A 66,848-nucleotide genomic window follows, 5' to 3' on the forward strand; every position below is an offset into this window, starting at 1 on the left:
AAATAAGACATTTCAAATTATAACAGCATCACAATCATAAACATACCTACTATGTTTTCTGGGAGGCACAGGGGCCTCACTTTCCAGAAAAGCACATTCAAGCTCAGAGGAGACAGAAAGTATTGAAACCAAGTCTAGAACCCAAAACTGGGGTTCCTTCTGCTAAAGCATTCATTATTCGGACTCTGCCTACACAGAGATGATACACAGGAAATGGTGAATTTGGTCAAAGCAACCCAGTCTTTAAAAAAATACTCTAAATAAGGCTCTTTAAGGCTTTTGGCAGGGACATTTTATTTTTTGGTTAAAGCCACAACTCATAGAAATACCATAAAAACAATCATGTAAACAAGGTATCAGAACTTTGGTTCACTGAGACATCCCACACTTAAAACATCTGAGGTACCAGGCAACTTGCTAGGCGCTGGACAGGCTGCCTATGCTGCAGCCACTCCAACTCTGGCCTTGAGGGCCAGAGATGGCACAGGCTGACCAGAGAGGCTGGCCTAGTCAGCAAGGAAGAGGACCCCCCAGGACCTTCCCCAGTCTGCTCTTCCTCTGCTCCAAACACTCTTCCAAAGACCTGCCTGATTGCGGCAGAAAACACAAAGGTGTCTGTCACGCTGAATTTGAAGACAGCACGAGCTGTGGGGCCAAGGGGGAGGGCAGCAGAGGATGTCAGTCAACTTCTGTGGATCCACAAGGCCGCAAGAATTCCTGTCCTCGTTCATGGAACCATTTATTGGAGACTGTGAACAGAATGAAAGCATGTTACAATTCTACTAGATCCCTTAAAAAACAAAACTGATGACCCCTTCATGATAACCCCTGTATTAGGGCCTGGGAATCAGACATGAGTAAGACATGGTCTCAGACAGCAAGTTGATCATGAGCTGGTGAGGAAGATAGTCAGGTAAACAGATACTTGAAAATAATTCTGCCAGGCACACGAGGTCCAGGTAAGCAGATGCCGTGGTAACAGAGGTAAGGGGCTTCCAGCCAGGTGGGAGAAAAGGAGACTCCAGTGCTCGGACATGACGCTGCACAGGCGCTGCTACCCTGGGAAGAAGATGGCCATGCCAAGGTGGTTCCCACACCAAAGAAGCCCAGGAAGTGGTACAGGATGAGAAATACCTGAAGGAGCGACCCCAGTACATGCCAAAGACCCCAAGAAGCTTGATATTGCTAAATGTGGCAGATGGGAACTGAGAGGCAGGAGAGGATGAGGAAGACTGTCAGGGCTGTGGAGGGCTTGGGCCATCTACCTCAGGGGCGTGCACCAGCACATCCAGTCTGCATGCTGCGGGTACCAGAGCAGCAGAGCCGGTGCTAGCACTGTCTGTCTCCTCAACTTCCCTGTCTCCAGTACACAAGTACCATGATTTTCTTCCTCACACACACACTTTCATGATGAATAAAAATAAATACATTTTAATGCATTTCTGAAGTCATAGAGCTTTAAAAAAATTTTTTTTTGATTCTTTATTGGAAATACATTTATTTTAGGTCTTTTAAAAAACTTTTAAACTGTCATTTTATACAGCAAATTTTGAATCATAAAGAAGCACATTTGAATCAAGTGAATATAAGCTTGTTCCTTGCAAGTATTTAAGTCAAAAGTACAATAGTTAAATATATTATTTTAATATTATATTGGGGAAAATGCATGTAAGATGTTTACTGATCTTATCTAGAGCTTAATGAAATTTTAAAAATTTTATCATTCTTAAAGTCTATTACCAACTAACGTTGGTGTTATAAAAAATTATTCTTCAAAAACTCTACTTTTTACATTTACCAGTGCCTGAAAAATGAAAAATACTAGCTATGAATATATAACATCTATCTAAAGGATGGTCACATTTCTAACCTCTCACCTGTAGAGCCTAATTTAACTTAGCAAGGCCTCAAGGCCTGTGTGAATTTAAATTGCATATTAATGACTACAGCAAACCAATCTAGAATCCTATTTAGAATTGATCAAGGTATTCTTAGGAATATTACAGGCTCAGGTAGAGCCTTTTAGAAGTAAATCTCCAAACTCAACCTTCAAATTTACCTCATGAGCTCTTAAAGTCTACATTACTGTGGCTTACAATTATACAACCATTTTTAGGATTTTAATTGTTTGATACCTGGAAGATAAAGGTAGCCACATTATTCAAGTTTTAGAAGTTAGTATAGGGGAAGCAGATATGGCTCAAGTGATGGGGCCTCTGCTTACCACATGGGAGGACCTAGGTTTGATCCCTGGGGCCTCATGGTGTAAAAGAAGAGAAAGCGTGCTTGCATGGCAAGCCGAGTGCCCATGTGGGTGCCCACGCAGTGAACTGAGAGCCCATGTGGTAAGCCGAGTGCCCACTCAAGTGCCAGTGTGGTGAGCCACGTGCCCACACAGCGAACCAAGTGCCCTCATGGCGAGCTGAGTGCCCACGTGAGTGCCCACGCATGGTGAGCAGAGTGCCCACATGAGTGCCTGCATGGTGAGCCAGTGCCGTGCAAGTGAGTCATGCAGCAAGATCATGATTCAACAAAAGAGATGAAGGGGAGAGTCAAGGTAAAGCACAGCAGAAACCAGGACCTAAGGTGGCACAATTGACAGGGAACCTCTCTGCACATTAGAGGTCCCCAGGATCCAATCCTTGTGAATCCTTAGAGGAGAAAGATGAAAAGACAAAAAGAGAAACAGATACAGAAGATCACACAGCAAACAGACATAGCAAAAACAGCAGGGAGGGGAAAATTAGTACAGGGGAGCCGATGCAGATCAAGTGGTTGAGTGCCTGCTTCCCATGTATGAGGTCCCTGTATTCATTCCCTGGTACCTCCTAGAAACAAAAATACCAACTCTCATTAGGGAGCAGATGTAGCTCAGTGATTCAGTGCCTGCTTCCCATGTACGAGGTCCTGGGTTCAACCCCCAGTATCTCCTAAAAAAAAAAATTAGTATAACTAAAAATACAGAAATAGGTGAGGGTTTCTTAAAAATCAAATTTGTTCAAGAAACAATTTGTCATTGGTAGGATTGGCAAGATAGCTTTAAACATATGACACATAAAATTGGTAAAATAATTATGTTAGATAACAAAAGTCCAGTATTAGCACCTTATACAAGATGAGAATGTATCAAGTGCAGTTTTTTAATAAAGGTGTAATGATCTGTATACAGAAAGTTGTACTTCTTGTGCCTGAGAACATTACACATAAAACTGATAGCAATGAATACTGAACAGTAATTTAATTTGCAATTTTAAACACATGGGTAAACAAGCCATAAAATGTGGTTCAAAGGTTTTGTGTTCAGTACAACCCAAAATTTAAAAATGAACAATATAGGTTTCATTAATCTTGGATATTTTTGTATTGTTTATATGCATACTATGGGTTTCATTAACAAATACTACTTTCAGCATACAGATGCAGATTATTTTCTAGTTATTACTAAATAGATGGGATGTTCATGGACAGGCTAAATCATTAATTTGGTTATTTGCTGCTGCTGTTCCTTCTCTACCATTTCTTGTTGGTGAACTGTATCCTGTGCCGCTTTCTGCATTTTCTCCAGTTTTTCCAGAGTCAGAGATTTTAAAGGTAAAAGTTTGGGTTTACAAAGTACCATCATGGTTACATCTTCCACAGACAACTGCCCTTGTTTTGGAAGGACTTCCTGGAACATTGACTTTACTTCTGCCATATCTGAATTGTTGGATACAGTAAATTTGGATTGTTGGATACAGTTCCTTACTTCGTAACGCAGGTCGAAAATGGGCGCCCTCTGGGCAGGATGGGGGCACAGGCTATTCTCACCCTTCCGTCATGACCCCATGACATGCCATATGACACTTCCGGGTAGGACAGGGATTTTCGGAGCCCTAAACTGTCCACAGATGCTTCTCTTCCCAGACCAGTCAGCTGTTGCCCCGGGCAACAGTGAGACTTGGGAGAAGGGAAAACCTACGTCACGGTGTGTATTGGAAGCTATGAAACACCACTTGCCATTATTAGCTATAGCTTTTAAAATGCAATTCGACTTTTACTTTTTTTAAAGTACATGTACTTAGTTGAAAAATCAAATTGATCTACAAGTTTATAGTGAAAAACAGCAATCTCCTTCCTTATCCCCATCCACATTCCCAGGGGATTTTCAACTCTTTTAGTTGTTTCTTTTGATATTTACCTTATTTTTCTAAGTGATATGTTTGTAGTGCTATTTCTTGACTTTCAATTTTGGAATTCTTTTATAAACCACTCCTAATACACACATACTTATCACAAAATTTGGGTATATTAATATTCAGTGTTTACATTATTATGATCACACAACTGTTGCTCATACTTGAGCCATCAAGCAAATTCTTTTCCTGTACAAACTTTTCCCTGATGTCAGAAATTGCCTTATTCTTTTTCATTTTGTTTAATTTTCTGTGTACCTATCACTAGTCATCCCCTAAATTTTTCAAGAGGGTTATACAACTCATTTCTTTACACATCACTTCCTGTCACATCCTGGTTGAAGCCTCTCCATGGCTCACCACAGACGCTTCGAGGATAAGGCTCAAGCTGCTCAGCCTTTGCAGTGTAGACTCAGCCTCAAGCCTAATCTCTTGACCTCTGTGCCATAGGGCTCCCCTTATTCAAGTGACAAAGGCAGCCAGCTCCCCATCCCCACCTGTGATGCTGGTTTCAATCTGTGCCTTGTTCCATGGGGTTCTGCTTGCCTGGCATAACCCGTTCCCTTTTCTTCTGTCCCCCACTGCTCCCTGGGAATCCCTGCCAGAGTTCCCTCCTCTGGAAAGTCATCCTGCACTCATGGTGCTTATGCAGCTGTTTCTCCTCAGGCTCCCTCGGCTCCTTGGGCATCTCTAAGGGTGTTCCCAACCACCTATCTTGGCACATAACCAGCTGACTGGACAGCTACATGGCAGGGTGGCAGAAAAAGCATCATAAAGGGAGACAGTCTTGGCCCGTACAAATTTGCAGCTGTCTCCCAGCTCAGGGTGCAAGGCCGATCACCAAAGCCCAGGCTGAGGCCACCAAGGCCAGGACCACCCCTCAGGCACTCACCCCACTTGCAGCCCACAAGCACGGGGCAGGCAGCATGTCTTGTCCGGTAGTCGCCTTCCCCACTCCGCAGGAGGTTGTACCAGAACACGGCTGTGCCCTGGAAAGAGACAGCCTGTCTGAACACAACCTCAGAGACTGGGCTTGAGGGGAAAAGATGGGAGGGAGTCCCTGGAAGGTACCACTGACAGACAGAAGGAATTTATTCCCTTAGGACACATTTTCTGAGCTCTAACAAAGATGCCTTGTGTAGGAGTCTGGGATTTGTTTTTGCTCAGGCAGAATCTTTCTCTCAACACACAACACACTCACCACCCCAGCTCCACATGGGCTCTAGGACCTGACCCCAGAGTCCCAGTGCCCCATCCCTGATTGGAAGCACCCTCACTTCCCTACGGACAGGGGGACAGGACTCTGGGACCCCAGTGACAGAGGAGTTCCCTGAGACAGCACCCACCCTTCATGGTGGGGTGGACATTTGGAAACCCACCTGCTCCCAAAGAAACTTCCCACCCTTCTCCCCAGATGGAAGCTGGGACTACATGGTCAGAGGCCAGGCAGGATTGGCTGAGGCCCATTACAATGACAGTCAAGCAGGCGAGGAAATGGGAATGGGGCATGGACAAGGTCTGAGCCCTGCTTTAATCTCTGACCCACAAGGACCAGAACTTACCTTCTTAGGCCAAATTGCAGCCCCCAGATCAGGGAAGACAGTGGCACCACCAGCTTCTACATCACTCATCTGGGAATATAAGGCATAGAGTTTGGCCCTTCAGCCCCAAGGTTCTCGGGGTAATTCAACCAAAAAGAACATGACAAGGTATACAGATCACCCTCCTCTGTGTCAAAGAGAGCATGAGTGGTACTTCTCAGAGGCTTGGCCAACCCGTCAGCCAAGAAAGGCTCTTCCCAGGCCCTACCCTCCCCAAAACCTGCTTACTCCATGTGGTTCACGAGGACAGGTTCCATGCCAAGAGCTGTAGGCCTTCAGGAGACCCCACATCCTGCTGTCCTCAGAAGGGAACAATCTGAATCTATACTCAGAAATGCCTGTCCCAACCCCTACTTCTTGAATCCCCATCTACCCTGGGCCTTGCCCAGTGAATTGCCCTGACCAGGGGCTGTCTGCTATCTACACCATCTGTGGCCTGCACAGATGTTTCCCTGCCTCTAAGAACTGGCTACTCTGTAATCAGAGTTCACCTTCTCAGAACAGCAACTTCCCTAGGGCCATATGGGTGGGCAAGTAGGGCTTTGTGTCCTGCTTTCTCCCACAGTGAGGCCTAAACTAAATGCAACACAAGTTCCACAGGAATGAGGTTTCACTTGGATCCACAGAGCATATTCCAACTCATGCCCAAAGTACCACTTTTCTCATCTGGCCCTCTTCAATTTTTACCTATAATGTAATAAAATTTGGAGCTAAAACATATTTCCATAGGACACAAACCAGACAGAGGGAAGGGTACTTAACATACCCTTCAATGAATAAGATGAAAACTCTCTATTGCTTCCCATGACCCAGAGGATCAAATCCAGACTTTTCGGGAACCCCAAGGCCCTGTCAGTTCCACCAGCCTCTCCTTCCAGACATCTAGGAGGGCATGCCCCTGGGCCACACTAGCCTTTTCTAAATTTTTCCGACATCCCAAGCTCCTTCCCTCATCCAGGCCTCCATACACTTTCTCCTCTGCCAGAAACGATATTCCACCAGCTAATTTCCACTTAAACTTCAGGAGCGAACTAACATTTCACTTCCCAAGGAAGGTCTTCTCTGAACTCCAATCCTGGTCTCCAAAAGCTCCCTGCACTACTTCTTCATGGAAACATGTCACCATAGCAACTAAATGTTTAAAGTAAGTCTTCCAGATTAGACATTAAGCTCTGCAAGAGATACCACAAATGTCCCGCTTACCAGCATGTTCACAGCACAGAACCCAGTAAATAACCACACAATAAAAACCTAAAAGACTGAAGGGAAAAATTACACATGGACGCCTTTCTAATTAGACATTAGACAGGCTCTGTGCTTGTTTAGAGAGGGAACTGTTCCTCATGTGAAGTAAACTCAAAGTCCTATGGAAGAAACAAAAACAGCAGGTGGAGGTATACCACAGAATCTGGGGGAAACAAAGGCTTTCCTATAAGAGCACCTCACAACTGTCTCCTCACTCTGCTGCCAGGAAGGAACACGCCAAGGCACCCATCCTGAAATCCAGACTAGTACTGGGCCTATGAGAAAGGAGCCAGGGATGTGAAAGCTCTGGGCAAGGAGGGGATGCATGGGTGGGAACAGAGGCCAGCTCTCTCTATTCTAGCCAACAAGGGTGCTGAGGGCCAGAACGGTCTAGCCATTAGCCAAGGCTGGTGGTATCAGCCCAGGCAGGGTGGGATATAAGAGAGCACTCTGAACCCAGAGTCCCTGTAGGGCCCACACTCTGCACACGTCATACTCACGTAGTTTAAGAACGTGGCCACACGATTCCCCGTCCCTAAATGCTTGAAAACATCTTGCTCATGGTTCTATAAAATTAAGTGAGAGTGAACAGGTGGGTCTGGACCCAATACTTACATAGTTAAGAAACGTCGCTAACCTATTTCCCTCCGTTTTGAGGCCGCTGTCAAAAGGTCGCTGCAACAGACAACAACTTTCACCCAAGTTTGCAACTGCTTTCACCCACCACCCACAGGACAGGGCCAAAGGGTCAGAGGAAGGTAATCAGTGTGTTTCACAAATCAGCCTGGAACACAGGCCAAGGCTGCAAAGGAAACCCTTGCAAGGGTAGGGGGAAGGAAGCAGGAACAGTCTTCACAAAGATCTAGCAAGGTCCTTTGCTTCAGAGTCAGAGCAAAGAGTGATATGGCACTGGACCAGGAGAATCAGCCAAACTTGCTGGACTCCTCAGGCCCTAAGGTTCCAGATCTGAACTTTACCAGTAATAAGGGGTTTATCCTAGAGAGGCAGTGGGGCCTGATCTGGAGGCTGAAGTGCTTCTAGAAGCTCCAGCCTTCTCAAACCAGTTGGAGTAGGGTTCTTTGGAAGCATCTGTGATTTGGGCCTTACCCTAGAGAAGTCAAAGTGTGGCTCATACTGTCCTCCCATTCCATAATTAGCAACCTGGCAAGAAACAGCACATTTGACTTTGTCAGCAGCATGAACAGCCCTTAAAAAGCCCACCTCTTAGGGATACCATCTCCCCAGGCCTACAGAAACTAGAACCCCCAAGGGTATCCCCTCCAAGGTGGAGAAGAGCCATGTCTTGTCAGCACAGGCAGAATAAACATTGTAAACATGTCTGCAGTTGTGTCCAAGAGTAAAGTTGCAGCACAAATGTGGTTTCCCTAACAGGACGAGACAGACAACCTGCAGACGGCCACTGTGGAGAAGCTCCCAGCCCTTCAGATGGCAGCAGAGGGAACCCTTCTTGAGGCAGGCCCTGACTGGGCCCTGTTTCTTTGGGAAACAATAAAACATGATCGAGAAGAAAGTCAACAACAAACTCAATATTGGCATATTTTTCACACTAGTGTGCGAGCTGCTCGGTGCCTGGTACTGCTCCTGCCACTGTGCCCAAGGAACTGTTCCTTGCCAGACCTGGAGTAAGACCTGGGCCACCTCAGCTCCAGCAACTACCAGGTCTCATTAATTCGAGTGGAAATTTTAAACGCCTTTGTGAATAATTTTAACACCAAATGTAAATCCTCATTCAAAATGGCTATTTTTACTTCAGTGGATAGAATGAATGACAATGTTCAAGATGAAGTGCAGAATCTGATGGAAGCTGGTGGATCAAGGGGCACCAACAATATCAATGTCCATCTGGAAACAGTTGATTACTATATCTTACTGAAACCCTAAAAACCTTTGGGGCTCAGGCCCTTCCTCAGAAAAGTTGGTATTTTTGTATATTCTTCTTGGAGATTCCAGCAGTCAAGTGAGAGATGCTGTGATGTTGGCATTAATGGAGATCTACAGACATGTGGGAGAGAAAGGGAGGGTGGACTTTACAAAAGAGGAAATCCTCTGGGTAGACCACAAACAATACTTGCCAAATGCAATAAAGTGCAAAATTTGGGCAGTATGATTTTAGTCTACAAAAACAAAAATTTTGGTATGCGCTCATCTGCTGCTTTAGCCTTTAAGATTCCTGCAACTAAAATATGAAAATCTTGTCACACACCAGCACAAGGATGCCTGGTTTGGCCAGTGGCCCTAAGATTGGAGGCTCATCTAAGGAATGAAGTGCTGAAGCAGTTGATGACGTGTTTGTGTAAAAGCTATACAAATGGACCTTTTCTTTGGATCCATTCTAGTTGAGAACATGAAGAAAATTTTAAACATGACTGTGACTAATGTGCCAATATACTCAGGAAAATTCAATCACTGCTTGTTGCTGGAGTTGCAGAGGATGACTGCTTTTTCTAACACGTACACCTATGGATAGAGTGCTTAAACTTTCAGGTTCCAGGTAAAAGTCTGCTTTGCTATAGCTGGCTCATCTTTCAACAGTTTGGGAAACACATTTGATCATGGTGCTGGCGCAGTGTACCTACACTATTTAATCCTGTCTCCAATAATGCAAAGGTGCTGGGAACTTCTAATTTTGTAGCTATCAGATTCATCACCTGGGCATACTCAAGTTCGCAGATACACAGATACACACCTCTTATAACAGGCAACTGAACATCAGAACCGGTCCCTATGCGGCATTCATTTCAATCTTTAGATGTGTTACAAGAGTAGAGAGTCGTCATTTAAAAGATATCGGTATTTATGATGCTGATGCAGGGGCCAGAGTGAAGGCAGAAAAAATGCTTAGAAATCTCTTCCTTGAGGCTGAGCCAGAAGTCTTCAACCTTAGAGAATTCCAGCAGCATAGCTTCTCTTCCTCTACCAGACAGGTACTTATCCAATCCACAAGAAAGTCTCAATTGCCCTTTTCTTCCAAATGGCCTATAGCAAACACATTGGCTAGCTGTTAGAGTGCAGAAAAACCAGTTCTTTCCCAGAAGCTCCAAAGGGAGCCTAATGAGAAGGCTGTTTCTGGTGGTTAGGCATTTCTCACACTACCAGCAGTCCATGCGGAGCAAACACTTAGAGACAGGTGCTGAAATCTAGGTTCCTGTTCCCCAGACCATAAAAGATCAAAGCTTTCAGCACTGCTGGTGTGAGAAATGTCAAGACAGATCCCAGAGGAAGAACACAAACAAAAATAGTGTCTCGGCCACCTGCCAGCTGAGGTCTGGGTCTCCCAGGAAAGCTCTGGCTGTAACAGCCCCTCCACTAAGTGTGCTGGCATTCAGATCCCAGGCGATTCAGCTACAACATGACAAGAGACCAGCAGGATGAAGCCAGGGTTGAGCAGAGGAGCTAGTCCATGGCGTGACGCCGCTGTCTTCCATGGGTGAGTGTGAGGCAAGAGTGCAGCTGGGAAGCAAGCCAGGGAGGAAATGAGGCACAAGTCTTGTCCCCTCTTTTCAGCCCCTTAATTCAAGGAATGGGATCAGTCAATCCAAGAAGACTGTTGCCGTCTGTCATGTCCACTAGAGTCCTAATGCCAGCTCTGGTGAGGAAGCAGTGGCAAATGTCTTTAAAAAACAAAACCAAAATAATCTGCTCCAAAAAGACATGAATCATGATAATGCCAACAGAGATGTACCTAGTGTTTGGAGAGCTCTATCCCTCTTGAATTTTGTTGTATTCTCACACATATGAGACAAATGGCAACCCAATTTGCTTGTTTGCAGAATTTATTTAAAAATTAGAGACTGCTAAGTTGAGTTGAACTGCAAAGACTGCAAAATTTTCACAAGACTGCAGGGTAATCAGTGTGCTTTTGAAAACTTTGATGGACCTCATACAAATCCATAAGATGACCTTCAAAATCGGTTTTCTGATTGCTGACGCAGCTACTGGAAAACATAAATGTGCAGATATGCTTGGGTGTGTCCAGGCAAAAGTTCAGAGAATCTTTCCCAATGATCTTCCATTCAAAGTTCTAATGAGATTTATGGCTGATGAGATCCAAATGTGAAGCCTAAAGATGAAGTCTGCTGGCCTTAAATACTCTGGCTACACAGATGGATCCAGGGGACTCTGGATGGACACCAATGAGCCTAGCCTGGCAGCATCTCAGGTCATTTTTACAAGAGAACTCAGAAGTTCCAATGTTCAGAAGAAAGCAGAGCCAGTGCTGATTTGAACTCAATATCCAGAATATACATTAGGAGTTTGACTCAGAACTTCCTGACCATTGAAATAAAGACAGGGTTCCACAGGAAGAATTTTGACAAGGACACTCCACCTTCACCAGCCAACTGGTCCAGGCCCCTTACTTCTCCTACCAATGTGTTCCAGAACACTTTATCTCCAAGTGCATTTAACTGTGATTCAGACCACAACCTTTGAAGGTATTTATAGCTCTCTTAGAGGTATCCCTGGAACAACTCAGGAGTTCAGCTTCTGTAGTCAAGAAGACATGAATAAGCTTGTCATGCCCATCACTGATCCCTAGCTCCTACCTAGCAGGATACTAAGGCACATAGTAGATGCTCAATCAACATTTCTTAAATGCTAATGGCTGAATACTGGAAAGCGTGCTTAATTCTGGCTTCCCAATGTGAGGTCACTCTACATTCATAGGACTGTGCAGTTTGTCAGGCAAGCTTCCTAAGGCCTGGTCTGGGGCATCCCCACAAATGACTTAGCTTGATACCCCCTTCCCAAAACCCCAGGGAAACCAGGGACCAGACGTACCTGCAACAGTTCTGCAGTCTTTACTGTCAGCCCTGTGATATGCTCCATCCGACGATTCACTTGAGCCACAACAGGGTCATCGTTCTCCTCTAGCCAGGAGCTGGGCCACAAGAAGGCAGAGAAAAGGAAGGTGGGGCAGGCGTGGATGAGGTCCTGAGTTCTCTCCCCAGGCAGCACAGGGTGAGTACAGCAAGAGGATGAGGAGGTACCAGCAATCAGGCCAGGCCAGGCCATCCTCCCTCGGGGCTGGGGCTTAAGCCAGCGACCAACTACCACCACCACTACCATCTTTGCTTACCTTTTAGAAACCCGGTAGCTGGCAACAGTGAGGACACCTGTCTTGGGATCACGCACAGTGGCTCGTGCAAGCTGGGAGGAAGGAAAAGGCAGATTTACCCTTCTTCACTTTGAACATTTTCCTAGAGAACACTGGGACCAGATATGCCAGCCAGCCCAGTGAGAAGCAGCTTTGCAGGCAGTGGTCTTAGCCAAGGCCCCGTGTCCTGCAAGCCAGGCCAGTGCAGGTGTCTCAAGTCCCAATTCCTGCTCTGCTGCCAAACCCTGCCACTACCCTGCTCAGTGACTGCCCAGCCCTACTCCTACAGGTCCATGCCACCTGCAAAATTATGCCTACGGAGTCTGCTTTGACCATTCACCAACCTGCCTAGAGGGCCCCCTTTTCAGTGGGTCCATATCCCACCCTGCCTAGCATGGCCTGGGCTTGGCTGTTCCCAAAACATCCAGTCTGTCCCACCATCCTGACTCTCACCCTGCACACTCCTCTCAATTTGGTCAACTCACACCAACCATCCCTCTGGACCTCAGCAGTACCCTGTGCCAAGAAACCTACCCAAACCCTCCTAAATCCTTTCCTGCTGCACCACGTAAAACTGGGTTCCCAACAACCCTTCACCCACCCCCTCTTGGAGGCACCCTGCTGTATGTTAGGCTACATACTATTCCCCCCTCTAAAGAGAAATGGGTCCCAAGGTATCTATAAGAGCCACAAAGGAAGGAAGACCCACATCCCCAGCTAAGCAGAAAGAGAAGGCAGGTTAACTAAGGAGGTAAGTGCAGTTAAGTTAAAATGAGAATGAAGATCTGTACCTAATTACCTGATTCATCGGCCAACCCCAAGTTCCCTGTTACTTCCACTGTGCAAGAAGTAAAGAAAAAGGCACTATTTTTACTCCCTTGAGAGCCTCATAGAGAAGGCTTCACACAGGGGAGGGACACTCACAGTCTGAATGTTGGAAAGATTACTACATGCACCTCATGGAGCGTGGACTAGGGACAAGACAGAGTAGGAACAAGGAGACCAAGGCAGAGGTCAAAGCAGATGTGACCTGGGCCAGGAGGTGGAAGATGGTATACAGAGGACTGGATGTATCTGAAAGCTGACCAGGAGGTCAGGTCAACCAACAGACAATGTGTTGCTACCACACACTCTGCAGAGATGGCCAGCACACCCAGGACAGAGAGCTTCCCTGAGCTCCTACCCAAGGACCCTTCCTGAGCTCCAGCTCATGCCAGTCCTCCCTGATGACAGCTGCAGCCACAGCTAGGCCCCATCCAAGCATCTGAGCCTCAGTGCTGGCCTGACGCCCACCAACAGGCCTTGGACAGCTGTGCTCTGCCCCTGGGGACCAATGGGGCTATTTTGAAAGCAGGCTGGAGACCCAGAGGCAGCTGCCAGGCATTTCCCACAGGCCAAGTAAAGCTCATGGGCACTACTTCAAAGCCAGAATAGCATCTGTTCCTCACAGGCTCCGGAAGGGACAGCTTGTGACGGCCAATACGTCTGGTTCTGCACACGGCTTCTGTTCAAGGTCAAGTTTTCCTAACAGTCCCCGCCACTACCATACACATAGACACACACACATACATGCACATATTTGTTCTCACTACTGGGCCTGGGAGACAGGATAGGAAATCTCAAGAGATTCTGGTATGACAGTGCCTTCTCACTGGCAGCCAGAGAAGTCGTTTTCCTCCCTGGAGGGCTTTGGAGGACATGAAGCTGTCTGGGGGTGGGGATCTCCTGGTCCCCACTCTCCACATACCCTGGGCAGACCTTCCCTCAGCCACACCCACAGTGCCAACAGCTGGCTCTGGGCCCTAGCTCTCCTAGCACCTCAAGCCAAGATTGTTCCAAGAAAACAACCAGGGTCCAGCCACATAACCACCTAACCATGGGATAGAAACCTAGTTCAGGGGTCTCCAGGGGCCTCCTAGCCACACTGGCCACTATAATTTTATTAGAGACAGAGCAATAAAGAATCCCAGCTAATTCCTCCCTTCTAATCATCAGTGTTGGGGGAACAGTGGGGATACAGCAGTAAATAGTTCTCTTGGGAAGATGTCAAACAAAAGAAATTGCTTTATGAACTAGAAATAGGGGAATAATTTTATAACATGATAGCATATATATAAAACAAACAATCAACCTCACACTTAACTGGGAAATGCCAGAGAATGTCTAGGAAATTCAGGAATAAGACAAGGATACCTGTTTTAATACTGGTCTAGAAGTTCTGGACAGTCCAATAAGAACATAAATTTTAACTATTAGGAAGGAAAAAACAAATCTTTCCTTTTTTGCAGATGATACTACTATCTGTACAACCCAAGAGAATCAGCTAAAAAAACAAAAAGGAATAAGGAGTTCAACAAGTAGCTGTGACCTGCCCAAGTCTTAGTTTCCTCATGTGTAAAGTAAAGATGATGACAGACTTTATTGACAGATTTGTTAATGTAAGCATTTAAAACAGGGTCTTCACACTGCAAGCACTCTGTAAACGTTCACTATTATTATGAAATAAAATTTTTAAATCAACAGTTATAGCATGTAATAGTAAACTAATATAATAGTATAACCAGTAAATATAATGATGAAGAAACAAAGTACAGTTACAATAGCAAACAAAGAAACTATCTAGGAATAAACTTAACAAGCAATGTACAAGAGCTTATATGAAAAAATTTTAAGAGCTATGAATGAATTGAAAGATACAGTGTGTTTCTGGATGAGAAGAGTCAATATTGTAAAGATGTACATTCTCCTCCAAAGTAATCACCTCATTTGCAATCTCAATTAGGAGCTCCATAGGACCCAGCTTGGCAGTTCAAGGGTCAGAACCCCATGGCATATATCCTAAAAACTTGCCCACATACCAGTTCCCCCAGTGACTGAGGGCCTTCTTGTTTGCAGAGTGCCTCCTATCTCAGCTCCATTTACTCCTGGTGTCCACATCACTCCCCTCATGTTCTTCCCCCTGGACCGTGGACCATGATCCCACAAGGGCAGACTGAGTCGGCAGCAGCTCAGTGCCCCCATGGCAGACTCAAGCTAGACATCGGCGAAGGCTGGCTGGGGAAGCAAACGGACTGCCCAGGGCACCAGGGGTCAGAGAGGGCCTGCCCTCCAGTGACTCAGGAAGGACTCACAGAAATACCTACTTTGGGTTTCGCAATCTCCTTGATCCTCTCGATTTCCTCGTCAGACATGATGTCATAGTACCGCACGATGTGTGGGCTATCCCACTCATCTTCCTCTTTAAAGGGGGCGATGAGCAGCTGGGGAGTCCTGTTGCCATGGTGATATCTACAGAAAAGCCTCTTCTGCCTCCGGGGTGTCTGGGAAGCAGAGAGCAACAGACTAAGGGCTGAGTGAGTCCTAACCCCCAGTCCCAGCCTCCTCTGGCTGCAGACACTGGTCTCCCACCTCAGGTCTCCCCCTTGCTCAGCCACAGAACCAAACAAAAGCCCTTCTGCTTGACCAGCATGAAGTGACAAATCATACAATTCTTCTTCTCTCCCAAGAGTACCTCATGTCCACAAGCCCTGTGGCAGAAGGTAATTCCTGACCCCCCATTTACAGTAGGTTTAAAGAGTTGGGGACAGAGGAGAAACCTTTCTGAGTAGAAGCCAAGCAGACATGGGCATAGAAAAGACCAAGAGCCTGCCCCATGCCTCAGCCTCCCAAAGGAAGCACTGGATCCCAGGGCTCTCAAAGGTCAGTGACACCTGATACCAAGCTCTAGCGTGTGCTTTGTCTTTACCACAGAGACTTATCTCCGTGACTGCCTTTGGGACCTGAGACATATCCACCCCCAGGGCTTTCTCCCCAACAGTGAGTCAAGCAAAAGCTGGGCACACTGGGGTGAGGAGGGGAACACAGCAAGGACTGAAACCCTACTGGGGCATCAGGGGAGATACCTGCTGCCCTACACCTCAGAGAACATCCACACTTCAGCCTCAGCAGGTGCTACAAAGAATGGGGGAAGATGCTGAGAAAAGCACCTACAAGGAGAGAAACATCCTTCCCAATCTGCCTGCCCATCCAGGTCCACAGTCTGGGTCCCCTGACCTCCCTCACACATCTCACCAGTTTGACACCCTCCCCACGACAGAGGCTCTCATAGACATCCCTCTCGGGCAGGTAGTCCGCAGGCCTCTCATAGATGCCTTCCTGGGTGGTTGGCTCAGCTTCTGTCGTCTGATTGGATAACAGTTTTTCTCTTTCTTCCTCTAACAACCGTTCAAAGTACCGCAGATTCCCTCCAGCCCGTTCATGGCTTGGGTCTACAAAAAGCAAAGAACAAGAAGGAAAAGGAAACCACAAACATCTGTTAGGTCATTTAGAGAAATTGTTCTCTAAGTGGTTTTCTCCCAGCAGCTCATGCACACACAGCATCCTGCCTTCCGTAGCTTTCTAGCCAGGGTTCACTAGTGAAAGCCTAAATGCCAATAGAGAGTCTCCCCACCCTGGGCAGAGATTGGAAAGGAGCAAGAAGGGGGACACTCGGCCAGCCACTGAGCACACAGGGGGGCTCCATGTCAGACCTCCCTGGAGATTTCAGGGACCCAGGTCCAGAGCAGCCTAAAGACCTGTCTCCCACTCATGGCTTACATCCATTCCCTAGAGTGTGTCCATTTCCGGTGATTACACCATGTGCTGGTCACAGCCAGAAGGAAATGCCAGCAAAAGGAAGAGCCACATGACACTGCTACAGCTTTGTCCTGTGGACATTGCGGATATCCAAAGAAGCAGGCTGGGCAGGATTATTGTCCCATTCCTCAATAAGGAAATGATGCCCAAAGATGTTAAAAGATTTAGGTTAAGGTTATATAAAACAAGAATCCAGGCATCCTAATCCCCTGCCCAAGGTCCTTACTAACTCACTGGACAGACTATACCAAATTCCCTTCCCATATCTTGCAGGATGCTCCTTTGCTAACTGACATCAGATTCAGGCAGCATAAAGAAACCTTTGCTGATCTGTGAAATTCCAGATTATGATGTTCCCATTACTAGTACATGGGTTTTAAAGACATAGTACTTTTGGTCTCCCTCAGGGCAACATCTCAAAAAGCACCCATGTCATGGCAGGTTCCACCAAAAGACCTCAGGACTCTAAATAATGGCTCTGGTCACTGTTGTCACGGCAGCAATGTGGAAGTCCAGCTCACCTCTTGGGCTGCTCCTGACACAATGAAGACCCTACCCTGGATAGCGGCAGATGCATCTAATGGGTCCCCAATTTTTTAAAAAAAGGATGCCCAGAGGCCTAAGTGTAGCCATCAGCAACTGGGTAGGGTTAACACCAGGACTTGGGTAAGTAAAAAGCTAGTTGGCAGCTGGCTGGACCTAGAACCAGTAACGCATTAGAAGCTGGCCAGGTGACAGGTTAGACTAACTCAGTCCCAGAAAAGGTATCAGGCAACAACTGAGAGAATCCAGTTCTCTACAGCTTCCCATTCCCAGCTTACCCTCCCCTGAGAATCTCCTTACCAAGGGAGAGCAGGCGGCGGGTGAGCTCCAGGGCCCGGTGCATGTCTCCCAGCTGGAAGACAGCATAGCTGAGGTAGTCAAGCACCTGGGCCTTGGTTGTGCTGGCCTCCTCCCCTGCATCAAGCTGCTTCAGCACTTGCTCCATCCACAAGACTGTATGATAATAGTCTCCTTCATTGTAGGCCAAGCGGCCCATCCCAAAGCAGTCGTCCACACTCAGTGTTGCCTGGTATTTGGTTCCTACAGAAGGAAAGGCAAATAGTCAAGCTACAAAAAGCCTCTAGGGTATGGAGGAGGTGTCCTGTATTAAAAAAAAAAAAAATGGCCTGAGCCACTTGAAGGCGGCTTCATTCAAGTAGAGCCACAGCAGAGCTTCAGCCCACACACTCCAAAGGGCCACTGATATACAGTAAACACAGCACAACCAGACTTGCCCCACCCCTGGCTGGGTTCATATTCAGTCTCCTAACCTTAACCCCCCCTTTGCCCAAGTGGAAAAGGACTTTTGTTATGATGGAGTCCAGGGAGCCTACAAGAAGTGTGTTCCAGAGAATAAGGTCCTGTGTGCCAGGTGGGAGAAGATGTCTGATGAACAGCTGGCTATATAAGCCTAGAAGGGAGAAAACTGGTCTTAATTGAATATGAAAAACAACTTAGATGGTAGCTAAAACCAAGGATGAGGACAATCACTTTGAGGAAGAGTATGGGGAAGGAGTGGGGAAAGTGGTTGAAGCTAGAGCTCCAGGAAGCACCTAAACATTAAAAACAGAATGAATGATGCTGAGAAGAAACTAAGAGGTAAAAGAAATAGAGTGGGAACAGGGCAACAGAAGCCAAGAGAGGCTAAGAATGCAGTGTCAGTTGTGGCCATTAGATGGCAGAGACCTTGGTGAGTATCGATTCAGCAGGGCCTGTGGCCATGAGTCAGCTGCAGTGGGCTCAGCACTGGAAAGTGACAGTTAAGAGAGTTTCAAGCCAAACAGATGATGATGATTTGTAGTCTTAGCCTTTGGGAGATGCAGGCTTGGGGTGGGGGAAAGAAGGGATAACGATCAATGAGAAAGCAGATCCCATGGAAAGTAAGAAGGAGCTGTAACCCTCCCTGGAAATCAAAGGAATCCCCCCACAATGCCATTAAAAGCAAACTGGGCATGGCTGGCATGAAAGACTTCCCGCAGAGTGGATTCTTTTTGATTGCTGCCCAAGAAGGGCCTCTGTCCAGAATGAAAACCCTGCTGCAAGGGGCTGACACTTCAGAGACCAGGATCTATTTGCCCTGTTGGGTCAGAAACAAACAATGTGGGAGAGAAAGTTGGGAAGAGTAAACACAAGATGGAGTTAGTGGACAAGCCATGGCTTAGGGAGTTCCTTAGGCTGTCTCCACTCTCCTCGGGTATCCACAGATCTCCTCTGACTCTGTAGGCCCGAAAACCTACACTGAGGGAGGCAGTGTGACACAGTTGAGTAAGCCAGGGCTCTGAAACTGGACAAAGCTCGGTCTGTATGTACCTCACTATGGCACTCTCCCCTATGTAACCATGGAAAAGTTGCCTAGCCTCTCTGATTCTTAGTTCCCCTATCTCTAAATTGAGATACCATCAATTTTAGAGGGTTTGTGCCAAGGCATCAGTAAGGTGGCACATGGAGATGTCTCCGTGACCCACAGGATGCTAATGACCAGTTGCTATTATTATTATTAATATCCCCTCAGATGCAAGAATATCAAGACTGGTTCCCACAGCCTCACAATCGTCCCCAGAATCTTAAATGAATATTTATTCCCTGAAGTGCGCTCTGGAAAGTGACAGCTGAACTGAGTACTAAAGGGCAATAAGACACGAAGTAGTCCAGCTGATTTGGGTTAAGGCAGAGAGAGTGGGATGAACAAAGGCACCAAGTGATGGGAAGCTTGGTGCAATGGAGCGCAGTCGTGCAGGACCTCAGAGACCATACCTAAGAGTGTGGGTTTAGTCCTAAGATTTAAGCACTGTGATTGGGAAATTGCATGAACAGATGTTCACTTAAAGCCGTGCTGTCTGTGGTCTAGAAACCACATGGAGGATGGTTTTACAGAGTGAGTTGGATGTATGAGACAAGAAAATGATAATTCAATAATCCAGTTGAGAGAGAAGCAGCCATGTGGTTAAAAAGTTCAAGGGACAAGTAAAGAAGATATTAAGGAGGGAGAATCCATAGGCCTTGAGATTCTGGCTTGGGCAGCCAGATGCTTTCAACTGAGCTAAGGGTGAGGGAGGAGGAAAGACAGTTCAAAGGGGAATGAAGAATTCATTTCAGGCATGTGAAGTTTGAACATCCAAGTAAAGAGAGATTTGCCTACGCATATGGGAAGCTCAGGAGATAAGCCTTGGCAGGAAACACAAACAGTGTCATCCATTTTTAGGCAATACCTCAAAGATGGGAATGGCAGGGCTCCTCCGCGGAAGGCGGTTAGGGAGAGCACAGGGAAGGGCAGAGTCCTGGGGAGTAATTCCCTCCCACCTCTCTCCCTGCTCCAGGGCGCTCATGGGCTGTTCACTGAAAGCAAAAAGGTCAGTGCCTGGGTATGGCCCCCTCTTCCCATCAATCCTTCTCACAGGTGCAGGGTGAACAGATCTTGCCGGTGCCCTGAGCTGCCTTCTCTCTCTGGCCTCTGTTGGGGTCTGAGACTTGGGCCACATGGCCTGGCTTGGTCTAAGATCTGACCAAGGAAGGAATAGGGAGAGGTCAGCATCCCTTATGGTATGTTCACCAGACCCCACAGTACCGGGGCTCCAATCTGTGACCATCAATCCCAGAACGCCCTTTCCCACGCACCATGATTCCGTCTGCTTGGGCCTTCTCCAAGGTCCCCAGGAGTGAGATGGCATTTAAGGTCTAGTGGGTTCTACCTGAATCCCTGAACTTATTGGCCTCATGTAGCCCCTAAACCCCATATATCTTCTTATAAGTACTAATACTGGAGCAATCAGTGGAAGGAGGGACTGAAAAGAGAGAGAGAGAGAGCAAAAGGTCAAAGGAGAAACAGCAGAGTGTCACGATCCAGAAGAAGGAGGGGAGAATAGCAGGACATCAGTGTGTCAAACGCTGCTGAAAAGTTAAAGAACATGCTACTTGAAACCTGTCCACTGGCTTTAGCAGCCAGGTGGCCACTGGTGACCTTACAAGGGCAGGATCAGTGGACAGTGGGGAAAGAAATCAGATGTTGTAGGCTGAATAGTACATGCAATCCAAGGGGGTGGAATGTGGGTAGATAACACTATCCAGAAGCTTGGCCAGGAGGAGAGAAGATATAGGGTGACAGCAGAGATTGTAGGAGCCTTGGATCCTGAGGGTGTGTGCAAGACAAATGAGAATGGAGCTGGTGTGTGAGCTCAGGGGAAAGCCCAGAGAGGCAGAGACAGAAGGGAGAGGTGCAGAGAATGTAACCGAGGGCGCAAAGGACAAGGGGCAGTGAGTCCAAGGATCAGCCTTGGGCAAGAAAAAAAAGGAGGGTGGGAAATGGAGGCAGGGCTGGATGCAGATCTGTGTGGTGCCCTGGGGGTAGAGGCTGAGGAGTTCCCCACCAGCAGTCCGGTTTTCTCTGAGAAGCAGGAGAAGGCCTCTGCTCAGCACATGGAGGGAGGTGGCGAGGTAAGAGCTAGGGGCAGACAGCGTCACAGAAATGGGAGATTGGCACCAAGAGGAGCCCAAGAGAGGATTACCAGCAGAGGTGACAGTGCACCTGAGGGGAGAGACACAAGAGTGTGGTAGCCACACCCTGTCCAGCCACATAAAGACACACAGGGGCAGGCGAAGCCTGGCATGAAGAATTACCTGGAAGCTCCCCTTTGGAAATCGTGTCTGTGTCCAGCCGGTACGTGTCCTGAAGCCTCATCAGGGCCTTGGCAGCTCCTGTTTCATCCTCGTCAGTGGGGAAGAATTGCCGCTGCACTGTGAGGTTGGCAAGAAAGCCTTTCAAACAAGAGAGCAAGAAAAAGAGATTAGCCTTGATCCAGGGGCAGAATTCCACCTGGAACTGCACTAAGGGGTCTCTGGCACTAAGGAGCCTCTGGCTAGTGGAATCTCCCTGTCCCTTCCTTTAAAGGCTGTTTCCTCTTCCACCAAGAAGCCTTTCCTGATGACTTCATCCATGAGAGGCTCTTTTCTTATTCCTCACTGTACCTACTGCCTGTGCTGCTCATTTAGCACTAAACAGAGAAGGCCCTGCACATTGGTTAACATTTGGGGCCAGGAGTCTTGGCTCTATAGCACGTTGTCACGCCCAGCAGAAACAGAAGGGACAAAGGATAGAGAGGGTAACTGAGAGATACACAGGAGAGGATCAAAGAGGACAGTCCGACCACCCAGTAGAAAATGAACCACATGGAAATCCTTGATCAATGATCATTGGGCTGATAGGTAAACATGGACTTCCAGCTCCTATCTCAAGGTGAGGAGTCCAGCAGGCACGAAGAGTCAACCGAGGGAACGCAGCCTGCCAAACTCCTCCATTCCCAGCTTGGGATCCCTGAGAGACCATGCTGGGCCTTGCTCTGCTCTCTAGGGCACTCCCATCACACAGGCCTGCAATGAGCACTCAGTAAGAGACCCCAAGGGTGGTGCTCAAGACCACAGCCAGGAGCCGTGGGCTTCTGACCAAAGAACAGCCCCAGGGAGGCTGTTCTGGGGCTCCATGCCCTAGCTGTAGAGCAAAATCTGCACCTCCTACAATCCCAGAACTCCAGCTGGGAGCCAGTACTTCGATTCTGGCTGTAAGTTGAGAAATGGGAAGGGAATTCACAGACTGTTCCTTCCTCAGCCCCCCACCCCCCAAGGGCAGCAGTACCCTCTGCCACCTACTATTATGACTTCCAGCTCCAACACCCACCTCTAGTCATGCCTGGGAACCCAGGGACCAAGAAGCTGCAACTCTGCCCTCTTCACAGATACAAGGCCACAGGGTCTCTAAGAGTTTAGAATCCAGGAAAAAGAAAACATGTCCAGAAAGAGCCACACTGTCAGTGTGACCCCATATTTCAGAAGCAAGAACTCTGAAAGTCAGAGATGAAAACATCCTATTGCTCTCTGGGCCAGTCCTGTCTCTCTCCAAGTAACTATAAAATTTTCCAAGGAAAACAGATGTTGACAGCAGAGGATGGAGGTGTGGAAAACAAGACTGGTGGGTGGGAGGTCATCCAGTTCAGGCTTAGTCTCTGGTCCTGCAGGCAGAATGGCCTATTCTGAGCTACAGGCCAAGGCTGGGCCGGGAGGTGGGGGAGGGGGTCTGGGAAAGAGAGCCGTGGCTTCTAGAGGCAGTGAGCTCACTGGGCAGGGCGCCAGCCCTGCTGAGCTCGCCAGTACCTCCTCTGAGGCCACCCTGCCCTCAGCCAAGCCCAACCCCTTCTGGCCACATGGGCTGAAATGCCGCAGCCATGGAGACAACTTGTCTGAAGTTAATCAACACTCCTAGTTCAAAGACAAGGGGCAAGGAGTCCAGGGCGCTGGGTTAAGGGCTGGGAAGTCAGGAAGGCCCACTCCACACTTTCTTCTTGCTGAAAGGAAAGTATTAGAGCACAGAAAGTATGACCGCAGTAAAAGTACCAAACACAGCTAAAAGCTTTTCTCAAAGTTCATACTCTGACATATAAATATCACTTCTAGGAATTTATCCTAAGAAAATCAGAGGTAGGCACAAAGATACACACATAAACACACACAAGACTATCAATAATTTGGAAATAATTCTGCATCCAATTACTTGAACAATTTTACAGTACATCAGTATGAGAGATACTGTTGAGTCACTTTAAAATTATGTTGCCAAAGAGCATTTAATGGCATACAGAGAAGCTGGAAAACGTAGGGGGAAAGCAAATGCTTACGTCACCAATCTGCCAGCAGACAAGTTTGTAAAAGACACAAATGGGAATGCATTTAGAGGCGGCCCACACCCTCAAGCCTGCCTTGTCCCCACTACCTGGTACACTTCTAATTTTTGTTCATTCATTTGGTCCCCAGGAAGCTAGCGAGTTTGCATCCCCTGGTATATATGCATGATTCCAGTTTTTAAAAATGAAATCACACAATATTGTGAATGGAATTAACACCACTTAATTATATATTTGAGTATGGTTAAAAGGGGAAATTTTAGGTTGTACATGTTATTAGAATAAAAGTTATTTTTAAATCAGGGACTATACAACACAGTAAACACTAACGTAAACTATGGACTACAGTTAATAGTACTATTACAATATTATTTCATTAATTGTAACAAAAGTACCACTAATGCAAGGTGTTAATATGGGGGAGGGTATATGGAAACTGTATTTCCTGTATGATTTTTAAGTAAGCTTATAACTTCTCTAATAAAAATTATACAATAAAAAGATATTATTGGAACATACGAAAAAAATGTGAAATATAGACGGTAAGCTCAGTATCAATCACTGTTAAGTTTCTTGAACTTGATACCCATACTTAAGGTTCTTGTTCTAAGGCTATGCACATAAGTATTATGCGTTCAAGGAGCATAACGTATACAATCTACTTTCAAACATTTAGAAAATAGGTATTAAATATACAGAGGATGGATGGATGGATGAATACAGCAAATGTGGCAAAATATTAAAATCAGTGGGTCTGGCGATCTGAAGGAGGGGTACGCTGGAGTTCCCTGTGTGGGTTTCATATTAGTTTTGCAACTCTCATGTAAGTTTGAAATTATTTCAAAATAAAAAGCTTAAAAATATAAACACATGTTTAAAAAGACTGAAATTTTAATAGTGCTTATCACTAGGCAACTGGATTAAGAAGAATTGTACTTTCTTACGTGATTTTTTTTTCAATAATCATTCATAAAATACAGGATTTGTGTACACCATCTTACCACCACCTTGCACTGGTATAGAACATCTGTTAATATTGATTATAGCACTTTTTAAAATAATTGTACTATTTTTTAATAGTAGATACCTTTGTTACAATCAATGAAAGATTATTAAAATAGTTGTATCATCCATTATTTATATTAGGTGTATTTTTCCCATATACTACCCTTTTTATGCAATTGTCTTTATATTTCCCATCTTTTCCATAAAAAACATGTATTACTAAAGTATAATTAATAAAATCATCATCACCATAAAAGGGAGAAATAAAAATACTATTAAAAGGCAAGAACTGATACTATTACTACATAGTAAAAAATAAGGACAGCTAATCACCAGATCCTCAGAGAGAAGAGAGCCATGGACTAGATGGTGCCGTATTCATGCACTGTGCAAGCCCATCAATGCCCAGACCCAAGGCAGGTTCACACCCATACACACCCAGGTGTGAGCACACAAGCATGCCTACTCACCCAGGCACCTGCTCACTGCCCCTCACCTGTGGCTGAGTCCTGCAGGACGAGGTCGTGCAGCGCCGGCCAGTCTGTGTTCAGCCGCTTCACCAGTTTGTAGGCATTCACAGGGTGGGCCAGATAGCCCTCAGGGTCAGCAGCTGACTTGCTGGTGAGAGATTCCAATTTGTTGGCCCAACTGTGAAACCAGAAGAAAAAGAAGACTAACATGCCCGCTCACAAAGATGGCAGTTTTCCTGGTGAGATTTTCATCAAGAAGTAATAAAAAGTGAACAAAGAACTCCCCATTGATACTTCTAGCCCCTCAATCTAAACAAAAGCTGGGAACCCCAATGTAAGCATAAACCTCATAAACAGAAAGGAAAAACAGTGGTTCCTCAGCCTGTGCACTACGCTCAGGAATGGCATAAGTAAACCAGGCCAGCCCCACAATGCCCTCTCAAAGGACTTCCTTTCGTGGGAACTTGGATAGGTTCCTGACTCAGAGTGGGTATAGGAACTCAGGACATCAGACACCTCTTGATCTTGGAAAGCTTGGCTTCTTCCACAAGGATGTACTCCTTCAGAGACTGTACCAGGTCTTTCTCTGCATAAATCAGGTCTGTCATGTGTCCTGCAAGGGAGAGAAGCAAGGGCCAGTAAGAAATGGTTGATGGCTGTCCAACCCCCTTCCTTGGGTACAAAACACCAGCACAGATGTTAAGTCCCCTAGGCTGGAAGAGTGTCAGCTCTCTTGATGTTGTAGGGACTTGGAGTAAAACAGGGCTAAGGCCCTCACATGGTCCTAGGCCCCAGCTTCAGGTAAAGTGAAGTGGATGGTCCCAGTGGAATGTGTGGGATAAGTGCACTGGGGACTCCTCAAGGAAGAAGTCTGTCTCATTTTTCCACAGTTAATCAACTGGTTATGTCACTGGAACATGGGCATCCTGAGGGCTTCGTCACATGGAAACAAGCTGTAAGATTTCAGGTGAGCAAGTGAAAAGCACTGGATCCCCAGGCCACAGAGTGTTCTCTGCTCAAAATCACTTTATCATTGAGGAGACAAGTGGTCAAAAAGGCTGGAGAGCCTGGGAGGAGCCTGCACTTCCCAGGAAGGAAGGCCTCATCCAGACAGTTGGCTCCCAGGACATCCAGCTCAGCAGATTCTCAGAAGGGAAAATAGCAATTCTGCAAGTTCCCCAAAACTGGTCAAAACCAGTGGATGAGGTCATATTTGTCTGAATGAGAACACTCAGAATAAGACCTCAGGCAGCACTATCCTCTGGTATTCGACCAAGAATTGCTCAGGTAGGTGATATCCTGTTGGCCCGTACCGATGGAGGTGAAGAACTCAGCCCGCACGCATCCCACGACACCAAACCAGGCCAGAAGCATGGATGCCCGGAGTTTCATGGTCACAGAGGTCACTGTCTGCAAGGCATTCAATAACATTCATTGGATCAATATAGTGAAAAGAACAACTTAGCTTAAAAGACAAATACATATGTGTGCACATACACACAATTCAAGTATGCCAAAATTCCAGCCACTGTAGACTGAGTTGCATCCCCCAAAAAGATATTTTCAAGACCTAACCCCGAGTCTTCATGAATGTGATACTGTATAGAAATAGGATTTTTGAAGATACAATTTATTAAGATGATGCAATCCAATATGACCAGTGCTCTTACAAATGGAGGAAAGTTGGACAGAGAAGACAGAAGAGACCCAGGTGACATAAGCAGGAACCAAATTAAACCACAAGCCATGGATTGCAAGCAAGCCACCACCAAAACCTTATAAGACTTCAGAGGAAAGGTGGCCCTGCTGACACCGATTCAGACTTTTAGCTTCCAGAAATGTGAGACAAGAAATTTCTGTTGTCTTAAGCCACCCAGTTTGTGCACTCTGTTATGGCAGTCCTATAAAACTAAGACACCAGTCTCACACAGAGAAGGGTATTCAGGATTGCCTGTGGAAAAGGCACGGGGTATCGAACAGTGACCTGTACTCAATTCTGGCCCCTGCTCTGGAAGGCTATATACCCTCATGAGAAGCCCCACCCCTCTTGACCCCTGATAACTACCCGCAACCCGAGAATGCTGAATCACAGTGGGGGTACAGTCACCCCTGGCTCTAACAGTCTGTCAATCCATGATTCTGGTTCACCCCTTTCTGATCCACAGACTACTTGTCTGTTTCTGTTTTTTATTCCAACACATGTGCCAGGTGAAGGGGACCCACATGTAGCACACAGCCCCTGCCCACAGGGAGGAGACAGCACATGAAAGACAATGAGGGAAAGAGAATGTGACACAATGTTTTGACACAATGTGGTATATGCTTCAGGCAACCCACCCCAAAGGGAGGCGAAGAGCAAATGGTCAGCCAGAAGAGTAACAAAACTGACCCCAGCCAGCCTGCACCTGTTTACAGGGAGAGCAGTCAGGGGGGTGGGCACAATCCTCAGCAGACACTGTTCTTCCAGTAGTGAAGCTCCTCAGTAGACACTGTCCTCACTGGTGAGTCACCATTCATTCATAAATATTTACTAAAGACCCAAATATCCTGGGCACCAAGCTAGGCACTTGGGATACAAAGATGAATAAACCACCCATGGCCAAAACCTCAGGCTGGTCTGGGCCGGGCTGCTGACTTGGGGAAGAGGCCAGCTGCTGTCTTGTCGGCCTAGAAATAGCCAGACCCACAGAGAGCAGCAGAAACAACCTGGGGCAAGTCCCACTGGCAGTAGCCCTGGATACACAATGGAAGCTCCTGACATTGTCTCCCAGCTCAGCCACAGGGCCTGGAGCATGCCCAGGAGGTGAGCTGGATCTACCTGGAGAGCCCTCCACCCTCCATGTACTGGAGGACCAGCACTCACCTGACGCCCAGCTCCTTCTTCCTGCCTCCCCCTCAGCCAAGCTCCACTGGAGTGCTCAAATGGAGCTTTACTAAGAGAAAACAAGGAAAATAAAGGAAATACAAATGCTTCCCCCAAGAGGGGAAGCCAGCTAGCAGAGATGTAAGCTAAGTCACTTCTGAGCCAACTAACTCCTGTTCATCTTTTTTTTTTCGCCTGCCCACCATTCCTCACCTCACCCCTTCAGGAGAAATCCCAACCTGCTGTTTTTCCAGGTAAGGCTCAGAGAAGTCCAACCACAATCTCCGTCTCCAAGCAGGTGCCTATATCATGAAGAGAAGAGATGAAGTGAATAGCCCCATTCCTTCATGCCCTGTCAAACGTCCACAGAACTGACAGCATGTCGGCCCCTGCCCTAGGGTTTGAGGACGGAGAAATGCATGGGACAAGCTCTCTCAACCCAGAACCTGCTGCATAGTAGGAAGTAGTGGTTTAAAGAGTCTTTTATGGAGTTACGCAGCACAGTACTGCAAATCACTGGAAAGGTAAACGGGCTGGGGGTGGAGCCCAGGTCCTCTCTGTTCTGGCCACAAGTTGGCTCCCAAGGGACTGGTCATACTGCTTTCTCCACCCCAGAACTCCGGAAGGCCTCTCTTCTTGCTTACACAAGCCCCTTTCACTTAAGGCTTGCACCTCAAGAGGTTTGACTAGCTCAGGAGAACACACTCTGTATGTTGTGTAGGGAAGGGACAGCAAGGCCCTGGGCCAGGAAGATATGTGTGTGGCCACTGACAGACCAGCCAGCTGCCCCTCACAGCTGGGGCAGTGGGAGAGCAGGACCAGGCAGGAGACCAGACTAGACAGGGTTGGAACTGGCGGCCCAGGTGTGTTGCCAATTATAACTGCATACTTCTTCAGAGATCAGGTAACAAATTTAGGGGAGAGAGAACCTCTCCATTCCTTTAAATCACCCTGGTGATACTCCATGGTTTATGCTTTACAGCACTCATGAAAAAGCAGCTAGGCTTAATTACATGAATACCAGCTGTCATTTCTCTGGAATGTGCTGTGTGGCTTAGACTAAGTCCATCCATGAATCCCAGCCTGGAGGCAGAGTGCCAACAAATCTGAGATAAGGTTTTGGGAAATGGCTTACGAAGAGCCTGTAAAGTTCTGCTCTGGGAGGGAGCGGTAGGTGATAACTCTGATGGCCAAGAGAGCTGGATATCCTGCAACAGCTCCCAGCCTGCCACATCAACACTGTCACTCCTGACAGCGGTACCCCGAAATCCCACCCCCATTTCTCCTCATCCTGAGCCCCTGAACACAAAAGGCTTTGCACAAAAGGTCCTCTAAGTAAGGCCTGTTTGGGAGGAGGCAGCATCCAAAAGGGACTGTACCCCAAAGTGTGGGAAAGGCCCCCACCCCAACGCATACCTACCTGCTTGTTTGGGAGAGAGTAGATAGGAACATTGTGTCTGCCCAGCACCCTCACAAACTGTCTAGTGCTGCTGCAAGCTCCCCTGGGAACCCCCAGAAATCCATGCAAACTAGGCCTGGAGATAGGCAATGTCAAGCTCCCTTTTCCAAGAAACTAAGTGGCACCAAGCCTGAACAGAAAACCTATACTGAGGTGTAGCTGAGCTGTATCCCCAGAGTTTAGAACAAAGCCTGGCCTGTATCAGGCACTCAGTAAATCACAGATTTGTTCAAGATACTAAAACAGAACAACAGATGGTTATTGAATTACAGTCTTCCATACAAAGGATTGATAAGTAGCTATTAAGAATGAATGATGCCCACATACCAGCGGAAGAAGCAACTAGAAAATGACCTTGAATTAAAGATTCAATGCGGAACAGCAGAATATACCTGTCTACATATAATAACATGACTTCGGGAAGCAGTTTGACCTAATGTAAGGGGGAAATGGAAAGAAGAAATGAAATTATAAGGCTGTGAGTCTCTAAAAAAGAGTCTGGAGGTTGTCAGAAGGAATACCCCTATGTACAACTGAACAGAGTCTAAGAGACAGATAGGGTGGATACAACCCCAGGTATTGGTTCTTTTGAGGGATAAAGAGACCCACGGGTTCTATGGTCATGGCAGAAGGGGTTCACTGCCATGACAGATGGCCCTTCTTTGGAGCTGGTGTTTCTGCGTGATGGAAATGGACTCAGAGGGGATCTCTTTTCACAAGACTTGCATGCTACTTTATTGGAATTGTAGTTGGTGCTGAGTTTAAGATATATGTAGGGGATTTGAATCTCTGGACTGATAATATGACACCCAGGCCCAGAGCCTCAACAGACTTCAGCTCCTACACTTTGACTTATTGGACTTACTCCACTCAGCTAACATGGAGTTGAAGAAGGTCAACCACCACAACATGGAGCCTAGAGTGTCTACAACTAGAAGCGGGAAAAGTGCATCCAGTACCCATGTGGAATCTAAGCCCTCACTTGACATAGGTGTGCAATGGACACAACCAATCCAATGTCCACAGAGAAAATGTGGAATGGGTGTGGGAACAGTAGCCATGGGGGCTGCTGGGTGTGGGGAACGGGAGGAAGAGATGAGATGTGGAGGCGTTTTCGGGACGTGGAGTTGTCCTGGATAGTGCTTCACGGACAATTACGGGACACTGTAGATCCCCCCAGGGCCCACTGGATGGAACGTGAGAGTCTGGGCTATGATGTGGACCATTGACTATGGGGTGCAGTGATGCTCAGAGATGAACTTACCAGGTGCAATGGATGTATCACGATGATGGGAGAGAGTGTTGCTGTGGGGGGAGTGGGGGGCGGGGGTGGTGGGGTTGAATGGGACCTCATATTTTTTTTTAATGTAATTAAAAAATAATAATAATAAATAAATATTTAAAAAAATAAAATAAAATAATAATTAAAAAAAAAAAAAAAAGAATGAATGATGCATGTAGACTGACCAGGAGAGATATTAAGTGAGAAAAGCAGTCTCCCCAAAATAATCTGAAGCAGATAATTAGAGGCAAAGTTTTGGAGGGAGGGACTCCAAGGAAGAGAAAGAGCAGCCCCCAGGGCCCACCATGCATTCACTCTGTCAGGCTATTGGGGTACCTTCTCTGACCAGCAGGTACCAGCCCTGTTACCTAAACTTATCTTATCACAACTCAGGTCATGGAAATAAGGCAGCAAGATGAGGCTGCATCTGGGCACGGCCATAACAAATGAAGTTATACCTGGGCTTTTTGCTCAGAAAGAGTCACCTATGACCTGTTCTTCTCATTTTCTTAAGGAAGGTGGTCAGCTCAGGAGCCAAGATGAATTTGCCAAAAGTTCTGCAGAACAGCTGTGAGGATAGTCACGGGGGAGGCAAGCCTGTCTACTACCTTTCCAAAGAGGCAACAGAAAGGCAGCAGGGTGGGTAGAAAGCATCCGACACCAAGTGCAGATGTATGTGGACCCAAGTCAAATAAGAAATATGCAAGACCCACAGGAGGAAGTTAAAAATGCAGCCGCAGATTATAAGAGAGAGCCTGAAAAAAGATGTAGACAACCAGGAGAAGCTCAAACACCAAAAGATGCTAATTTGCTCTGAAACAATATGAAGGTATATTTTTTTAAAAAAAGGTATAATGCAATTCAAGCAAGAAAAAAAAAAAAAAAGAAGTCTAATGGTTTTCCATTTCTTTTTGTTTCATAACTTAGTGATCTGAAAGTCTTCCAGAAAAATAGTCACAAAAAGCCACAAATAATTTTATAAAAAGACTAATGTAGAGGAACTTATACTACTAGATATTAAAACATACAACAAAAGCTATAGTAATCAAAATGGTGTGTTAATACAACAAGATTAAAGATAGTTCAGTGAAACAACATAAAATAACCAGAACATGGGGTTTATTAAGAATTTAATTTAAGATAAAGGTGGCATTCAAAGCAAAAGAAAAATGAAAGATTATTCAATATTAGTACTGGGACAACTTATTAACTATTTAGAGAAATTTTAAGTTATGTGATTCTTTGCACTATACAATACTATAAATTCTAGCTGGATTAAAGCATTAAATGTGGAAAGAAGAAACCATAAACTAGAAGAAAATCTTGTCCTGTTAGCCATCTCCTGATAGGGAAGTGCACATGGAACAACCAACTAAGAAAATATATTAGTTTACATTAAATTTAAAATCTCTGATACACTATACAGAAAGGCCAGCAATTGGGAAGCAGACTTGGCCCAATGGATAGGGCATTCACCTACCACATGGGAGGTCCGCGGTTCAAACCCCGGGCCTCCTTGACCCGTGTGGAGCTGGCCCACATGCAGTGCTGATGCGCGCAAGGAGTGCCCTGCCACACAGGGGTGTCCCCCGCTAGGGGAGGCTCACGCGCAAGGAGTGCATCCCATAAGGAGAGCCACCCAGTGCGAGAGAAAGTGCAGCCTGCCCAAGAGTGGCACTGCACACACGGAGAGCTGACACAACAAGATGACACAACAAAAAGAAACACAGATTCCTGGTGCTGCTGAAAGGGATAGAAGTGGTCACAGAAGAACACACAGCGAATGGACACAGAAAGCAGACAAATGGGGCGGGGAGGGGAGAGGAAAAAAAAAAAGGCCAGCAATTGAGAAAAATAATCTGTAATTGATATGGAAAAGTGTTCTTTTATTTTTCCTATCTGGTTCGTCATTGTCTTTCTGTTGCATCGCTGTGCTGCACTGGGGGGGGGGGCTGCACAGCTCTGAGTAGGTCTGGGATGCCTTTGATCTTTTTTTTTTTTTAACCAGGAGGTCCAGGGGATCAAAGGGTGTCCTCCTTATGGTAAACAGGAGCTCAATTGCTTAAGCCACAGCCGCTTCCCAAAAGTGTTCTTAATATGTAAAGAACTCATACGGTAAATAAAAAGATAGCCAATTGAAAATTGACATCCATGTGGAATCTAAGCCCCCTCTTGATATAGATGTGGAGTGGACACGACCATTCCAAGGTCCACAGGATGGAGGAATAGAGTATGGATTAGAGTGGACTTACTGATATTCTATTCATGAACTATTGTGGTTAGTAATCGAAGAAAATGTGGCATTGGTGTGGAGAAAGTGGCCATGGTGGCTGCTGGGTGTGGGGAATGGGAGGAAGAGATGAGATGTGGAGGCGTTTTCAGGACTTCGAGTTGGCCTGGATGGTGCTGCAGGGACAATTACCGGACATTGTAGGTCCTCCCATGACCCACTGGATGGAACGTGCGAGAGTGTGGGCTATGATGTGGACCATTGACCATGAGGTGCAGCGATGCTCAGAGATGTACTCACCAAATGCAATGGATGTGTCATGATGATGGAGGAGAATGTTGCTATGGGGGGAGTAGTGGGGTGAGGGGGGTGGGGGGTACATGGGGACCTCATATTTTTTTAATGTAATATTTTTTAAAAATGAATTAAAAATAAATAAATAAATAAATAAAAAAGAAAACTGAGCAAAAGGTATCAACAGACATTTTACAAAAGGAGCAATTTATAAAAGGAATATTCAACTTAGGTAATGATAAATGCAAATAACTATTTTTAAACTATCCTCAAGCAAATATCTAAAACTTAATATTGTTAATGCTATGATAAAAACTTGAAAAAGAGTGAGATTCTGCAGTGTGAACAAAAGCTTTAAAAAACAAACATCTTCTTTGACCCAGTAACGATTCTAAGGAAATAATTAAGGTAATGTAACTTCATGGAAGTAGGGACTGTGTCTGGTCACTGCTGCATCCTCAGAGTGTACAGCAATGCCTGGCCCATATCTGACACCCAAATGCCACTTCATCATGATTTGTTCAAGATGGCAGAATACAGAAGATTTTAAAAACTACATTTCTTCCATACAATAGACTTATATAGCCATTAAGACTGAATGATGCATACATATTAACATGGAGAGATCAAAATATCATTAAGGTGAGAAAAAGCAGTCTCTCAACATGCCCTCTAGGTTTCCATTTTTTTCTAAGGAAAAATTACTGTATATATATGCAAGAAGAGAATCACAATCTAGTTCTCTCTTGGAGACGTAATTTTATTTTTCACCTGTATTTGTATTTCCTAATCTTTCTATAGGAATTCCATAGGAATGTTTAATAATAGTTTATAAAATGCTTACAGTACAAAGGAAACAAGGGAGGCCCTTCTCAAGAGGACTACAAAACGGCCATGGCAGCCTCAGAGCTTGGAGCCCCATGGTGAGGTCCTCAAAGCCTGCCAACACCCCAGCAACAGTGATTCACTCACCAGGCGACAGACACTGTTTCTAAACACAGGGCAATTCCAAGACACACAACCAGAGGCCCCTCTGAGCCTGCTCTTTGGAAAGGACATTTACAACCTGGCCAAATGGCCATGAGAAGATATTTCCAGCTGCAAATGAGCAGTGTCCTTAGCTTTCTCCCCTTACCTCATCAGGCAGGATCCTCTGCCAAGCTCCCAGCTGCAGCCCAAATGCAACAGCTTGAGTTTTAACAATGTATTTAACAGCCTAAGAGACAGAACATGGGTTTACTAAGAATAAACAGGTCTTGCTTGGCACTGAAGAAGAGGCTTCCTGCCTTCTGTGAAAGGGCAAAACGTGCCTGAAGAGGGCTCCCCTAAGTGGCCCTCCTCCCCAGTGATGGTGCCAATTCCGAGAAGGCAGAGTTGGTCTTGGCCAACTTGGCACAACTCATATTAGCCTCCAGGAGGCCCCATGACCAAAAGTTCTGGGAACTTAGGTTAAGATAAGCTTAAGTAGCACATAAACCGCTGCTGCAGGCACCGCAGGGAAGGAGATGGGAAGTACCCATTCACCTTACCTGATGTCATGCCTCAGCCATCACCCTTGACTGAGTCACCTTATCTGCCCCCTTGCAGCCATCCCAGCCCTTGCCTGCACTGGCCTCTCCACATCCTATCTGGTCCCTCTCCCACCTCTGCTCTCCATAGTAGCCAGTGTGAGCTGGCTGAAGCCCTTCGTTTGATCTCTCTCCCCTATATCAGAAACCCTCCAGAGGCTTTCCACTGCCCCTCAGGATAAGGTCCAAACTCCTTAGCCCAAAGGGCCTTTCTGACAAAGAGTGACCTGGCCCTGTCACCCTCCCTCCCTGGTCCCATCTCACAACTCCAGGTTTCATATCTTCAACAACTACTTCATGTGAAAAATAATCTCTGTCACCGACAATCTAGTGGTACCTTGATGTTCATCTGTATCTGTCCTTAAACTTTATCACTACATGAACATTTTGATTTCCACCTCCCTACTTGGGTACCATCAAAACCAGTCTCCTGGTTCAGTAACTGGGTAAAGATGTACAAAAAAAGGCTATTAAAACTGACATGCTCTAATTAAAAAATAATTGGTAAATTAATTAAAAAATAAAGTCACTGCACATACAATTAAAAAAATGATATGCTAAAACCAAGTTGGGTTTCCAGTCACATCTGGACAAAGACTTCACAGACCGGGTAAGATTAATTAAAAGAAGGGACTACAGACAAGGACAAAATCCCTACACTGCTATTAGCAGATGCGTCTTACCCCCAGCTCCCCGCCTAATGGCCTCACCTATCTCCTGGGCCCTTCCCTGCTCTACCTCAGATCCAGTAGAGGAGACTGGGCAGACTCATGCTAGAATCACCAGCCCCTCCCACTGCTTCTGGAGGCCAATGAGATGCAGCACTAGAGGTGTAGGATCTAGTCTCCCCCAGGCTGCTGAAGGGCCCTGGCAGTGCAACCCAGGAGGAAGGATGAGTTAACTCCTCATGAGGCAACTCTGACAATGAAGGACAGGAGACAAGAGCAGGTCAGCAGATAAAACTTCTCCAGGCCTCCCTCTGATAAACTGTGCTAAGGCATGGAACTTCTGTAGAACTTGCACAGAGACATCCTGAATGGCAGAACTACCAGGGTTGTTCAGTGGTACAGCACAAATCTACATTGCTCCCTGTGCTTTGCTACTTCACTTTTCTTTACCCTCACTCTTGCTTCACTGTGACTAAACCTTCCAAATAAAGCATTAAGAACTTAAGCTCTGCCTCAAGCTCTGTTTTTTGGAGTAACCTCGGCTAAGATAACCACATACTTATGTTTCCAAAAATCCTTCATATCTATCATCTAATCCTCACCAAAGCCTTATAAAACTAGATAATCATCTCTATTTCACCAATAACAGATATTGAGACTGAGTGAAGGTTTCCTACACATCTGACATCCTACAGCAAATCAACAGCAGAACCGTGACTCAAACCCAGTAATATGACTCCCAAAACACACTTTCTGGTGGAAAATTGCTGCCGTCTAATCTTACCCAGTAATATTTGCTGCCTTATAACACAAAGATCTTCCAAACAGGGGACCACACTTTTCCCTGGCAGAGCAGGCCTGCCCAGGCCAAGGTCTTGATCCTGGTTCACCGCACAGGTTCACAAAGCAGCTTCATGACATCCCTGGCTGGATACACCTGAGGGAGGACAGCAACACAGACTGAGAAGACAGCAATATGGTGCCCTGAGGTCAAGTGAACAGTCACTCCTACCCCAGACCTGACGGCACTCACAAATGACCAACCAGCCCAGCTCAGGGCAAGCAGCTTTGTACAGTCCGGTCCCAGTCAGACAGACCCAGATTTAAATCCTAACTCCACCACCACTTCCTGTCTTTGAGATCTTAAACAAGTTACAGGCCTCTTTGAGTCTCAGTTTCCCACCTATATAATGAAAATATTAGGACCTAGGAGCTATGGGGATGATAGAATGAGATCAGCTATGTCGGTGGGTAGCCAGGCCAGGACCAGGTACATTTTATGCCAATCTTTAGCACCAAGAGCACCAGGGAATATCAGTGGCCCTGAAGTGGCCGGCTGCCCAGCCCAAGTCAAATAGTCCCGGCTCTAATAGATCACATTTAAGCTACAGAACACTCTCCCTTGCAATCACACCAATTGAACAGAAACTCTCTTCTAGGGCTCCAACAAGTCTACTCCAGACTTTTCATTCCCTTCTGCTCCTTTTGAAAATAAAAACTCTCTTATTCCTTGTCCCCCGAACAAAACCCCGGAGACTGCACAGGTTGATGTCCTATCCTGCCGCACTTCAAAAGTCCAAATTGGTAGATTAGCGCAAACTTTTCAGTTTAACAACCACTCTAGCACTCTCTCTGGGCTTGCACGTGCTTGCATCACAAGCATTTCCTGCCAACCTCCATCTGCTCTTGATGGATCCCAGGACCCAGGGACACACCCAACCAGCTCTCTGCACACTATCAGCCAGCGTGGCCACAAATCCGCCAAGGCCTTCCGCCCAGCCTCATACCCTCTTAAGGATATGGGAGGGCAGAATCAAAAAGTGAGCCTCAGGAAATGAGAAGGCCCCAGAGTCCCTCACCCCACTCATTCCCCAGGGTGGCACCCAAGCAGCCTCTCCCTCTGATGAGCACTCACATGCTAAGCCCCTCCCCCAGCACATGGGCAGCTGCCAGCATGAAACAGCAACCTCAGAGAGATTACAAGTTACCCACGGGCAAGAATAGTGCAGCCATCTCCTCCTCCCTCATTCCCAGCCCCAGGCAGCCTCTAGGCAGAAGCCAGGCACACCAGAGTACTCCGGGAATGAAAAGAGATCAGCCAAGGCCAGGCTAAACCAGCGGCAAAGTAAGCACTCTTCCAGGCACCTCATTTCAGAGCCTGCAATGGGGCAGAATGGCCTATCAGAAGCCGCAGGCAATGCCTTGGTTCAGTCATCACCATGTCTGCCTGCTGGGCTCCCTGAGAGCAACGGTGACCCAGACTGAGAGCATATCTGGGTTGAGGCTCCCAGCCAACTTGCTCCATCCTTGCTACGTGGCTTCCTTGGTTGGGCCACACAGCGGACACACTTGGTCATATAAAAACACAAACGCCCTAGATTCAAAGCCCAAACATCTCCTGAGTAGGGCTCATGCGTGAGCAGAAGCTGGATCCTGAGGCCCAGAAAGCACAATGAGAGACAGCATCCCGTTCACATCAGGGGCACTTTAAGCAAAAGCCAAAGGAAATACCAGTTTGAGAACCAAATCATGGAACCTATCCTAGATGCCACACAGACAGAACAAGAAGCAGCTTGTGAAAACTATAAATTCTACTGTTTATGAAGTGCTATAAATTCTAGGTGAACAGTCTCTCTCTGCAAAGTCTGGGACATTTAAGAATGCCCCGAGCTACAAAGTGATGTCCCCCAAAGCTGGACCTCCTGCAAGCGGGTCCCCAGATGGTCTACATCAAGAAGCATAAACTGAAGGTGTCACTCTACAGCAAATGACGGCAGCCTTGTCTGAGAGAGATTCCAGTGCTCCCCTACACAATCTTAATGGTGTCAGATTAGAACCCTTACTGCCCAGCAAGACCTGAGGCAGGACATGCTCAGAGTCACACATACATGGCACAGTGCCAGGCACTGCCCTCTCACTCCACGTTCTTGAGGGCAGCGTCCATGGGCAGCTCTCTCCTAAAGTGTCCTTCCTTATTCCATGGCTTCCACTAGAGTGCCACAAAGGATGAGGTGCTAGTCCAGGTCTGCTCACACTCACACAGGCTTTTCCTCTGTCCAGGTTATGTTTCTCCAACCTTCCTCTGACCAATTCAGTTCCTCCCTCACCTCCTCCCCCAGGAAGCCCTCTGACCTGAGGCATCCCTCCTTTGCCAAATATCCACAGCCCAGTGTTCCCTCCTAACACAGAACTCACGACACTGCTCTGGCCTGGACCTCCCCTTTCTTCCGATCCGTCTGCCCCACTGGGCTAGCGGCTCCTTGCAGGGTCTGGCGCACAGAAGGGTCCTTTGGTTAACGAATTATAACAGGTCTCTGCAGCTGCTGAGGAAAAAGAAAGCGGGCTTCAACAGAGATGTCTGGAGAGGAAAACCAGCTTTCTGATCCAATCAGCCCGTCTAATGATCACCAAGCTGTGCCCTGACCGGCTAAGATCACCGACTCCTGCCCTTCAAAGTGAGGGACCTTACAACCCTAGGCGGCCCTTCGGGACCAGGCCAACGCTTCCATCGCTTCCATCCCCACCTATCCCCGTCACCAATGACAGCCCTCGGGGCCAGGCCGCCCGTTCCCGGGGGGCCTGACGGAGCAGGACAGCCAAGTTTGCAGCCCCGCCCGGCCGCCAGGGGGACCGGCAGGAAGGGCGCCGCTGACCTCACCACTCAGCTCGCGGAGGGGACGCGGGCGGCGGGACAGGAACCCAGACAAGAGGGCGGGGGGCTACGCCCGGAATGCGCCGCGAACAGCGGCCACGACGCTCCGGGACGGCGGCGGCACGACCCCGGGCCCCCAACTCCCCGCCCACGCGGGCAGACGCGCCGCCCAGCGCCCGCCCCGCGGCGCCGAGGGCTGCGGAACAGGCAGCGCGCTCACCTGGGACGCGCCGCTCCCGGCGTTTCCAGAACCTCCCGCGGCGTCGCCCGGCCCGCTCGGCGCCTCCCGCCTCGGCGGCTCCGCCTCCCGCCGGCCGGACTCCGCCCGCTTGAGCCTCCGCCACGTCCCCACCTCCCGCCCCCCGGCCGGACCGGTTCCTGGCCCCGCGCCACGCGAGCCTCAGTTGGGGGTCGCCAGCGCCGTTCGTGCCTGGGGAGGCGCAGGCAGCCGACCGCGCTCGGGCGGGGAGCGAGCCCCGGGCCAGGCCGGAGCCCGCCGCCCGCGCCCTTCATGCCGCCCGCCGCTCGCCGCACGTACGCCGCGCCCACCTCCCTTGGCCTTGCTCGCCTCCTTGGACTGTGCCCGCCCTCCTCCCTGGCCCCTGGGCGGCAGGAGAAGGAGCTGCGACCCCGGCCCTACACGGGTGCTACTTGGTAGAACTCCTCTGGATCCTGGCGGACTCCTGTGGCCTCAGCACGTGTGCATGTCCTCGGTGGTCCTGCAGACGAGAGCCACTTCTGTGCCACCCCACCAGGTTACTGGGGACTGGGGACCCCGGGGCCAGGAACCAGAGTACCAAGGGGGGGCCGGCCCAGAAGAAGGCCTGAGGATAACCAGAGACCTGGGGTCCTCTCCCCCAGACCAAGACCAAGACTGGGAGGCGCCACCACAGGGCTGAGCTCCCAGAGCTATTCAGATGGTCCCCAACCCTTGGTACAGCGCTCCTCCTGGTGCTGGTGGTGGTGGTGGCATGAGAAGGGAGCCCATCAAAGACTGGAGCAGGGGATGCAACAGCCTGGGAACCAACCCTTGGTCTGCCCAGACCCTTCCTTACAACACTGGCCGGCAGCAGTGGACTGCCCTTTCATCCAGTCCAGTCTGGAAGGAAATGGAGGCAGGGATGCAGCAAACCTTAGCCTGAGCTGGAGGAAGCCCTGGCGGCCAAGCAGGTTCCCACGCCTGTTCTGTGAACCTTCCTCATCATGAATGAGGGGAAATACCATCTGAGAATCTCATCAGGGAGCAGAGCCCATAGCGGGAGGTGCCCAGTCTCGGCACAGGCTGAGTGGATATTCTCTGTGGCACACTGGCCAGGCAGTTGTCCTGGATCTGGGGAAGGCACAAGCACGCCCACAGAAATGTGCACACCACACATAAACTCGGAGGAGCCACTGTTCCCAGCCTGCATCAACCACTGGCTGGAACTCTCCTAAAGCCAAAAAAAAATTCTTGCATCTGCTCTATCCTGTAATGCCACAGGAGCCACCTGCCATCTGCCAGAATCCCCCCATGCCCTCCGTCTTCTTGGGAGCTTGCCCTTTGAATCATCTTTCTTTCTCCTGAATGTTAACTTCCCGCTCCCAACTGGAGCCTTCCCGTTGACCTATAAATATGTTCCAGTCTACTACAGAAAACAAATCCCTCATTCAATCCCACAACTGCCGCTGTGTCTCTCTCCTCAACCACAGCAAAATTCCTTGAAAGATCTGTCCTCCCCTCCCTCCCCCACCCCAGGCCCCTGCAAGTCCTCTTGGGCCCCCTCACAACACCAAATCATGTCCCAGTAAGCTCTCTATAACTCCATCTCTAGAGGCAACAACTGTTCTTCAGTCCTTGTCCTCCAAGGCCCCCAGCATTGTTTGACACCCTTGACCACTGCCTCCCTGGAACACTGGTTCCCCTTGGTTTCTCTCCATTCTCTCTGTCCATCTCTACTCATTCTCCTTCCCTATACCCAGTAGTCATTAAGTATTGGGGTTCTTCAAGGCTCAAGCCTGAGCTCTCTCCTTTCTTCTTTTCTTTCTATAATTTCTCCCTGTCCACAGATGGCTCATGAATTTCTCTCCACCCCACCCTTATTCCTGAGCTCTAGACCCCTGCTTAGTCTACCTCCCCACTTCATTGTCCACAGGCACCTCAATCTCAGCATGTTCAGCACTGGGGCCATGCTTACCCCTCTTCTCTCCACCCCTGCTTTACTAGGGTTTTCCTGCCCTGTGCCTCACTGGAGCATTCATCCATCCATTCATTCATTCATATATTCCTGTCCTCCCACCTTCCCCACACAGAAGATGCCATATCTGACCTCAGCCTCCTCAGTGGCCTTACTTCCTCTGTCCAATCCTCAGCATAAGGCAGCCTCAGATTCCTTGCCAGACCTCCCTCATGCCGTTCATGACTCTAAGCTCTGAATCTCCAGCAGGGCCCACTTAGCTGCAGCCCTTTCTTTGTGGCCACTTTATAGGTGAAATCATCATTTCTCCACACCCCAATCAAACTGCTTCTGTTCCAGTGTTTCCTGCATCACAGGTTATGAAATCACCATCACCTGGTCACTTCCTTTTTCCTTTGCCTTCATCGAAAATCTTACCCAGCAAATCTCGCTCAGTCTGTTCACTTCTACTCCATTCTTGCGGCCACGGCTCAAATTCAGGACACCAACCTCTCTCACCTGGACAATACCTCCTGGCCCATGTATGTGTGTGAGGCAGGTCAGAATAGGGAACCAAGAAAGGTGGGGGGGCAGGGGGAGCAGCAAGCACAACATTTCAGGGGCAACAAAAAGCACTGTAGGCAGCCAGGCCTGAGCTATTGCATACAAAACTCAGAAAAGAAGTGATAACATCTTATTCTGCCACACCACTGACAACAGAACACACTGGCCCTAACTCCTTCCCTACCAGCTGAAGCCACAAGGCAAGAAGACCCTCCTGTTTTATCCCTGCTTAAACCCCAGCCCCAAGTCACTGGGGACACCTCTTCACCAGTAAGAGCACCTGCACTCACGTCTTGCGTGTGTACTTTCATGTCTTTCATTTTGCAATAAACTCTGCATGCTTGCTTAATTTGGGTGCATCTTTGAATTCTTTCTCACGATGTGGCTGATGTGGCCAAGAACCTGGAAACCACACCCTGTAATATGTGGATCAACTCTGGCTGCCTCTAGCCTTTCCCCCACTCTGCAGGCAGAGTGATATTTTAACAAGGTCATTTTGATCATGTTATTTCCTTATGTAGAACCCCACAAAGTTGTCCCACTGCCCCAAGAATAAATACCAATCTTCTCATCGAGGCTACCGTTTCCCTTTATCCAGTTCCTATTGCCCCTCTTATCATGCGCAGCCTCAAATTCAATACTCCAGTCACCCTGGGCATTTTATAGTTCCCAGAATGCACCACACAATAGATAGTTTTGAATATGTCATTTCTTGTGCCTGGAACACTCCTTTCCCAAAAGGTTGTTTTCTCCAAAAATCTTCTCTATACCCAGCCTGAGCCAGGTCCCTGCCACAGGCCTCACAGCAACTCATGGATGAGTTTCATGTTGCCTTCCTGGAGATGGGACCTGCCTGTGTCTTGTTCATCACTGTGTCTCCAGCTCTGGCTCAGGACCTGGTCCAGGGGCTAGGAAGGAAGTGAGAAAAGAGGAATTCATGACAGAAAGAATGGGCACCTCCACTATTGTGGCCTCCAGCAGACTTCACTGGGTAACCCAAATGCCTTACTTAATGGATCAAAACCATCTTGAACAGCCACAGATCACAGAGATACCCCTCTACTGCAGCCCACCTAATCCATTGTACAAACAAGGCCACAGCTCCCTCTAGTAAGGGCCCTATTGTACTCATTCATGCATCAGCTGAGGGCAAAACTGGGGAACCAGGGACCATGTAAATCAAAGGGGGATCTGTCTAATGAGGAAATGAGCAGGAGAATAAAGACCCTTATAGCACCTCATCCCAGGAGGAAAAAGTCCAACCTCCCTGCTGGCGAAAGCTTCTGGTGGGAGATGCTACCTTCTTAGTCCCAGTTTTCTGTTTTGTTTTTTTCCCACATCAATATTATTTATTCCATTGCTAGAGTCACAGTAATTCTATAGTAAAATACTAGTAAGTCCACTCTAATCCATATTTTATTCCTCCATCCTGAGGACCCTGGGGTGGTGATGCCAACTCCACCTCTCAACTGAGAGGGGACTTTGATCCCATATGGCTGGTGGAAGGAACTCTCATGCCCACAGCTGTAGACTCACTCGGTTCCTTGGTGTGGTGGTTGACCATCCTTACCTCCCTATCAGCTGACCTGGGTAAGTCCAACGAACTGAAGAGTAGGTGCTACACCACCACTGAGGCTCAGGGTCCAGCTGGTACATGGACAGCCCAGAGATTCAAGTCTCCTAGGCATACACCAACCCCAGCACCAACCACAGGTTCAATAAAAGGGACAGAAGAGGCATGTGTAGAGAAGTCACATCTGAGTCCAATTATATCACATTCAGGAACACAAATTCCAAAGTAGGGCCCCTGGCAAGGCACCGAATTCCGGAGCCATCTGCCATGACCGTAGGACCTGGGTGTCTCCGTAACCCTCAGGAGCACCACTACATGGGGTTGTATCTACTTTGTCTGTCTTTGAGATCCTGCTGAGACACGCATAACATGATCCCTCTGATGATCTCCCAACTCATTTTGAAGTCTCTTAGCCAGCCATATAAACTCATTTGTCTTTACCATTTCCCCCTTTTATTCAAGGTCTTTTTCCAGTTGCATCATCAGCTGGTGCTTGGTAGTAATCCCTCAGGACCAGGGAGACTCATCCCTGGGAGTAATGTCCCATGCTGTGGTGAAGGTAATGCATTTATATGCTGAGTTTGGCTTAGAGAATGCCCACATTTGAGCAACATGGAGGCTGTCAGGAGGTAACCCTTAGGAACCTTGCAACAGTAGTCCAAGTTGAAATTTCAAGCACAACAGACTCATAAGCAGAGTCATCAGTATCAAGGGCCTATCATTGGACCACCCTTCTTCACTGGTCATTGCCCTTGCACTTGGGGAATTGTTGCTGTTCCACTGGGGAATGTGGCAGAGCTTCCCAGGATGGGAACCCAGCATTCCTTCAGTTTTGTCGTGTGAATCTCTACCCACTATGTCAATACCCAACAAACATCCAAATATACCTATATACCCTATATGCATGTCCAGGTGAACTCCCTCCCATGCATCCCCCATCAATGACACCCCACACTAATGTTCCTCCCCTGCCATAGTTGAACCCCTCTGTGATCCAAAACTTCTTCAAAAATGAAGCCTAGTAAATTGCCAAATTCAATTAATAGGAAATGAAATAGTAATCGTAGGTTTAAACATTAGAAATAGAATACATAGTAATTTAGAAAAACTAAAATAAAGTAAAAAAAACTGGGGTATAAAAAATAGAAAATATTTTTAAAAAATTTTTTTGACATCACTGTATGTAGGTATATCACTGTTTGTAATAGGTGTTGTCCTGTATGTACAGTGGCAAGGCAGTCTCTTCCCTTTCTTCCTCAGTGTCTTAACTCTTTTTTTTTTTTTCATTATTTCTTCAAAGAAGTTTTAGGTCACAGTATAATCACCTACAGAATATAGGGGACTCCCATACACCCAACATCCTTTCTCCCCTTCCCCAACAATGATCTTTTTTACATGTGAATGTTACATTTGCTACAACTGATATACAAATATTGAAACATAGCTACTAATCATGGTCAGTAGTTTACACTATGGTTTACATTTTAGACTGTACACTTCTATAAATTTTTGGTGAAATTTAACATGGCCTGTATCCATCATTGCACACTATAACACTTCCATTGCCCCCCAGTTACCCCATCTTCCAACTATTCTATTCCTCTCTCCCCCTCCCCTCGGGGCCCACAGTGACAACCAAACTTTGCTGCTTGAAGGACAAGATTCATAGATACTTGCAACAATGCTGAGGGCTTGACACACTAGTCTGTCCTCCCCTGTTAGAAGCCACTCATGCTCTTGTGAGACACCCTCCCCTCTATGTGAGAACATCAGGCCTCCCCAGGATGGGAGCATAACACCTTCCTACCCTTTATATGGGTCTCCACCCACCGATATAACACACTATGACAAGATGAGCACTCACACACTCCCTAGGAGCCTGCCCCAGGTGCACGTTGTGCCAAATGCCCCCATCCAACACCCTAAACCAATAATCCTTCCTTATTATATTGTCTGGAGTTTTCTCAACATTATAGTTTCAACCACATACCTGCCAATCCCCCGTGTTCACTTGCTCCCCTCCAACCCTCCCCCCAATTCCATGGCCCATCTGACCCATCCTCCCAACCCTAGCCCCTGTCAAGCCTGCACAGCCCAACCCAACAGTATCCCTATACCCCATCACATCCCTTCACTGCACAACTACTTACCTCCATCTTATCATAGATTTCACCCATGTGGGCATCGGCTCACAAACTTCCTCTTTCCCCCACCCCCCCGCCATTTCCTGTAAGCCTACCTTCCAGAATCTAGCTCTCTGAGATGGCTCGATTTGTTTAATTCATATCAGAGAGGTCATGTAGTATTTGTCCTTCAATGCCTGGATTGCTTCACTCAACATAAGGTCCTCAAGATTCATCCATGTTATCCATGTGTTAGTACTGTATTTCTTCTTACAGCTGAGTAGTATTCTATTGCATGAATATACCATATTTTGTTTATCCATTCATCTGGTGATGTAGTCCCAGTCAGGCTCAAGTTCAGGCATGGACTGTGACCTCCCACCCCAGCATGGCTAGGGGCATGGACAAATGAGGCCCTACTCCTAGGCTTTCCCTGGCCAGTGGTCCCTTGCAGCAGGCTAGCTTATCTGCCCACCACCCCCATTTCAAGAGCAGGACTGGATTTTCCCCAGAAGATAAAATGTCTGTGCTGGATGGACAAGTAGCTAGGATGGGAGATGAGTGAGGTACAATCCTTCCCTCTGAACAGAGGTCTCCTCGACTGCCCTGCCATAGCCTCCCCATTCACTGTGATCCCTTCCCTGCATAAGGAACACAGGCTCCACTGCTTGGTACTGAGGTCTCCTTGACTGCTGACAACTCTTGTAGGCCCTGGCAACCACGGCAGCTGGAGGCCTGACCAGTGTTTATGAGCTCCTACCTCTTCATGGAATTCCCCAGAGCAGGAGCCCTGGGATCAACCAGTGCCTGCAGAGGACAATGCAACACACATCTGTACCCATCGGCATATTCAGCATACGGCTGTCCACTAGACCCTGGGACCCACACCCCTCTCCCACCACATCCCAGATTCCTTCCCCTAGGAAATGAGGAAAGACTGGGTGTGCCCCCAACTGACAGCCCTTTGATCCAAGGCCAGAGACAGAAGGCAGGAGGTGCAACTTGAGTGGGGCCACCTAGTGGTAGCCCGATCATTTCAGAGACTGGGCCTACCTGGTAATCTGATCTATAGCCTAGTGCCAGACCCCAGAGAAGGGGAAAAGAAACTGGCAGAATCCCTAGGACCTTGCCCCCACCATGCCTGGAAAGGACCACGTAGGTTCCCAGAGAGTGCTCCTCCAAATCTTTGAGCCCATTTGGTGGGTTCAAAAGCTGAGGCAGCACAGTAGTAACAATGATTGCAAAAAGTAATAAACATGACTATCTAAAAACAAAAAAAGCTGAGGCGAGTTCCACAGAAGGATTTCAAGTCCCCCCATCATAGACTCAGTCCAGGGGTGCTGAGCCAGCATGGGCTGGGCTGTCTTACAGGGTGAAGGAGGTACCCCTGGGGCTTTGGGAGCTGTAATTACCTATCAATTCCAGGGTAGACTCCCCATGATGGGAACAGCGGGCTCAGACATGGGCTACGCTCCTCACCCTTCATCCAACCATCCTGGGCAAGAGGCTGCTGGGCTTGTGCAAATGCTCAGAGGGCCAGGAGCTAGCTAGGTACTATGCTACTCACAAGCCCCAATATTTTAATGCGTGGAATATAAAACACAATTTTTATTATTATAGCACAGCATCCCTTCCCTAACCCTCCTTCCTCAATCCTCAACCCAAAGTGGGGTTGGGGGGACTTTAAGGATGGATGAGGTGAGGGTTGGGGATAGCTGTTGAGCATCTGATGTGGTTACTGTTTGTATTAGCCTGCCAAAGGGGTACCAATGCAAAGTACCAGGAGTTTGTTGGCTTTTATCAAGGGTATTTATTTGGGATAAAAGCTCACAGTCCCAAGACTATGGAAAGTCCCACTCAAGGCACCATATGAGGTGCTTTCTCACCAAAGTCAACTGCCACGTGTTGAAGCAAGATGGCAGGTCATCTCTGGTCTCTCCTTCCCCTCCAGATTTCCTATTTCTCCTGAGCTCCTTGGGAATAGCCTCTTGTGGCTTCGTGCTTAAGTGATCCTGTAGTCCTCTCTGTCCTGGCATAGGGCTTATTTCTTTACGGCTTTCTGTATCAGTCTCAGCTGTTCTGTTCTCTTCCCAATTTCAGCTATAAGCTGTCAGGCAAAATGGCTCATCTCTCCCTGGGGCCTCAGCTGCTTGAGCCTTCTCCTTTCTGTCACACGGCAGGTTCTCTTCTGTGTGTATGCGCCTGTCTGTCCATGAGTCCATTTATATCAGACCCAGTAAGGGGGCATGTACTCAACCTGAGTCATGGCTTACTGTCTTAGTCAAATCAAAAGCCCTAAAAGCAAGCTTAACAGATAATCTAATCAAATACCCCTCAACTGAATTTAATACAATCGGGTATCACACCCAGAGGAAAAGATTTTTTTACAAACATACTCTTTCTCTTTTTGGAATTCATAAATAATCTCAAAGTGCCACACCATTTAAAAAACTGAAAGTTCAGTTGTTTTAACATTTTTTTCAGACCTGTCGAAATATCTAGGAGATCTAATTATCTTAAAAAAAAGAAAAAAAAAATCCAGGAGCCAGTAGAGAGAGGGTGGAGGGGCAACAAGAGTTGAGGCTGCAGAGGTCCCAGAGGCAGATCACTAGGGTCCTGATGGGTCATAAAAAAGAGTTTGGATGTGCTGCTAAGGGCAGGGAGCAGCACCCCAGAGTCCAGGCAGGATCAGACCTGGGGTTTAGGAAGAACACTCTGGCTGCTGGGAGGTGGAGATGTGGTGGGGGGCAGGGCTGGCAGGAGGCTGGGGAGGGGACTGCCGCAGAGCCTAGGTGACAGCTGATGGGGAACGCTGATGCATACAGGGAGAAATGGATAGATTTCAGGATGCATGAAGAGGTGAAATAAGAAGGGCTATCATTTAATCCCTCATTCATAAACTCAAGAAACACTTATTGAATGCTCTGCACCCCGTTCTGGGCTCCATCTTCAAGAGGAGACATTATTTCTCATCCAGAGTGAGCCCCTCTCACCTTGGGCTCCCTCAACCCTGTCACCCAGGGTTACAGACAGACAATGTAAGAATAGGGAGCGAGAAGCCAGCTGCCCCCAGATACACGGCAGTGCCCCTCAGGTTTTAGGCTGACAGGGAACCCTAATCACCAGGTCTGGTTTCCTAAATTGTGAGGTTCCTTTGATTGTAAGGTAAACACCCATTTAATGACGGTCTCAGCACTAACTCCCTCCTGGCACTACCCTTTCTCTCCCTGTGCCTCACTTCCCTCTCCTACTTTTAAATGAATGCACTTTGTCTTGCTACAGTGATGTGTTTGTAAGGCACATTAGTTTCTTTTTAGAGTGGGTGGGTGTCAGTCGATCTATTTGTGGGTGACCCTACCCCAGTCAGGTTTTGCAAGTTGTGTACTGCTCAAGTCTGGGTTCCTTCATACCACAGACCTCATAGGCTTGTGTATTTCCAGGAGATGGAAATAAAGTGAATTGGGAAAAGGGTGTCGTTGTAGGTTGAATTGTGTCCCCCAAAAGATACATTCAAGTCCTAACCCTCAGTACTTGTGAAAGTGACCTTATTTGGAAATAGGGTCTTTATAGTTGTAATCAAGTTAAGATGAGGGCATACTGGAATAGGGTGGGCTCTTATTCAATGACTAGTATCCTTAGAAGAAGAGGGAAATCTGTAGTAGGCACACACGGAAAAGAAGAAGCCCACGTGAAGGTGGAGGCAGAAATCAGAGTGATGCTGCTACAAACCAAGGAACTCAAAGGCTGGTCGGCAACCACCAGAAGCTGTGAGAAGCAAGGAAGCATTCTTCCCTAGGCCCTCAGTAAGAGCAGGTCCCGCCGACACCCTGATTTTGGACTTCTATCTTCCAGAACTGTGAAAAATAAACTTCTGTTGTTTTAAGCCATCCAGTTTGTGCCAGTTTGTTAGAACAGTTCTGGGAAACTAAGGCAGGTATGTTTCTCTAATTTGAGCAAATTCACCATATGGGCTAGTGATGGCCCTCCTGGCCTTAATCCCGATCTGCCTCCACATAATCACAGGTGCCTGAGTCCCTGTTATGGCTGCAGCCTGCTCAGTCCTGCCTCAAGGACCCCAACCCCTGCCCTCAACTGTCCTGCTAGCATCGGTTGCAGTGGTGGAGCTGAACTCTTCCCCAGTCTCTTGAGTAGACACCATCATCTGAATTTGCTGATCAGTCCCAACCTTGCCCCTGTGGGACACCACCCCCGGACTCTAGCCCCAGCCACAGGGAGGCCAGATACTTATTCCTATAGAGACCCTGACTACCTCACATCACAGCAAACATACTCCAATATGCCCACATCCCACATAAATACATGTTATACTTAACTATGTAAAACATGGCTGAGCTTCATTTGACTAGTTTCCATGGTATAATGTTTCATTTGCTCTCATTTAATACTTATATTTTATTTTTGTAGTTTTCTGTGTTTTTTCATGTCTCAGTTTTTTGCATGAACCCGTGAAAAGCTTGATGGTCCCTGAGCTCTGTGCCTGTAGTGTCTGAAAGGTAGAATGACTTGGCCACAGGCTCAGGTGGGAAGACCTGCACCCAGCCAACACACAGGTGCACACGTGTGTATGCATGCACACAGGGATACACACACATGCCCAAGTTTGTGGGACTTGGCCTCCCACAGTGAGGAGAAAGTTGGGCAGATTCCAAATGTGCTCCAGTCTTGCCCTTAGCCTTGCCTCTGATCCAGAACCTCCTGCTGAATTTGAACCAGAACTGACCTTATACCTGATCCTGGGCCAGCCATTTTAGGGTCTGGAATAGGGAAAATGTTCATTCTATCAGCTGCAGGGCTCAGAGCCCCGAGGGAAGTAGCAACAGCTTGGACAGGGCATCCTCCCTGGTTGAGGAAAGGATAATCCAGGTGGTGGAAGTGGAAAGTTGTCTTCCCCACACTGGCTGGGCCAAAAGACACTCTTATTGGCAACAGCATTCTTGGTCTTCCCCCTCACCCCAACAATTGCCTACCAACCCTAGGTGAGACTGACCCCCTACCCTTCTCAAGGCCTGGACCTTTCTCTGCACTCTTTCCTGGGACAACAGTAGCTGTCTATGGTCGAGGATAAAGATGTGTGGTGCCTCAGAATTCTTTGAGGAGCCTTTCTTGCAGCTCCAACCCTGCCCAGTGAGCTGTATCTGCAAAAATGAGCACAGCCGCCAGAGGGCATGTGGATTCCACATGGGACGCCCAGTCACAGGAGCAGCCCCAGCCTTGTCTTCTGCCCACCACTCCAACCTGCCAAAATTCAACTGGGACCTTGCCTAGAGCTGCAGAAGCATGAGCATTGTATTCCAGGCCCTAGGGAGTGACTTCAATGCTGGGACTTCAAGGAGGGCAGGGAGGATCTTGAGAGAACCCCAAGCCCCTTTCTCAGCCCCACAGGTTGACCATGGCCTTTCACAGCCAGTTAAGTGGCTCAACCCTGGTGGAGTCTCAAGCTGTAGGAGCCAACAATGGGATGCTCTGGGCTGCTTTTGTGATTGGGCACCTAACTTATGGAGCATTCTTCCTGTGCCAAGCATAATGTAACACTTAACAGACACTATCATTGTTGCATTGCTTCTGCTTGCCCCACCAGATCCCCTCTCCCTTTCTCCCACTGCTCTGTGCCCCTGGCTACTGATCTGTATGGATGACATCAACAGACTCCCTGCCCTCTGGCTTCTAGTTGGAATCAATTAATGATGAGTCTACCTCCATAGAAAAGATCAGTGGGAAGAAAGATATAGACTTTGGAAAAACTGCCTGCAACCTACATCTGAGGGCCTGACTTAGCAACCTGTCTAGCATTAGGATTGTATTTAAAGGAAGAGACCAGCTGCCCAGGCCATGTTGAGGTGTAGCGGGTCTACCTTCTCAGGAAGGGATTCTAATGTTTCACTGGAGGCCTCAGGAGTCCTCTATATACTTGCTTACCCACATTCAGTCAGTCAATAAATACTCACTGACACTACCTCTGTGCCCAGTCCTGGGTGCCTGGGACACAGAGATGAGTCAGACAAAAGCCTTGCCCCCTCAAAGCTCATGGTTTTCATGGGGGGTGGGTAGGTGTACCAATGAGGAAAATAACAGTGAACCTCAGAGGCTGAGGGAGTCTACAGAAGAGGTATTTCAGAGGTGGGGTATGGGGTACAGATTTCCCGGAGTAGTCAGTCAGGGCAGGGTCAGGTGTTTTAGAGAATGGTGGTATTCCAGTAGAGGAGACAGAACAAGCCAAGGCTGGGGTAAGTGTATGACTAATTCACATGGAGATGGGCGGTGACTAGGCAGGGCCTCATTCCCCTCTGGGTCTAATCGGGTATAGGAAGTAGAGGGAGGTACCTAGCCATCCAGCGAACACAGCACTTCCCCACCCACTGGGACTAGTTATCAACAGCGAATAGAGGAAGCAGATTTAGCTCAACTGATAGAGCATCCATCTACCACATAGGAGGTCCAGGGTTCAAATTCAGGGCCTCCTGGCCCATGTGGTGAGCTGACCCATGTGCAGTGCTGATGTGTGCAAGGAGTGCCCTGCCACGCAGGGGAGTCCCCCACATAGGGGAGCCCCACGTGCAAGGAGTGTGTCCCTCAAGGAGAGCCACCCCACGTGAAAAAAAGCACAGCCTGCCCAGGAGTGTGTGCCACACACATGGAGAGCTGACACAATAAGATGACACAACAAAAAGAGACACAAATTCCTGGTGCCACTGACAACAATGCAGGCAGAAACAAAAGAACACACAGCAAATGGACAGAGAGAGCAGACAAGGCAGGGTGGGGGGAGATAAATTTTAAAAAAACAAGAACAGTGAATAGAAGAAGTCCCCAGTGATTACCAGCACAGACCAGAGACCTTCTAGAGCCATGAACAGCAGAAAAAGTGGTGAGTAGCAGGACAGAGCAGCCAGACAATTTCAAGAGGTCAGGGACTGTCCCAAAGCACACTGAGGCACATCCCAGGAGATCAGTGAGGTTGGAGTGGTCCATATAATGTGGGTCTAAGTGAATGACACCTTCCTCCCAATTTATTGTCCCAGGGTTCAGAGGTTTAGACATACAGGTCACCTTGGGGATAACTCCGGGGGTTGCTAGTGATGTTCAGAGAACAAGAAGGTACACATGAGTGAATAAGGGGTGTGTCCTGCTCTATGAACTCAACATCTTTGTAGATTCTGGATATGAATCCTTTGTTGGATATATCTATTACAAAACTTCTCAGTCTGAGGCTTGGCTTTTGAATCTGTCAATGTGGCTTTTGTAGAACACGATTCTTAATTTTTATGAGTTCAATTCTCAATTTTTTATTTTGGCTGATCCTTTCTATGGCCATTAAGAAATCTTTGCCCACCCAAAGGTTATGAAGATGTGTTCCCTTATTTTCTTTCAGAAGCTTGATTCTTTTTGCCTTTATAATTAGGTCTACAATCCATCCTGAATTAATTTTTGTGTATGGTGTAATGAAGAATCAAGGTTCAAATGAATATCCAATTGATCCAGAATTATATGTTGAAAAGATCATCCTTCACTGAAATGCAGTGATGCCTTTGCTGTAAATCAGATGACTGGATATATGTTAGTTTGCTGTTAATTTTTTGCTTATGCATTCTTTTTTATTTTTCTAGTGATTTCCGTACAGATCTTAAGATGTAAACTTGATTTATTAAGTCTATATTAAATTAGGACTTTCATAATTTCCTGAACAATGCAAGAAACTTACAACAGCTTAACTCCATTTAGCCCCACTCCCATCCTTTGTGCTAGTATCTTCATATTTTTTAATTCTTCATATAATATAAATTACAAACTATATTAGTATTATGTTTTTTAAATAATTAATGTGGCAGTTTGAAATTATTTTATGAATACCAAAAAGAGAAATATTATGTTTGGGGGCTGGTTCACTCCTGTGGGTGTGAGACCTTCTTTCAGTTGATCTCAGTGAGGTATGACTCAAGTTGAATCTCTGCCCTCTTGCCATGTCCGATTAAACATGGAGACATACCAGAAAAGAGAGTTCTGCCATATCTGATGCTGTCATGTGACCAGAAGGAGAGGCCCAAGACGCTGAGGCCCTGAGGGGACATGAGACTTTCACCTGATAGCTTGCTGATGAAATTGGGAAAAAACAGAGAAGCAAAGCCTGAGGAGAGAAACCTAGCCTGGTAAGAGACAAATCCTGTGCCTGGTTATCCTCAGCTGAGCTTTGGGAGATGGTACAGCCCAGGTGGGAAGGCACAGACCAGACAGAGATCATCTGCCATCTTGCTTCAACAAGTGGCTAGATGAGAAATAACCTCTTATGGTGCCTTGAGTTGGACTTTTCACGGCCTTGGAACTCCAAGATTTTAACATTTTTTTAATTTTAGGAGGTACGGAGGATTGAAGTCAAGGTATCATACATGTGAACCACATATTCAATCACTGAGCTACACCTACTCCACAGGAACTGTAAGCGTTTACCTCCAATAAGTACCCTTTATAAATCTCAACACATTTCTAGTACTTTGCATCAGCGGCCCTTTGGCAAACTAAAATAGTCAATGTTCATTTATTTTTACCCACTAATTTACCCTTTGTGGTACAATTCCATCCTTCCATATGGGATTATTTTCTTTCACCCTGAAGAGTTTCCTTTACTATTTCTTACAGTGAAGTTCTACTGATGACAAATTAAGCTTTGGATTGTCAGAAATTTCTTTATTTTGTCTTTATTTTTGAAAGATATTTTCACTGTGTAAAGCATTCTATGGTTTCCATCACCTTTTTTAAAAAGTGAGAGTCATCAGTCTTATTGTGACTCATTTGAAGATAATATCTTCCTTCCCTCCTCAACCCCTAATTGCTTTTAAGGTTTTGTTTTGTTTTTCCTTGTTTTTCAGCAGTTTGACTATGATATACCTATATGGAGTTCTTTTTGTATCTATCCTACTTAGATTTTTTTTAAAATTTGTGAGTTAATATCTTTTATTGGTTTTAGAATATTCTCTTCAAATATTTCCCCTCTTCTTTGTGTCATTACCTTTTTGAACTTCAATTATACATGTATTAGGCTGTTTGACTATGTCCCACATGTCTGTTCATTTTCTATTCTCTTTTGTCTTTTCTCTTTTTTTTAACCTTTTGTGTGTTAAGTTTGGATATTTTCTGGCTCAATTATTCTGTCTTCAGGCATGACTAATCTGTTAAACCTTTATAATGAATTCTTAATTTCAGATATTATACATTTTGTACTACTGTATGTCTACTTGATTCTTATATATCCAATTCTATTTCTAAAATCTCCATGTTTTCATATATTTTGTCTCTTTTCCTCTATTTCCTTGAAGATTTTAATCTTTTAAGTCCTTAATTTCTAAAATATCTATAGGTCTTTTCCCACCGTCTGATTTGTCTCTTGTTTCTTTTAGTTATTTGATCCTCTTTTTTCCATATGCCTCATAAATTTTCATTTGATGAAACATATTTTGGATGAAAAATTATAGGCTCTGGATGATGGTATCTTCAACTAAGAAAAGAGGATTGAGCTATCTTTTAGCAGAGAGACTATCAATAGATTACTTAATCCTGTCAAGGCTTGGTTTTATGCTGTGTTTTCACTGGTGTGGTTCAATTGTGCCCTAGGCTTAACTCTTATTCTTATGGTATGGCCCTCTCTTGTAGGGTGTTGCCCTTTTAGAGATTCAGCTGAAAACCTGATATGTTTACCAAGGCCCCTCCACCTTGACAAAGCTTGAGCTCCAGTTTGTCTCCACAGCACTTTATGGCTCCTAAAATCTCTACTCAATTCTTCAGCCTCTAAGTCACTGCTTAGAAGTTGGGCAATAAATTCAGGGGGATTGATCCTCCTTTGTGGTTTCCTTCTTACTGGAATTTCCCCCTTGAGTTCCAGCCTCCACGGCAGCCCTGAACTCTGACCTTTACATACTCAGTCTTGTAAGACTGATGCTTTCTGCTTGGTCCTTATTCTCGCATGCAGCAATCTGGGAAATGCTCCCCGAGAAAAAGCCACAGTAAATGTAGAGATCACTAAATGTTCTTCCCTTTTCTCAAGGATCATAATCCCTCAAATCTTACTTTATTGGTGATATTCAAATAATAATTTTATATCCTTGGTCAAACTTTATAATAGTTGTTTTGGCAGGGGAATTAGTCAGGTCCAATCTATAATCATGGCCAGAACTGAAAGTTTCTCCAGTCCAATTCTTTCTTTTATTTATTAAGCAGTTTTATTGAGATATAGTCACATACCATGCAATCTATCAAAAGTGGATACTCAATGGCTTTCATTAGAATCAAAATGTTGTACATTCATCATCACGAAAATTTTTTAAATTATTTCATTACTCCAAAAAAGAAAAAAATCACACCCCTTAGGATGCCTTCCCTAGCCCTACATAGCCATTAATCAAGTTTCATCTTTATAAATTGATTTATATTTATATTTTATGTAAATGGAAACACACATTTGTTACAAAATATATTTAGTTCATAATAGCACAACCATACAGTATTTGTCCTTTTGTGTCTGGCTTGCGTCACTCAACATAATGCCCTCCAGATTCATCCATGTTGTCATATGCTTTATGACCTCATTTCTCCTTAGAGCTGTATAATATTCCATTGTGCAAATACACCACAGTTTACCCAATCATTGGTTGATGGACACCTGTGATATTTCCAACTTTTAACAATCATGAATACTCATGCTATGTGTGCAGATGTCTATTTGTGTCACTACTCTCAGTTTTTCTGGGTATATACTCAGTAGTGGTATTACTGGGTCAAGTGACAAATCTATATTCAACTTCTTTAGGAACTTCCAAACAGTCCTCCACAGTGGCTATATGATTCTGCATTCCCACCAACAGTGAATAACTGTTCCCTATCTTTCCACATCCTCTCCAACACTTGTAGTTCTCTGTCTTTTTTTCCAGTGGCCATTTTGATAGGTGTGAAATGATAACTCATTGTGGTTTTGCTTTGCATCATTAGTGACGTTGAACATGTTTTCATGTGGGTTATTTTTGGCATTTGTATTTCCCCTTTGGACAAATGTCTATTCAAGTCTTTTGCCCATTTTTTAATTGGGTCATTTGCTTTTTAGTGTTGAATTATAATGTCCCTTTATATATCATGGTTATTAAACCCTTACCAGACATGGGATTTCCAAATATTTTTTTCCATTGAGTTGGCTGCCTTTTCACCCTTTTGACAAAGTCCTGTGAGGTACAAAAGTGTTTTATTTTGAGGAGGTCTCATTTATCTATTTTTTCTTTTGTTGCACATCCTTTGGATATAACATGCAAGTAACCACCACCTACCACAAGGTCTTTAAGATGTTTCCTTACATTTTCTTCTAGTAGTTTTATGGTCCTGACTTTGATATTTAGGTTTTTGATCCAATTTGAGTTGATTCTTACATAGGGAGTGAGATAGAGGGTCCTCTCTCATTCTTTTGGTTATAGATATCCAATTCTCTCAGCACCATTTGTTGAAGATACTCTTTTGTCCTGTTAACATGGTCTTGATAGGTTTGTAAAAAACCTCTTGGCTGTAGAAGTGAGAGTTTATTTCTGGATTCTCAATTCTATTCCACTAATCAGTGTGTCTATCTTTATGCCGGTACCATGCTGTTTTGACCACTGTAGTTGTGTAATATGTTTCAAGGTCAGGCAGTGAAATCCCCCCCTTATTGCTCTTCTTGTTTAGAATGCTTTTGGCTATTCAGGCACTTTCCCTTCTAAATGAATTTGATAATTGCCCTTTCTTTTTCTGTAAAGTAGGCTGTTGGAATTTTGATTGGTATTGCATTGAATCTATAAATCAGTTTGGGTAGGATTGACATCTTCATGATATTTAGTCTTCCAATCCTTGAACATGGAATGTATTTCCATTTGTTTAGGTCTTCATTTATTTCTTTTAGCATTCTTTTGTAGTTTTCTGCATATAGATCCTGTATTTCTTTGGTTAAATTGATTACTAGATATTTGAGTCTTTTTGTTGCTATTTTGAATGGAAATTTCCCTGATTTCCTCATCAAATTGTTTAATACTAGTGGACAAAAACATTACGATTTTTGCATGTTAACCTTGCATCCTGCTACTTTGCTGAACTCATTTATTAGCTCAAGTAGCTTTGTTGTAGGGAAGTGGACTTGGCCCAGTGGATAGGGCATCCGTCTACCACACGGGAGGTCTGCAGTTCAAACCCCGGGCCTCCTTGACCCATGTGGAGCTGGCCCATGTGCAGTGCTGATGCGTGCAAGGAGTGCCCTGCCATGCAAGGGTGCCCCCTGCATAGAGGAGCCCCATACGCAAGGAGTGAGGACCATAAGGAGAGCCACCCAGCAGCACAAAAGAAAGTGCAGCCTGCCCAGGAATGGCACCACACACACGGAGAGCTGATGCAGCAAGATGATGCAACAACAACAACAACAACAAAAAAGAAACACAGATTCTCATGCCGCTGACAACAACAGAAGCGGACAAAAAGAAGAACACACAGCAAATGGACACAGAGAACAGGCAACTGGGGCGGAGAAGGGGGAAGGGGAGAGAAATAAATTAAATAAATCTTTTTTAAAAAAGTAGCTTTGTTGTAGACATTTCAGAATTTTCTAAACATATGATCATGGCATCCACAAAGAGTGAGAGTTTTACTTCCTCTTTTTTTATTTGGATGCCTTTTGCTTTCTTGTCTAATTGCTCTAGCTAGAACTTCTAGCATAATGTTAAATAACAATGGTGACAGTAGACATCCTTGTCTTGCTCCCAATCTTAGAAGGAAAACTTTCAACCTTTTCCCATTGAGTACAATGTTGGCAGTGGGTTTTTCATATATGCCTTTCATGGTATTGAGGAATTTTCCTTCTATTCCTATCTTTCGAAGTGTTTTTTATCAAGAAAGGATGCTAGACTTTGTCAAATACCTTTTCTGCATCAGTTGAGATGATCATGTGGGTTTTTTCCTTCAATTGTTAATGTGATATATTACATTGATTGATTTTCTTATGTTGGACAAGTCTTGCAAACCAAAATAAATCCTACTTGGTCATAATTTATAAGTTTTTTGATTTGCTGTTGGGGTCTATTTGCAAGCACTTAGTTGAGAATTTTTGCATCTATGTTCATTAGAGAGATTGGTCTCTAATTTTCTTTGCTTGTATCTTTATCGGGCTTTGGTATTAGGGTGATGTTAGCTTCATAAAATATGCACCCAGTTAGGTGCATTGATACTTATATCTGTTACGTCTTCTTGGTGCATTCTCCCTTTTATTACTATATAATGGCCTTTTGTATCTTTTATAGCTTTTTTGCATTTAAAGTCTATTTTGTCCCATATTAGTATTTACCCCTGCTCTTTTTTGGTTGATATTTGCATGGTATATTGGTGTATCTTTTTCCAATCTTTCACTTTCAGCCATGGTATATCCCTGGATCTAAGGTGAGTATTTTGTAAGCAGTATATGGATGAATCATGTTTTTTAATCCATTCTGTCAACCTATATCTTTTTTTTTCAGCCTATATTCTTTTGATTGGAAAGTATAATCCATTCACAATTAATGATATTACCATAAATGCATTTTTTACTTCCACCAATTTATTCTTTGGTTTTCATATGTCATATCATATTTTCATCTGTCTTTTTACTCTTTTGGTCATCCTTTCTGCTATTCTTTCATACTGTCCTCCAAGTATCTCTTTCATGTATTTTTCTTTCAAGTTCTAAGTCTACCTTTAATATTTCCTGCAAAGGTGGATTCTTTTTTAAGAACTCTCTTAGTTTCTGTTTGTTTGTGACTATTTTACATTCACCTTTATATTTGAAGGACAGTTTTGCCAGATAAAGAATTCTGTGGGGAAACGGACTTGGCCAGGGTTAGGGCGTCCGTCTACCACATGGGAGGTCCGCGGTTCAAACCCCGGGCCTCCTTGTCCCATGTGAAGCTGGCCTGTGTGCAGTGCTGATGCGCGCAAGGAGTACCCTGCCATGCAGGGGTGTCCCCGCGTAGGGGAGCCCCACACACAAGGAGTGCACCAGTAAGGAGAGCCGCCCAGCGTGAAAGAAAGTGCAGCCTGCCCAAAAAATCAAGCAAACCAAATAATTGAATCAAACCAAAAGAATAAATGGTCCTCCATGCTACCTGTAGCAGACTGAAAAATTCTTCCCATCCCTACATGCATACTTTGCAGTGTGACTTTATAGCTCCTCCCATCAGTAGGTGGAGTCTATTTTTCTACTCTTTGAACCTGGGCTTGACCATGTGCCTTGTTTTGGCCAACATGCCATCATTAAGTGTGATAACAGCAGAGGCTTCAAGAGTACCTGTGCTTTGGGGCTTGAGCCATTACTGCTCTTGGGAACCTTGTGAACTCCATCATGTGAGAGGCTCGAGCTAGCCTCCTGGATGGCGAGAGACATGTGATCCAGTTGCTCCTGCCACCTCTGCTGCCAACCTGCCAACCACCACATATGTCAGTGACGCCAGCTTAGAATCAGCTAGCAACCAGCTGACCTGCCGGCTGACTGCAGACATGCAAGAGTGGCTGGCAGAGGGCAGCAGAGCTGGCCCAGACCAAGAGAATCACTTCCTAACCCACAGAGTTGTGATCTCAACAAATAGTTTTTGGGGAAACGGACTTGGCCCAGTTGTTAGGGCATCCGTCTACCACATGGGAGGTCCGCGGTTCAAACCCCGGGCCTCCTTGACCCGTGTGGAGCTGGCCCATGTGCAGTGCTGATGCGTGCAAGGAGTGCCCTGCCACGCAGGGGTGTCCCCCACGTCAGAATGCGCCCATAAGGAGAGCCGCCCAGCACAAAAGAAAGTGCAGCCTGCCCAGGAATGGCGCCGCCCACACTTCCCGTGCCACTGACAACAACAGAAGCGGACAAAGAAACAAGATGCAGCAAATAGACACAGAGAACAGACAACTGGGGAAGGGGGAGGAATTAAATAAATAAATAAATCTTTAAAAAAAAAAAAGAATTCTATGTTTGCAATTTTTCTCTTTCAGTATCCTAATTGTATCATACCACATCTTCTCATCTTCATGGTTTCTGTTGAGAAATCCGTGCTGTATCTAACTGAGTGTCCCTTGTATGTGATGGTTTGCTTCTCCCTTGCTGCTCTCAGATTTTCCCCTTTATCTTTGACATTTGACATTCTGAGTAGTATGTGTCTTGGAGTAGTTCTATTCAGATATATTCTGATTGGGGTATGCTGTGCTTCTTGGACATATAAGTTCATTTCTTTTGTGACAGTTGGGAAATTTTCAACCATTATTTCCTCAAATACTCTTTCTGCCCCTTTTCCCTTCTCTTCACCTTCTGAAACTCCCATGACATGTATATTGTTGCATTTTGTGTTGTCATTCAACTCCCTGAACCCCTGCTCAATTACTTCTATTCTTTTCTCTGTATGTTCTTTTCTTTCTTCAATTTCAGCTGTTCTGTATTCAGTATTGCTTATTTTTTCTTCTATCATTTCAAGTCTGCTCTTGTATGTCTCTGATGTGTTTTTTATCTCACCTATTGTATCTTTCATTCCCATGAGCTCTGTTATTTTTCTATTAAGGTTTCCAAAGTATTCTCTGTGCTCACTCAATGTCTTCTTGATGTTGTTTATCTCTTTAGCCACGTTGTTGTTCAACTCATTAATTTGATATTGGAAATTTGTGTGCCTCTCATTAATTGGTTATCTCAAATCCTGCATCTCTTCTGGCACTTTGATATATTCCTTTTCTTGGGCCATGCCTTCCATTTTCTTTATATGGGTCATAATTTTTTGCTGATGTCTAGGCATCTGATTAGTATAGTAGTTTATTCAGATGTTAAATTATTTCTCTTTCATAGGGATTTAGGGACAGGAGGCTGTGTGTTACTGCTGCTTTTTGATTCTTGGTTCAACCTGGATCGTTTGAATTGTCCTTGTTAGTTGCTTAAAACTGGGCTCTAATGGGTTGCAGATCCATTTCCTTGGACCTTAGAGAGGGAGGCTATAAAGTCCAGAAAAAGCCTCTCTTATTTACTTTTAATGTTCTTACATGCACTTCCTTTGTTTGCCAAAAGATGGCGCTCTTTGGCCAACCTCTCAGTTCAATGCCTGGTCAGAGTGTGTTTGTTACAGCAGGGACTGGATCAATGTGATAGAAGTTCCTGCCTGGAGACTAAGAGGCTTATAATTCAAACTTTCTCAGAGACAGTTCTCCAGCCTTTGCTGGCAGCCTCCTCCTTTTCCCAGGTGGAAAATAATTCTACTCCCCTTTGCATCCTCAGCAATCAGTCCCAGTTAGAAGGTGTGGGAAACAAAGGCATGTTGTCTCCATGGAAGCTAGTTACTTCCTTGACCACTGAGTGATGCTGAATCCATAGCTATATGTGCAGGTCATAAATCTAGCACAGAGATGTGTACATTCAGGTGGAATGAGGACTGGGTAGAATGGGGCAACCTGAGCAACAAGATTTATGGATATGTTTTCTCAACAATATAATAGAACATTGAAATTTTGTACTTTGATTTATAATCATAGATTTTGATCCATTGTGTTACACAGGTTGAGGTGATGAGAATAGGTAGCTAGGATAGTTGCTGGTTCTCATGATTGCTTGGGGTATATAATGAAGCCCCTGAGATTAATAAACTGGTCTGATGAGCTTGAGACTTCAATGCTCTCAGATCCCCTGATCCCAATCTCTCTTTGTCTTTCATTCCCGATACCCTTCGGGGCCACAACTCTGACATCTGGCGCCCAATGTGGGGCCCAAAGCAGTGACTGCAGCATGGATTCTTCCATGGCAGTATCGGGAACACAGAAACTGAAAACCTTCCTGAAAGGTTGAGGTGTCCATTGAAAGGTGACTCGAGTCTGACAATACAGTGGTAAGAATCTTAATTAATTTTGCTTTCTGCTAGCATCAGGGTATGGGAAATCAATCAGGACGTCTGGAAGAATATTCACAGGTGCTAAAAACTCCTTTAAATACTGTTGGAGTCTCAGTGAAAACTGCTGATTTACTTGAACTTTTTGCTTTAGTACAAAAGCACTGTTATTGGTTTCAGCCACAAGGAAAAAATCTTTTAAATCTTAAACTGTGGAAACAGGTAAAGAAGGTGCTATGTAGAGCATACCAAAAAGGAGAGACTATACCACTGTCAGTGTGGGCTTTAGAGCAACAGATTGCAGCAGCCTTAGATCTGCTGCAGTCTGAAGCAGAGGAGGAAGAAATGACCATCTTTTCCAGGAAGCCCCATGACACGGGCCATCAGAGTGAGGACAGGGAGGAAATAGAGGACAAGGATGAGGATGAGCCCCCAATAAGAAAGAAACTAACCCCTTTCTGCCTAAGCAGATGTCTAAATTGAATGTTTGCCAGCATTTACCCTAATTTGTGTAATGTAGCCTGATTAACTGACATTTTATTAAAACAATTGAGATACCAGAAGCAAAAGAGTTGATTTTGTTAACGCTTGCTTTTGATCAGGTTAACAGTGAATGTAAAAAGGCAATTTGACCCTTGAAGGCAGCAGGATGTTCAATTCAAGATTATATGAAAGCTTGTCAGGATATTGTCTCTACAGCTCACCAGGTGGCGGTCTTGGCCACAGCCTTTAAAGGTAGCTCAAAGGAGGAGAGAAAGGAAATTGTTTTAAATGTGGGAAGCCTGGTCACTATCAGAAAGAATGTAGATCTTTCTAGCCCTAGAACATTGTCTGTAGAGGCTGAAAAAGAATTGGCGCTGATAGAGGATAATGACAAAGCTGTTGATTTGATTATTTTTTCTCCTCAATCTCCTACAGGTTTATTTTGGCAAGAAGGTATATTGGAATGGGTTTGTTTTTTTGTTTTTTTTTTACCTAATAATAAACAAAAGAGATTGCAGACATATCTCCAAAAAATTATTTCCATTCTAGCAAAAGGCCATGTTAGATTGTTACAATTAAAGGGGTCTGATCCAGACAGAATTACTTGTGATCTTTCTCATAAAGAAATTGAACACTTATATATAACTAATCCTCAATGGCAAATTGCTATTAGTAATTTTCAAGGCATTATTGATAATCATTATCCTACTTCCAAACTGTTAACGTTCTTACAAAGAACCACTTGGATTTTACCAAAAATTGTGAAAACTGTTTCTATTGAAAATGCATGTACAGTATTTACTGATGGTAGTAGTAATGGAAAAGCAGCATATGTTACCTCTCAGAAAGAACAGGTTTGGAAGACTCCTTATTCGTCTGCTCAATGCACAGAGCTTTCAGCCATCATTAAGGTTTACAAACGTTTCAGGAGCCCTTGAATATTGTCTCTGATTCTGAATATGTGTGTTTAACTGTAGCTCATATTGAAACAGGTCATATTTTTATTACTGATGACTTGTCTCAACTTTTTGCCGATCTTCATGCCCTCATTTGGCAAAAAAGTCAGTCCATATATATTACTCATATCCAGTCTCATTCTTCCCTTCCTGGTCCTCTAGCTACCCAAAATGCCCAAGCTGATCTGTTGTTGGGATGTTTGCAGCTAAATATCATGCATTGACTCATATTAATACTAAGGGACTTAGACATAAATTTCCTCAACTGACAAAACATCAAGCTCTAGAGATTATTCACACCTGTCCCACTTGTGGACCCTTGGCCACAGTGCCTTTTCAGGCTGGAACTAATCCCAGAGGCCTGGCTCCTAATCCACTGTGGCAGATGGATGTTACTCACATACCATCATTTGGTAAATTACAATATGTCCATGTCTATATTGACACTTACTCTCACTGTTTATGGGCTACTGCACAAAGTGGTGAACGTTTTCATCATATTCATTCCCATTTGTGGTCTGCTTTTGCTGTGATGGGATGCCCCTTGAAAATTAAAACTGATAATGGCCCTTCTCACACCAGTAAGCCTTTTGCTTCCTTTTGTTCTACGTATGCTATTGAGCATGTTACTAGTATTCCTTACAATCTTACAGGCCAGGCTATAGTTGAAAGCAGCCATCATACCCTAAAAACTATGCTTTTAAAACAAAAGGGGGAGATGATGGTATTATAACACCAAAAGATCAACTGGCAAAAGCTTTATTTACTTTAAATTTTCTTAATGTTTATAATTCACTGACACCTGTGGAATGTCACTTTGGAAAATGTCAAACATCTACAGTGGACACTGGAAATGAAGATCAACCAATATTCTGGAAAGATATTTTAAGCAATGAATGGAGAAAAGGCAGGATTAAAGTATGGGGACGAGGTTATGCTCTTGTCATTTCAGAAAATGGAGAGCAAATCTGGCTACCTGCAAAGAGGATTAAACCATGGAATGAAGAGATGGGGTCTACTACAACTTCTGATGATGGTGATCATAAGTAATGAGGAAGCCACAGGTAATTACACCTATTGGGCCTATATACCTAACCCCCCATTACTCAGAGCGTTAACCTGGAAAGATCCATCCTTTCCTATTTATCTGATTAAGATCCATATATTCCCTGGACCAATTGATGATAGGCTACCAATTAAGCCCCATGAGGAAGGACAAAGAATCTATAATCTCATATTACCATTTGATTATTGACCCTTATGTATTGGTAACCATCCTCCATGTATGTATGTTAAAAATCGGACTATGATTACCTTCAAAAAAAAATAATACTAAGACTTTAGTGACATTATTTCCTTCTTATAATTATATGATGACTTAAAAACCTACCTATAACTGTCCGCAAAGAGATATTGGGGATAAAGAAGGATGGCAAGAATGCCATATAGGAAGAGGATCTGTCGTTTTTAATGATTCTTATGAATTAGTGTGGGAAAGTGCCCCTATGGGAGTCCCACCAAATATAACGATAGATTTATTTGATATGGTCTAAATAGTAAAGGACAGCAAATTAGTAATATGCAATATCCCTTTCATGAATCCCTTGATTTGGATGAAAAAATAATTTTTACCAAAAATAATAGAGTTTGGAAATATAAAGGAAAATGGATCCCTTCTCCATGGTATAATATTACATCTATGCATATTCAAAAGAATTTGTGGAAAGTTTTTCTGGGAATAGCACCTACTATAGAATGGATTGGGAATAACAGAGAATGGTCAATATTTCCATTTAAATCAGACTCATCATTTTCAATCGTGTGTAAGAGATCCTTATGTGTTTGTGGTTGGAAAACTAACTATAACTAAGAATGCTCTATTTTATAAAAATGGGGCGTTGTATACCTGTTTGTCTGAGAATATTTTACAGAATGGAGATTTCATTACAATGGCTCAAAGGCAATGGGGAATGTGGATTCTAGTGTGACTAAACCAAATTTGGCAATCGTAGCCTGAGAGTCAACTGCTGTTCCATATGGCTCAAGAAATCCTGAAGCGCTCAAAGCAATTTGTGGGACTGTTAGTAGCTGGCATATAGGTATTGATTGGTGTTATTGCAGCTGCTGCTACAGCTACAGTGGCCTTGCATGAGACTGTGCAGATTCAGCAATATGTGCATGATTGGCATAAGAATGCTAGTGACTTATGGCATAGTCAAGAACATGTTGATGAAGAATTAAACAATAGAGTTAATGACCTAGAATCAGCAGTTTTACATCTTGGAGATCAAGTATATAACTTAAATTTACTTAGAGGATTAAAATGTGATTGGAATGAGAGTAATTTTTGTATTACTCCACTTGCTCATAATAATTCTGTGTTTGACTGGGAAAAGATTAAAAATCATTTGATAGGTCATAAGGGTAATATGTCATTAGAAATAGAAGAATTTCAGAAAAAGATATTAGAAATGTCTCATAATCAGATTTATGTAGCTGATGATAAGGATATCTTTAATGATTTGATTTCTCATTTCAATAAATTTAATCCAGTAAATTGGTGGAAGTCTCAACATTTTTTTTTATCAGCATTAGGAATAGGACTTTGTGTGTTAATCTTGTTGCTCATTGTTGCTGCCTACCTGGGAGGAGGTGTTTGCCAAAAATTGCACCATATGAATGCTATGGGACAAGCCAATATTTTGGTACTTGCAAGAACCTTGCAATGAGTTCCCCACGGTCAGTGCACTTGGCTGGTAGTCAATGATGGGTAATACTCTCAGAGGAGGGCAACCTAAGACAGGTACAGCCACCCTGACTGAAACAAAAAGGGGGAAATGTGGGAAACAAAGGCATGTTACTTCCATGGAAGCAAGTTACTTCCTTGACCACCGAGTCATGCTGTCTCCATAGCTATACATGCAGGTTATAAATCTATGACTGGGTAGAACAGAGCAACCTGAGCAACAAGATTTATGGGTATGTTTTCTCAACAATATAATAGAACATTGAAATTTTGTACTTTGATTTATAATCATAGATTTTGATCCATTGTGTTACACAGGTTGAGGTAATGGGAATAGTTAGCTAGGATAGTTGCTGGTTCTCATGATTGCTTGGGGTATATAAAGAAGCCCCTGAGA

General features: G+C 45.6%; 1 protein-coding gene across 19 annotated transcripts; it reads right to left on the reverse strand.

Moving 5' to 3' along the window:
* Positions 1-269: 269 nt before the first annotated feature.
* On the reverse strand, positions 270-39,279 carry P4HA2 (prolyl 4-hydroxylase subunit alpha 2). 19 transcript variants are annotated; one of them, XM_071209874.1, is made up of 18 exons: positions 39,191-39,264; positions 38,514-38,641; positions 28,057-28,119; positions 27,818-27,887; positions 26,268-26,364; positions 25,471-25,567; positions 24,981-25,132; positions 21,426-21,563; positions 17,613-17,852; positions 16,206-16,402; positions 15,278-15,454; positions 12,117-12,187; positions 11,819-11,918; positions 8,126-8,179; positions 7,519-7,584; positions 5,735-5,803; positions 5,065-5,161; positions 270-749 (listed from the first exon to the last, which is right to left on the reverse strand). In XM_071209874.1, the coding sequence occupies exons 5-18, from the start codon at positions 26,344-26,346 to the stop codon at positions 679-681; spliced, it is 1,608 nt and encodes a 535-aa protein (XP_071065975.1). In that variant the 5' UTR covers positions 26,347-26,364; positions 27,818-27,887; positions 28,057-28,119; positions 38,514-38,641; positions 39,191-39,264; the 3' UTR covers positions 270-678. The 19 variants fall into 19 exon arrangements, 17 of the variants coding, with proteins under 17 accessions (XP_071065975.1, XP_071065958.1, XP_058134206.1 ...); XM_071209857.1 differs by having other exon boundaries at positions 28,031-28,119; XM_058278223.2 differs by lacking the exon at positions 27,818-27,887 and adding an exon at positions 36,103-36,255 and having other exon boundaries at positions 28,031-28,119.
* Between the last annotated feature and the right edge of the window lie 27,569 nt (positions 39,280-66,848).

This window comes from Dasypus novemcinctus, chromosome 2 (genome assembly GCF_030445035.2).
Source record: "Dasypus novemcinctus isolate mDasNov1 chromosome 2, mDasNov1.1.hap2, whole genome shotgun sequence".
NCBI lineage: Eukaryota > Metazoa > Chordata > Mammalia > Cingulata > Dasypodidae > Dasypus > Dasypus novemcinctus.

Excerpts from the sequence above, each read along its gene's own strand:
- P4HA2 (XM_058278277.2), bottom strand. The coding sequence starts at position 26,346 with ATGAAACTCCGGGCATCCATGCTTCTGGCCTGGTTTGGTGTCGTGGGA. Across the intron at positions 11,919-12,116 it reads AGCTACCGGGTTTCTAAAAG|CTCCTGGCTAGAGGAGAACG; the intron begins GTAAGCAAAGAT and ends CTTGTGGCCCAG. Across the intron at positions 8,180-11,818 it reads AGACTGCAGAACTGTTGCAG|GTTGCTAATTATGGAATGGG; the intron begins GTACGTCTGGTC and ends GTTTCTTGCCAG.